Genomic DNA, 72,089 nt, shown 5'->3' on the forward strand with positions numbered 1-72,089 from the left:
AGCCTGGGTACGCATCGTCTATGATGTGCTTGGTTCTTTCTTATTTATAGGCGATACATATCTGTGTCCACCTACTTATATACATTATCTGGTCCTATCTTATCTTGTGGGTTGGTGTCCGTGTGGGTACTCTGTTACCTGGGACACAGATTAATACCCGTCAGTTCTTGGGGAGCTGTGATAATCTTTTTTTTTTTTTTTTTTTTTTTATTGAAAAATATATAGAACATACAAATGAAGTACATGTTATACTGAATACAGGTTAAGATGATGACAGGTTAAATGACATTTTAAGTACAATAGAATTGTAAGCCAAGAAAGGTAGTAAAAGGCAGTAAGCCCTGCAATAATTACTATCTTAGTCGTCAATTATATCCGTTCACAGGAAATTTATGGTATATCCCAGAGGGAAAATAGAATTGTCCCATATCTCAATACACAGAAGTTGTCCAAGAGAGGTCTGTCCGTACATGGTTTCTAACTGAAGTTCCTGTATTTGGTCCAGGCGCTCCAACCAGATTTAAAGGATGAGAACTTTCTGTCTTCCCAAGCTGCTATCTCCTCAAATCTGTAGATCTGATCTACTTTCTCTATCCACTGAGACATGCAGGGAACCTCAGTTGCCAACCAAAATTTCGGAACAAGTAGACGTGCTGCACTTAACATACAATAAAAGAGTTTGGTGGGTTTCCTTTTATATGAGGAAGGACAAGAACCTAGAAGTGCCAATTGTGGGGATATTGGAACCATTAAGTTACAAATTTTGTTGGCTAAATTGAAGATTTCAGTCCACCATCTCTGTATTAGTGGGCAAGACCACCAGATATGATAGAATGACCCTCTATGTTCTATACACCGCCAACATGTGTCCGACCCCGTCAAACTATATCTACAAGTGATGTCTGGAGTCTTATACCAACGAGTTAAGACTTTATAGCTGTTTTCTTGGGTACGGACACATCTGGACGTCTTATGTGGTTTTAATAACAATTGAAAGATCTCTGCCTGAGAGAATCCAACACCTAGATCCTTTTCCCAATGCCCTATGAAAGCTGGTTTAGCCATATTAATAGGTGAGTTGAGCTTTTTATAAAGTTGGGATATTAGTTTACTATGTCTTGAATGGTCGACCAGCAAACTCTCAAACCACGTTAGAGGTCGTAAGAGAGATTCTAAAGGTACATTTTTAGTGATGAATGATCGGAGAAAGGATATTAGTTGTGGAAAGGGTTTGCATTCTGGGAACATATGTAAGATCTCTTTGTTATTCATTACCTCTCCCTCATCCCCAAACAAGGAAAGAACTTTGATAGTGGAATTCCTAATTGATATAGGTAAACAGTCTCTTAAGTCTGAAGAAGCATGAGCTATGATGTCTCTTATCTGAAGTAGAGGTGAAGGGAGGGGTATCATGTACTGTGTATTCTGGAGCCAATTCCATGTCGACAACGTCGCCCTTACAATTGGATTAAGTGATTTATTTTGGGCAGGGAATTTTTCCATTCCCACCAAAAGGCCTGAGATACTCGATCCAAATTCACACTGTTCCATGAAGACCCAGGGCTTTTCTATAGGGCCTGTCAGCCAGTCCACTACTCTCGATAATGACACAGCTTTCCCATAAAGCTCAGGATCCGGGAGTCCAATCCCTCCTTTATCCTTGGGTCTACATAGAACAGAGCAAGCTAGTCGAGCCCTCTTCCCATCCCAAACAAACTTGTTAATTTCTCTTTTAAGTCTGACATAGTATGTTTTGGGGACTGGAATAGGCAAGACCTGTTGTAAGTAGGTCAGTCTAGGTAATACCAGTGAAGTGACTATATTTTTCCTACCAAACCATGAAAGCGGGGGGTTCTTTAAAATCAACAGCTGGTCGCTAATCGGTTTCATGAGGGCGGAATAGTTCAAATGGAATAATGTGGTGGGATCTGGGCCAATCTTGATTCCCAGGTAGGAAATGTAGGGGGTATCCCAATTAAAAGGGGAACTATCTTTTAAGACCTTCCTAAGTGAGGGAGGGAGGTCAATGCTTAAAATATGTGACTTGCTCATATTGATTTTAAAATCAGAATGAAGACTAAACTGTTCTAAGATGCTATATATTAGAGGGAGGGCTTTTGTTGGATTGGTATTCAGTATCAGGAGGTCATCTGCGAACGCAGCCACCTTATGTTCATGTTGGCCCATTTTGATGCCTTCTATCCCTTTCTCATTTCTAAGCGACTGTAGTAGTGTTTCCATAATCAACACAAAGATCAGTGGAGAGAGTGGGCATCCCTGTCTGGTGCCGTTGCGGATCTTGAAGGGCGGGGACAACGTATCATTTATGATAATAGAAGCTGAAGCATTAGTATATAGGGATAATATAGCTTTGATATAAGGTTCAGGAACATTAAAGGCCCTAAGTACTTCAGTCATGTAATCCCAGCTAACCCTATCGAAGGCTTTTTCTGCGTCCGTGCTAAGGAGGACCAGAGGACGGCCTCTTTTTTTAGCATAATATATTGCATTCAAGACCTTGGCAGTGTTGTCTCTGCCCTCCCTACCACGGACGAAGCCAACTTGATCATTCTTAACTAAGGATGGGAGGAGCCCTAAGGATGGTCGTGTAGCCAGAATTTTTGCTAGTAATTTCAAGTCTAAATTTAATAGGGAAATAGGGCGATAATTAGCACATAGAGAACTATCTTTCCCTTCCTTTTGAATAATTGTGATATTTGCCCTGGTCATATCTGAAGATAGGGGGACACCAGACAGGGAGCTATTGAAAACAGTTAGTAAGTAGGGGCCTAGTATATTTCTAAATGTCCGATAGTATAAAGCAGGATAACCATCTGGGCCTGGACTCTTCCCCTTTGGTAGTTGTTTAATAGCTATCATGATCTCATCTAGTGTGATTGGGGCTTGAAGAGTCTGGGATTGGTTTTCCGATAGTTTTGGTAAAGATAGTGAGGCAAGGTAGTTCTCGACTGATTTTTCTGGAGAAGGCGGAGGGGCGATATTACCTATGTCCTTAGTTTCCTTTATGTTATATAGGGAGTAGTAAAATTTTTGAAACTGTATTGCTATTTCTGGGGTAGTAAATACTTCTCTTTTGTCTGAGGTTTTAATCTTATGAATATAATTATGGGATCTCCTTTGTTTTATGCGTTGCATCATAAATTTGGATGCTTTATCCCCGTGTGCGTAGTATTTGTACTGTGAATGTAGGTAAAACTTAGCCGAGGTCGTGTTGAGGATGTTTTTCAGCCTTGCTTTCACCTCAGAAAGCTCATCAAGGTGTGATTTCAGTAGGGATTTTTTATGTAGGGATTCTAGGCGCTGGATGTTGGACAGAAGTTCTTCTATTTGTTTTTTTCTTGCTTTTTTTATTTTAGCTCCTCTGCATATGAATTGACCCCTCATATATGCCTTATGGGTGTCCCACAGAATATGTGGAGAAGTTCCAGGTAGGGCATTAAAGGAGAAAAATTCTTCTAGTGAAGACTTTGTGATCTTCACATTTTCCTCCGTGGATATAAGTTGTTCATTTAATCTCCACCTAAATGCTCTAGGTTCCATTGAGGGAGCTAATATGGTTAGAAAAACCAGCGCATGATCCGAAAGAATCATGTTACCAATATGGGATTGAGTACACAGGCCGAGATGTTCTTTGGATACAAATATATAGTCCAGTCTGTGGTATGACTGGTGGGGTGAGGAGAAGAAGGTGAAGTCCTGTCTGGTTGGGTTGAAGATACGCCAAGTATCAATAAATGCGTTATATTGCAATTTTTTTCTCAGATGTTTTAGGGCTCTAAAAGAAATTGCAGATTTCTTGGAAGTTGAATCTACTGAATGGTCTAATGTTGTGTTTAGATCACCTCCCAGCAGTACCACACCCTCCTTATATGACTCTAGAAGGGAGAGCATCTCTGTTAGCCACGAAACTTGATTAACGTTAGAGGCGTATACATTAGCGAATGTGTATAGTTGATTAGCAATAGTTCCCTTTAGGAGAATATATCTACCGTCTGCATCTTGAATGTGTGACACATATGTGAAAGGGAGTCCCCTCCGGAACCCGATGCTAACACCTCTAGACGCTGCTGAGTCAGAACCACAATGGAACCACTGTGGGAATAGGGATCGGGAGAGATTAGGGTATTTATTAAACCTAAAGTGAGTTTCCTGAAGCATCAAGACTGAGCATTTCTCATTTTTCATATGGGAAAAGATCTGGCTACGCTTAGCAGGGGCATGAAATCCCTTAACGTTAAAGGAGGCTACGCATAGTTCAGCCATCTACCATATGGAAATCAGTCTGTAGTATGCTTTGACATAACCTGTGTGGGGAGAAATTGTAGGTACTTAGCCTCCCTTGGTGGAGCATCAGGGTTCCAGAGAAGACACCCCCCCCCCCCCCCCCCCCCCCGACGGACTGCCTCTTAGATACTGGGGAGAACCTGTCATCAAAACAGAGAATAAACAGCAAAAATGAAAAACATTACAGTGAATGAAATCATTAACTTTAAGAATTGGAGCGAATATGTTCAAATGTTTTAGTAGGAGAGGGGGAGAACACAACATATTGTGACGTAATGTGTCACCCTCGTTAGGATCATAATATGGAACCTGATGGGTACAAGAACAGGTGGGGGGAATGATAATACAATAATGAGTATATTTTCAGAGACACAGACATAATGTTCTGAGTGAGAATTTTTAGTAAAGGAAAAACATGTGCAAACGCACTAATACTTATATGATGGAGATCTAGGATGTATTATATAAAGAGTCCTTTAATCTTCATTGAGAGGAAGGCGTCTTGGCGTGGAGGAGTTGCGGCCTCTTTTTGTTCTTTGGGATTTAGCCGGGCGAGGAGTCTCCCACGGTGTAATTGAAGGAAGATTCGTTGCTGTTATATTTTCTTGAATAGTGTCCCAATTTTCAATGTGGAGATTATCTATTTGCAGGATGTCAAATGCTTTGGTCAAATCCTGAAAAGATGAGATGGAAAATCTCTGACCATTGAAGAGAAAGGACAGGCCAAAGGGGAATAGCCACTTATACATCACTTTGTTCTCACATAGCCACTCAGTTAGTGGTTTCAGGGCTCTTCTTTTCTTTAAGGTGGTTTGTGCCAAGTCCTGAAATATTGATATAGGACAATCATCCACATATATTTGAGGGGCGTTCCTTGCTTTAATCATTATAGCGTCCTTAGCAGGGTAATGCAAAAATTTGCAAATAACATCTCTTGGAGGCTCTGATGATTGGGGTTTAGGGCGAAGTGCTCTGTGTGCCCTTTCTATGATAATTTCATATGTTGAATCTGGGCCTAATAGCTGCATGCATATGTTTGTTACAGCTTCCTGTATTCCATCTGTGCCCACTGTTTCAGGTATGCCCCTAAATCGCAGGTTATTACGTCTTCCCCTGTTCTCCTGGTCCTCCAGGAGTGTATACAGGGAGTTTAGGTGCTTCTGGTGTTGGGATATAGTGGAGGCAACATTATTTTGATGCGATATGATCGCCGCTTGAGTGTCTTCTAGAACCTCAACCCTTCTTCCTATGTGGCGCATGTCTTCTTTAATAGAAGTCAGGTCGGTTCTCAGGGGTTCCAGTGCTTCATACAGAGCGTCTTTTAGGAACGCTCTGGAGATAGGCAGGGTGTCAATCCCAGGGGAGGCCTCCCTTACCTTCTCAGATGCAGCTGCAGCTTTCACACTGTTCCCTGCTGCTCTCGGCGTGCCGGGCGCCATCTTGGATTCTTTAGCCACATGTACTTGAGCGGCTTTCTTTAGGAATTTATCCATGGATTCTTTTGGAATTTCTTCCTTGTTGTGCCCCTGCGAGTCCCCGGGTCTGGGGCCACCTATCTTGACCATTTTGGGTCCAAATCGCTGGTTGATTAAGGCTGTGAGGGCTTCTTACACAGCAGAGCTGCACTTCAAGCTGCCATCTAGCTCCGGTGCAGGCTCCGCCCCCCGTGATAATCATTTTTGAGAGGAGGGTAAACGCAGGGCAGTCAGCCGAGGTACGAGGACAGGGGGTCTCCACCTTCAGGGAACGTCCCTGGGCTGAGGAAATAGTCAGGGTGAGCACAGGGATAGGTCAGACATACCTCACTGCTCCCCTTAACTGCCCTGTGTTTACTCACCACCTAAATACTGCATCAACGGTTGGCTTCCATGCAGGAGCATGTTTTATCTTTTTCTCATTGTTTGTCTGTTTCACAATTTTCACTGGTGAACCACCACAGTGGTATTATTTTATATGATATGAATTAGTAAAAGTTACGTCTTAAAGGGGTCAATACTGCTGGACACACTTCGACTTTATGATCCTTCTTTATTAAAAATTTACATTGATTTAACTGGACATATAATATACGTATGAAATCGGACAGCACTCCAAGACTTGAAAAAACATGATGTCTTTATTCACCCATGTGGAACTATTGCAACATTCATTTGAGTGTGAAGAGGCCGCCGCAGTGAACTCTCACGCACGGTGACATACGAAGTCACCACACTGGCTAGCGTGATGATGTCATCATGCATCATGTGAAATTCAGCGTGGGTTCTAAAATCAAGATGGCCGTGGCAGCCTCTTCGTGCTCAAATGGATAAGGTTTTTTTTTCATCCCAGAAAGGCCAACATTTTTACATCAGATGCCGTAATCAGCGATGAACGCAGCATCTGAGTGGTTCAGTGATGTTCCGTTATTGAGCCCGCTACTTACAAAGAAATGCGCTTCATGACAAAGTAACTCATCATGGTCAATTTCTTTGTGAAATTTGGCAAAGCAGCTGAATTAAAGTTTTTATAACTCCGCTCAACACCAATTGTAATATTTTTTTACATTTAGGCGGATAAATTGCACAAAAACCATAGCGTTTGAATATTCCATTTACCATAATAATTATTAGCCATTCACACATTTCAGATATACTTCAGCATGTTTTTCTTAAAGGGATACTACTATGATTAAAAAAAAAAAAACATATGAACAGTCTATATGTGACTAGTCTATGTATTTTTTCCACAGGAAACGGGTGGATGGTTTTGTGCATATCATTTTTTGGAGATACTCTGTGCATGTTATTTTCTGTCCTGACTTTAATTACCTCCTTTGTTTTGACCTTTAGCACAGCAAGCAGCATTGCTTAAAGAGCTTATTCAGGAAAATATATTTATGACTTATCCTCAGTGTCATGTTCTTACACGGAACCACGACCGCTATAACATATCAGGGCAAACACACAAGCACGCAGGGCTAGCAGAGACAAGACATGACAGTAAACAGGGAACTAGATCAGCAGGTAAGGGCTCAGTGGCAAGAAATACCACTGGACCAAGTTTTACTTGGGGCCAAAGCCAGAGGGCAGAGACACAGAGAGCCCTATTCTTCACAGAGCCCCAGATGATGGGGATTAATTTAGCCAAGGCTCACTGGTTGAACCTCTAGGATGGGCCCGGTGCACTTGGCCACTTACCTGCAGAGACTGCTGGAGAAGCACCAGCAGTCCACACAAACGAAGACTGAAATCCGAGCACTCTACTGAAACCCAAACAACCGAACAGGACCAATAAGGCAGGACAAACAGGAACCAGTAAACAAGAAGCTGCCTGGACCCCATGTAGAACCACACATGGCGGCCACAGGCAGAGCTGCACACAGACTAGATGTCCTCCCTCCAGAGAACCCAGGAGCCCTCTCACGAGGGCACAGACAAGACAAGCAGATGCCTGTTCGCCATGCGTAGTTAGTCCATGGACGAGAAGACAGAGCTGCGCACAAAACACGGACACACAAGACTGAACGAGCAGATGCCTTTTCCCCATGTGGAGTTAGTCCATGGGTGAACAGACAGAGCTGCACACAAACTCAATATTTTCCCTCTGGAGAACCCAGGAGCGGCAGAGCCCTCTCACGAAGGCACAAACCAGACAGGAACAGAAGCAGATATCAATGTCAGGCTAGACATGGATAGCAGATGCCTGTTCCCCATGCAGAGTTAGTCCATGGGCGAACAGACAGAGCTGCACAGACAGGGAGATGTCTGGACTCCATGCAGGACGATACATGGCAGTCTCAGACCAGAAATGGAACCACGGACAAGACATAGAACCAGGCAAGGCAGAAAGACCAGGTGACCTCGATGACATAGTAGGTGGCCACACAAACAGGGACGATGGCATCACCCAGGTCAGGTACATAGCTCCTGCCCCTAGCAAGGCTGGAGACAGACTCACCAGCAAACCCAGGCACACAGGTATATAAAGAACACCTAGTGACTACACCCAGACCAAAACCATTGCCATCATATGAACTAAACAGGGAGAGGAGCCTGAATAAACAGAGACTGGACATTGCCCCTGGCAACCAGCATACACAGAGTCCACAGCAGCCAGTACGCAAGAGCACAAACCCATGTCACAGTGACCACACTGTGACACTTACCAGAAAAGAGACAACAGGGAGGGGAGGAAGCATACAATCAGAATAGTACACACACAGACTGCCACGACTACACATGGGTCATAGCAACCAGCCTACATGGAATCCACCGCAGCCAGTACACCTGAGAGCTACTAAAGTGAGCAACATGGTAACCCATGTCACAGTGAACTACACTGTGACAATCAGATCTGCAGGGGTGAGACACACTTGGGACCCCCACAGGTGTTAGAAGAGGCCTTGAACACTGCAGATTCCTCCTAGTCTATTGAAATCACTGTCCAGTGGTCACATGGCCTAGTTGCAGCTCAGTCCCAGTCAAGTCAATGGGGCTGAGCAGCAATAGCAAGCACTGCTACTATAAAATGTACTGTGCTGTCCTTGGAAAGCTGTCAGGAGCCTACATCACTCAGAGCTCTGGTGAGTAGTGTTGATCGAGCACCAAAGTGCTTGAACGCTCCAGTAAAACACTTTGCGATGCTCGGGTGTTCTACCCCAGGCACCCCCTGCTTTGAAGAGGGGAGGGTGTCAGGACTCTAGTTTGGCTTAGGAGTCCCTGCTCTGACTCCATATATGGAGTTATTTTTGGGGGATATATAATATGAGACTTCTACTATATAGGTCTCAATAGAAGTACAGTACAGTAGAAGTCTCATATTTATTTATTTTTTATTGATTGACTATGGCATAGTCACTATGCAATCTATAGTGTAGTGGTTAAAGTTCTGGGCTATGATGCAGAAGTTGTGAGTTCAAATCCCGTCACAAATGTAAACATCTATGTATATATAAGATTTTAGCCATAATATATTTACACATATTATACAAACCGGATTCCAAAAAAGTTGGGACACTATACAAATCGTGAATAAAAACTGAATGCAATGATGTGGAGGTGCCAACTTCTAATATTTTATTCAGAATAGAACATAAATCACAGAACAAAAGTTTAAACTGAGAAAATGTACCATTTTAAGGGGAAAATATGTTGAATCAGAATTTCATGGTGTCAACAAATCCCCAAAAAGTAGGGACAAGGCCATTTTCACCTGTGTGGCATCTCCCCTTCTTACAACACTCAACAGACGTCTGGGGACCGAGGAGACCAGTTTCTCAAGTTTAGATATAGCAATGCTCTCCCATTCTTGTCTAATACAGGCCTCTAACTGTTCAATCGTCTTGGGCCTTCTTTGTTGCACCCTCCTCTTTATGATGCGCCAAATGTTCTCTATAGGTGAAAGATCTGGACTGCAGACTGGCCATTTCAGTACCCGGATCCTTCTCCTACGCAGCCATGATGTTGTGATTGATGCAGAATGTGGTCTGGCATTATCTTGTTGAAAAATGCAGGGTATTCCCTGAAAGAGATGACGTCTGGATGGGAGCATATGTTGTTCTAGAACCTGAATATATTTTTCTGCATTGATGGTGCCTTTCCAGACATGCAAGCTGCCCATGCCACACGCACTCATGCAACCCCATACCATCAGAGATGCAGGCTTCTGAACTGAGCGTTGATAACAACTTGGGTTGTCCTTGTTCTCTTTGGTCCGGATGACATGGCGTCCCAGATTTCCAAAAAGAACTTTGAATCGTGACTCGTCTGACCACAGAACAGTCTTCCATTTTGCCACACTCCATTTTAAATGATTTCTGGCCCAGTAAAAACACCTGAGCTTGTGGATCTTGCTTAGAAATGGCTTCTTCTTTGCACTGTAGAGTTTCAGCTGGCAACGGCGGATGGCACGGTGGATTGTGTTCACTGACAATGGTTTCTGGAAGTATTCCTGAGCCCATTCTGTGATTTCCTTTACAGTAGCAGTCCTGTTTGTGGTGCAGTGTCGTTTAAGGGCCCGGAGATCACGGGCATCCAGTATGGTTTTACGTCCTCGACCCTTACGCACAGAGATTGTTCCAGATTCTCTGAATCTTCGGATGATGTTATGCACAGTTGATGATGATAGATGCAAAGTCTTTGCAATTTTTCGCTGGGTAACACCTTTCTCATATTGCTCCACTATCTTTCTGCGCAACATTGTGGGAATTGGTGATCCTCTACCCATCTTGGCTTCTGAGAGACACTGCCACTCTGAGAAGCTCTTTTTATACCCAATCATGTTGCCAAATGACCTAATTAGTGTTAATTGGTCTTCCAGCTCTTCGTTATGCTCAAATTTACTTTTTCCAGCCTCTTATTGCTACTTGTCCCAACTTTTTGGGGATTTGTTGACACAGTGAAAATTGGAATCAACGTATTTTTCCTTTAAAATGATACATTTACTCGGATTAAAGATTTGATCTGTCGTCTACGTTCTATTACAAATAAAATATTGCCATTTGCCATCTCCACATCATTGCATTCAGTTTTTATTCACAATTTGTTTAGTGTCCCAACTTTTTTGGAATCCGGTTTGTATAATCTAACAGTCCTTGAGGATGCCTGTCATATAACAACTCAAAAGGCGAGAACCCTGTTGACACTTGAGGCACCTCTCTGATTAAAACAGTAGGTAAGGCAACAGGTAATCCCAATCCCGGCCATCCTTTTCAACTACTTTCTTCAACATGGCCTTCTAGGTTTTGTTAAAACGTTCTACCAAGCCATCTGTTTGTGGGTGGTAAACCGAGATGCGTAAGTGGGTAACTTTCAGTACTTTACAGAGATCCTGCATTACCCTTGACATGAACGGGGTCCCCTGGTCGGTCAGGATCTCCTTGGGCAGCCTGTTCTGGAACAAATCTGAAAAAGCTCTCTGGCGATAGCCTTGGAGGAGGCAATTCTTTAGGGGCACTGCCTCAGGGTACCAGGTGGCATAATCCATTACAACTAATATATATTGGTGCCCTACCAATTCCATCGCTATTCTCTCAAAGGGGACCTCGATAATAGGCAATGGTATTAGAGGGCTGTGGAAGTTTGCAACTAGGGAGGTTAGTTGACACATAGGGCAGAACTTGCAATAATCCCTGATTTCTCGGTAACATACCTGCCAATAAAACCTTTGTAAAACCCTTTCAAGGGTCTTATCTGCCTCCAATTGTCCCCCTAAGACATGGCTGTGCACCAGGTACATTACCATGCATCTATATGGCTTGGGGACCACAAGCTGTTCCACTAATTCTTTACGGATTTTAGTCACCCTGTACAACAAGTTTTTCATTAATGGCAAGGTGAGGATACCTTTCATCTGCCCCTGGCTTTTGAGGTGCCCCATTGACTACCACCACATAATTTAAGGCCCCTTTTAAAGTCTCATCTCGGGGTTGAACCGTCCCAAAGTTTCCCTGAGATATTTCTAAGTCAGGGACCGTCTCCTCAATGGCAGACTCCTCCTCATTATCACTTACCATGGCCAAAAATGGAAATTCAGGGACCACCTCCGGATCAATGAGCACAGGGCTGTCTTTGCTTGCAGGGCGTTTGCTGCTGTACTGCCCTGGCCCAAAGATCCCAGAACGAAGCACAATCCTGGCCAATGATCATTTCATACATCAGCCCCTGCAACACCCCTACCTAGTGGGACACTGTACCCTCCTCTGTCTTTAAGGTGACCACTGGATAAACCTTTGTATCGCCATGAATGCAGGTGACCCTCAAGGTTTCCCCAGGCAACAACCAATGAGGGATACGGGCCGTTAGGAGTGTGACCAGGCTCCCCGAATCCAAAAGTCCAGTTGTGACGTTATCATTAACGCTGATTGAACAGAATGGAAGTCCCTCCCCAGAGTTTGGAACAGCACTTCATGCAAACATGGAGCTTCATCTCCCCACGGAACAGTCAATTTGGTCCCAGCTGAGGGGTCACTGGGCCACCATATGTCCGGGGGCATGGCATCTCCAGCAGATGATCTCTTAGGGAAGGTCTTGGCATTGGCTCTGGTATGCTCATGGCCTTAGAGCGTCCTTCCCGAGGAGTTTTTAGTCCCTTTCTCTGGCCTTCAAAGTCACTGCAGGCATTCCAGTATGGGGAGGTCAGGGACCCCGAGTCAGCTATCGTGTTCTCCACTGCATAATAACTTTCTACCAAGCCTACCAAGTCATCTGTAGTCTGTGGGTTTCCTTGTGCAACCCAGCACTGCACTTGCTTTGAGTGAGCGTGCATGAAGCGGTTCATTATGAAACGCTCCACTATCTTGACTGGAGAACAGACTTCCGGCTGTAGCCATATCTGGACGAGGTGCAGTAGGTCAAACCCCCATTGATTCACCCTCTGAGCCCGGACTGTGACAGTTATCCCGAGACATGCCAAGATCTCTACTTTTAGTTTCGGGTATCCTGCAGTGACAAGTCATAATATTCCTTCTGGGGTTCGCCTGAGAGAAATGGGGCCAAGACCTCGGCCCATTGCTCAGCTGGTAGTCTCTCGCGCTCAGCGACCCGCTCAAAGACTGTGAGGAAGGCTTCTACGTCATCCTGTGTGGTAATTTTTTGTATGGATTCTCATACTGTCCTCCGTGCTCACTGGCATTCCTCATTACTGTGGGAAGCTGGGGTCTCCATGACCCGGATGGCTTCTGACATTATGGCCAATTGCTTGATGAGGAGCTGGTTGGTCTCCTGCTGTTGGGTGCTGGCCTGCACGAGGTGCTTCACAAGATCCTCCATTTTAACAGCCTGGTCTGTTATTCTTGTAGCAGCCTTAACTCAGGACAACATTTTTTTTTCAATGAGTCAATCCAGTAAACTAGGCTGCTGGCCCTTTAAATGTCCAACACAAACAATTCGGCTTCCAGCCCTTTAACTTGCTGTTTCTCCTTGCAGCAATCGCTTTGCACGCATCCTTCACCAATTGTAGTGATTTACCCTAATGGTAGCCTTCAGATAAGAACACAGCAGCAGCCTTTTAGCGGTGAAAGCAAAGCAACGGTTGTCTTTTATTCTTGACAAAACAATAAAGCAGTAAATGGCAGTGACCAGCTTGTTTCAGCTGGCCTCAAAGAAACAATAAAGTCCCGTATCTATAGCACAACACAAGTATGGTTTTGCACACTACTGTAACCCCATGGGTGTATGTGGACCTCGCTTTGTCCTCAGTCTTACAGGCACTGCAACTCCATCTCAAACTCTGATCCATCACAGCACTCCACAGAGCTCCACTGTCAGAGAGAAGTAAACACCCCCACCTGACACTGCTGGCTGTTTTTTTGTAGGCCAGTCAAGACCCAGCCTGAAACATGGGGAGTGGTCACGCACCCAGCACTATAACTACTCCCAGTAAGAGCCATGCTGGATCAGCTATTCACAGCTATACTAAATAAATACAGTGTCAACCATCTACTGCTGCTGACACCTGAAATACTGGCTCTTACTTCACCAAGGCCATGAACCTCAGTGACACATGATCTACCATCAATGATGGTCCCTTGTGCCCTCCTACCGTACACTTATGCATTTGATTTACTCTTTGCATCCAGATATGCATAAATTTCATAGGGCCTCAGATCAAAGCTTATTATGGCCCCTACTGCCCCACCTAGTTTCAATGTACTTGTGCGTCAAATACTCCCAGGCAACATAAAAGGCAAAGCTCGACACCCCAGGTTTCCGATGAGTTTACAATTTTTTTTGGTTTAGCAGAACAAATTTAATTAAGAAATAGCAGTACAGTGGTCTGCCTCCATGTAAGGTACGCCACAGTACGCATTGCTGTTACAATTGGCGGATGTTCCTAATTCATCATCTAGCACAAATCCTGTCTAAAAAAATTGCAGAAAACACCAACTGTACTAATGTGGCAGAATTAAAAGGCCACAATTTCTGTTTATAGCAGGTCTTTTCTGTCTTGTATATGGCTGTTCTGCATTTATAAATAATTGCAGTATCCTCTTGTGTCCGTCTGTGGTTTTCAATGAACTGAACCTTTGTTCATACAACCACAACATACAGTATGTTACTTTTTCCAATTATAGCATGCTTTGAGGACAAATTTACAGCTCAAGTCTTGATACTTAAACCACAATAATTGATTACAAGAGGCGACTCACTAAATGTTTCTACAGACAGTTTTTATTAATATTTACTAGTATATCTCTTTAATGAGAATTCTAATAAAATGATAATCTGCATAACCATTACTGCTCTGCATGTCTATAAATATTTTAAAGTCTATGCTCAGAAAGTACTGTAAAGGATTACTTACACAGATTGTTGAGCTGCATAATTGGGAATTTATTAACATCAATAGCATTATTTGTGGTGATGTATTAGATTAGTTTGTACCTAGCCTAATGCAATTAATGAGTTAATAGGGTTTGGTGTATCCTCCATGTCACAAGATATATGAACTTGCTTAACTTAAAGGATATGTCCACCTTTGCAGTCATATTTATATTGCTACAATATATCCTAAGTAAAACATTTTTTTTGCAGATTGTCTTTATTAAAGTATCCTTCCATGTTATGTTTAAAGCTCATGTGCTTTGTGTCTTCATGGCTACAGACTGCAAACAAGTCAGACTCTATCTGATCTCTACTTAGTTAATAACTACCAATTGAATATTGGCAATATGTTTGTGAGATAGATCTGAGTATAACCGGATCAGACTTCACATGGTTTGTTTGTAGTCTGTTACTATAGAGACACATACAGTCATAAGAAAAAGTACACCCACTTTCAATGCTATGGTTTCATGTATCAGTTCATAATAAAGGTACATCTGGACATCTGGTATAAGGACAAAAACACAACAAATTACAATGTGTCATCATTTATTTAACAAAAACTAAGCTAAAATACAAAAGCTGTGTGTGTAAAATTAAAGGCTATGTACACCTCTGCAATTTTTTTATTATTGCATTGTACTCATTTTGAGACAAAATGTTTTTTTTTTTTTTAATTGGTCTTTATTAAAAATATGGCATCCTTTTTTCTGTACAGAGCTGAGATGCTCTAGTAGCACCCTTTGGATTTTCTGTCTTTTCTGTCAGACCAGGAGCTGATGGGCTCCTTATCTCTGCTCTCTGACCTTAAAAACACTATACATTATAGCTCAGTTCTTATCTTACTGATCAGTGATTAGCGTCAGGGGCAATATTCGAATTTGCGATATTTTGCGAATATTTGTCATATATTCGCAAATCGCGAAAATCGGCAATTGGAAAATTTGCAATACGAAAATTCGCGATCAACACTACTCCTAAAGTCAAGGATATTGCAGCCTTTCATTGGCCCACAAGCAAGAAGCAGTGAGGGATAGGGTTGAGCGAACCCGAACTGTAAATTTCAGGTTTGTATCGAACTTTAGGATTTTTGGACCCCGGACCCGAACCCGAACATTTCCGTAAAAGTTCGGGTTCGGTGTTCGGCGCTTTCTTGGTGCTTTTTGAAAGGCTGCACAGCAGCCAATCAACAAGCGTCATACTACTTGCCCCAAGAGGCCATCACAGCCATGCCTACTAATGGCATGGCTGTGATTGGCCAGAGCAGCATGTGATCCAGGCTCTATATATAAGCTTGAGTCACGTAGCGCTGCACGTCACCCTGCTGTTACAAGTGTAGAGAAAGGATGCTGCTGGACTTGTGATTTCAGGGAGAGCATAGGAGAGAATCTAACTCAGCGATCTACAGACAAATAGTTGTGTGGGTGCAGGGCACTATCGTTTTACCCTGCCCTGAGCTCATTGACCCAAAAATACAAACTTTTATAATTCTATTAGTTAGGTGGGCGGCGGCGGCGGCCATTTTATGCATGCTCAGTGCACCAGCACTGCATCTGAGCTTTTGGGACATTGCAAATTACCATTTTTGGGGGGCAAAATACAACATCTTGATTACTCAGTGTGCAATTTAAGGTAGAAATACTCCCATCATTTTCTGGGGTTTTAAAAACACACTATTTATTTTCAAAAAACTGTATTTTCCAGATCTGCAAGTGTTAAATTCAAGTTTAATATATACAGCTTTCATATTCTGTTAGCAAAAAAAGACTTTTTTGGCAATCTACAACATCTGTATTAGTCAGTGTGCAATTTAAGGTAGAAATACACCCATCATTTTCTAGGGTTTGAAAAACACACAATTTTTTTTGCAAAAAACAGTATTTTCCAGATCTGCAAATGTTAAATTCAAGTTAAATATATACAGCTTTCATATTCTGTTAGCAAAAAAAGACTTTTTTTTTGCTATCTACAACAACTGTATTAGGCCTCATGCACACGACCGTTGTGTGCATCCGTGGCCGTTGTGCCGTTTTCCGTTTTTTTTCGCGGACCCATTGACTTTCAATGGGTCCGTGGAAAAAACGGAGAATGCACCGTTTGGCAGCCGCATCCGTGAGCCGTGTTTCCTGGCCGTGAAAAAAATAGGACCTGTCCTATTTTTTTCACGGCCAACGGTTCACGGACCCATTCAAGTCAATGGGTCCGTGAAAGAACACGGATGCACACAAGATTGGCATCCGTGTCCGTGATCCGTGGCCGTAGGTTAGTTTTTATACAGACGGATCCGAAGATCCGTCTGCATAAAAGCTTTTTCAAAGCTGAGTTTTCACTTCGTGAAAACTCAGAACCGACAGTATATTCTAACACAGAAGCGTTCCCATGGTGATGGGGACGCTTCTAGTTAGAATACACTACAAACTGTGTACAAGACTGCCCCCTGCTGCCTGGCAGCACCCGATCTCTTACAGGGGGCCGTGATCAGCACAATTAACCCCTTCAGGTGCGGCACCTGAAGGGGTTAATTGTGCTGATCACGGCCCCCTGTAAGAGATCAGGGCTGCCAGGCAGCAGGGGGCAGACCCTTCCCCCCTCCCCAGTTTGAATATCATTGGTGTCCAGTGCGGCCCCCCCCCCTCCCTCTATTGTAATAATTTGTTGGTGGCACAGTGTGCGCCCCCCATCGGCCCCCCCTCCCTCTATAGCATTAACAACATTGGTGGCCAGTGTGCGGCCTCCCATCTCCCCCCCCCCCATCATTGGTGGCAGCGGAGTTCCGATCGGAGTCCCAGTTTAATCGCTGGGGCTCCGATCGGTAACCATGGCAACCGGGACGCTACTACAGTCCTGGTTGCCATGGTTACTTAGCAATAGTACAATAGTAGAAGATTCATACTTACCTGCTGCTGGCTGCTGCTGCGATGTTCGTGTCCGGCCGGGAGCTCCACCTACTGGTAAGTGACAGGGTCTGTGCGGCGCATTGCTAAATGAACTGTCACTTACTAGTAGGAGGAGCTCCCGGCTGGACACGAACATCGCAGCTCCCAGGTAAGTATGAATCTTTGACTATTGTACTATTGCTAGTAACCCGCTGCCACCAATGATCGGGGGGGAAGGGGGGCCGCACACTGGCCACCAATGTTGTTAATGCTATAGAGGGAGGGGGGGCCAATGGGGGGCGCACACTGTGCCACCAACGATTTATTACAATTGAGGGAGGAAGGGAGGGGGGGGCCGCACTGTGCCACCAACGAATTATTACAATAGAGGGAGGAGGGGGGGGGGGGCACACTGTGCCACCAACGATTTATTACAATTGAGGGAGGAAGGGAGGGGGGGGCCGCACTGGCCACCAATTATATTCAAACTGGGGAGGGGGGGGGGGTCTGCCCCCTGCTGCCTGGCAGCCCTGATTTCTTACAGGGGGATATGATAGTACAATTAACCCCTTCAGGTGCGGCACCTGAGGGGTTAATTGTGCTGATCACGGCCCCCTGTAAGAGATCGGATGCTGCTAGGCAGCAGGGGGCAGTCATGTACACAGTTTGTAGTATATTCTAACTAGAAGCGTCCCCATCACCATGGGAACGCCTCTGTGTTAGAATATACTGTCGGAAATGAGGTTTCACGATCTAACTCATATCCGACAGTATATTCTAACATAGAGGCGTTCCCATGGTGATGGGGACGCTTCAAGTTAAAATATACCATCGGATTGGAGAAAACTCCGATCTGATGGTATAAAAGGGACTCCAGACTTTACATTGAAAGTCAATGGGGACGGATCCGTTTGAAATTGCACCATATTGTGTCAACGTCAAACGGATCCGTCCCCATTGACTTGCATTGTAATTCAGGACGGATCCGTTTGGCTCCGCACGGCCAGGCGGACACCAAAACGACTTTTTTTTCATGTCCGTGGATCCTCCAAAAATCAAGGAAGACCCACGGACGAAAAAACGGTCACGGATCACGGGAAAACGGAACCCCGTCTTGCGGACCGCAAAAAAATACGGTCGTGTGCATGAGGCCTAAGTCAGTGTGCAATTTAAGGTAGAAATACACCCATCATTTTCTGGGGTTTGAAAAACACACTTTTTCTTTCTTCAAAAAACAGTATATATTCCAGATCTGCAAGTGTTAAATTCAAGTTTAATATATACAGTTTTCATATTCTGTTAGCAAAAAAGACTTTTTTGGCAATCTACAACAATTGTATTAGTCAGTGTGCAATTTAAGGTAGAAATACACCCATCGGCGGCGTGGCCTAGCGCGGCATGGAGTAAGGCGCACATGTGAAGAGCTCCTGCCGGTTATCCTGATAAAAACTGTCACCAAGGCACTTACCGAATCGCTGCAGCGGTGGAACAACCGCCCGATCGTGGGGACGATGGTCAGGAGCTCGCAGAAGCCGGCGAAAATGTCCAAAGGGGCCCGGGTGAGCTTCAGAGAGGAGCGGGAGAAACGGCCGCAAACATGGCGCCGATGAGGACGAGGGGGAGGACCCGCAAGAAGAGATGAGCCGGAGTGTAGCGGCGCGGCTCAGCAGATATGCCCGCGATTCGGGAGAGACGCGAGCGGGCTTGAAGGAACGTGAGGAGACGGAGGTGTCCTCAGATAGGGAGAGAGACTCCTCGGTGGAGGGAGAGAGCGGTCTGGAGGGAGCACGGGCCTCTGGGAGATCTGATAAGCAGAGCCATGCAGCTGAGGGGGGAAAAGTGCCTCATGATAAAGAGCCAACACTCCAGTATGTCATGAGAGCAGTGACACAGTGCAGCAGCACCCTCAAGTCCCTGTCATTTCGAGTGGGGGGACTTAGAGAAGATTTGGCGATTATTAGAAATGACCTGCACAAGATATCTGAAAGAACCACTGAGGTGGAAAAAAGAGTGTCTGGCCTAGAGGATGAAATTACACCCCTTAAAATGGCTGCCAAAACGTCTGGACGGGACATTGCACAGTTATTTGCTAAGACGGACGACCTGGAAAATAGGTCGCGACGAAACAATATTAGAATTGTGGGTATCCCTGAAAAAGCTGAGGGAGCTCACTCCACAGATTTTATTGAAAAGTGGCTGCTGGAAAACTTTCAAGATAAAGGGCTGTCTCCATTGTATGCTGTGGAAAGAGCACACAGGGTGCCCACTAGACCGCCTCTTCCGGGGAGCCCCCCACGTCCGATCCTAGCTAAGATATTACACTACAAAGATCGGGACACTATTTTGAAGAAAGCGCGGGACCTTCCGGAACTATCCATTAATGGAGCGACGATCTCAATATACCCGGATTACTCCTCAGAGGTTTAAAAGCGCAGGGCGCGCTTCCTGGATATAAAACGAAGGCTGAGAATCCTTCAAGTACCATACTCCATGTTGTTCCCGGCGAAGTTGAGGGTGGCAGCTTTGGGAGCCACTCATTTCTTTGAAAATCCGGAAGACGCACTAAAGTGGCTGGATCTACATGAAAAGCATCTGAAGCATAAAGAACCGGACACTTGAAGTGGACAATGCTGGTGGTAATGTTGTCCAATTCTTTTTGTTTGCATTCCTTGACCCCCCCACGGTTGGGGAGAACCCGCACTTGTTATGGAGAGAACAGTCTTCTGACTGGCCCGGAGTGCGGAACCTGTTTAGTTTTAACGTTAATTTTTATTATTACTATATGTATGGTGACGGTGTCATTTTGATAGCAGGAGCACGAGCAGCGTGCATAACCTTACCAAGGACTCTAGCCTGTGTGAGTGCTAACACAGAGCTAGGCTATGCTGCATCGCAAGCTAGGTAGTGTTTGTTGTAGCTGCCCACCCAGGGCGGGAAATGTTGTTCAATATACTGTAAGAAATCAATTTACCTGTTGTTAGTATGGGGAGTTAACGGGGGGGGGGGGAGAGGGGGGAAGGGGGGGGTTATCACGCTTCAGCACTAAATGGCAGTGGTGGCGAGGAGAGACGTTAGGGTACCTACAAGTTCAAACAAATGTGTTGCATAATTATAGGAACATAATTGTCAATGACTCAAGTGTGCGGGGACTAGCTGATGCGACGAAACGCCAAAGTGTGTTTAATTATATGATGCGGTTTCACCCGGCTATATACTGTTTACAGGAGACTCATTTGACTAAACAATCGCTGCACACTGTAAGTAAGGCCTGGGCAGGATTTTCGTCGCATGCAGTGTTCTCCTCACATTCAAGGGGGGTAAGCATAATGGTCCACAGAAGTATCCGTTTCTTATGTTTACAAGAGCATGTTGATGAGGAGGGCAGATTTATATGTTTATTTTGTGAAATAGATGGAGTGCGTATGGTTCTGATATCAGTTTACATTCCTCCTCCATTTTCGGTGGTCCCTTTAAGGAAAATATTTGATATCCTAGCGCAATATGCTAGTGTCCCTTGGTTAATGATTGGGGATTTCAATAATGTTCCAGATGAACGAATAGATAGATGCAGAGTTCACGATATTGGCAGGTATCAGAGAACGTCTCCTCTTAATAACATAATGACGGAGGTGGGACTGTTGGACGTCTGGAGGATACAGCACCCAGGGTCTCGCAATTATTCCTGTAACTTGTAACGGTCGCGTACACACACACACAGGGGGGAGGGAAGTGACCACTGCGCTCCACCCTTACCCCTGGCCCTGCCTACTTGCCTCGCGAGTCCTAATGACAGGGGACAACTGGACGGAAATCCCTAACTTGGAATAAGTGCAGGGATGACAGACAGACAAACAACAGGACGTGAACGGACCGAGTCAATACCAGGAAAGCTACAAAGTACAAATGGAGCAAGCAGAGAATTATCAGGAGAAGCCGGGGTCATAAATACCAGGAGAGACGTGAAGTACCAAAGGAGTCAGCAGAGGATCGTCAGGAGGAGGCCGGGGTCAGAATACCAGGAGAGCAGCAAAGTACACAAGTAGCAGGCAGAGGATCGTCAGGAATTCAGCAGGAGGTAAGTACGCCAGGAAAGACCAAATCACAGGTGGAATCTAAATTAACAGGCAACCTGTGGCCAGCAGGCTGCCTGTATTTATAGTGGGGAGTGAGGGTCATGTGACGTGGCCAGCGTCACATGACCGACAGACCAACCAGTCGAGCACCGAGTGATCAGCTCGGCGCTCAAGGCAGACTTAGGAGCAGGGAGCCACCCAGCTAGTAAAGCCGCCCTGGGAACGAGGTAAAACACAGATCCTCGTTCCCGAAGCTAAGCAGCAGGTCTGCGGCTAATGGGGGACCGAGTGCACCTTCGGAACTCCGTTACATAACTCCTCCACTTTTGCATCGCTATCAAGGATAGATTTAGCCTTGATTAATGCAGCCACGTTTCCCCTGGTGCACTCCACAGAGTATCTCCCCAGATCTCTTTCAGACCACTCCCCTCTTAAAATAGAATTGGCTTTAGTAAGAAAAGCTAGACTGGGCTCCAAACTGTGGAAATGTAATGCCTTTTGGTTGCAGACGCTAGGTGGGCTGGAAGATGTGAAATGGTCATTGAAGGAGTATTTTTCTTTTAACATAGGTACAGCCCCTTTACACATTGTCTGGGACGCCATGAAGGGGTTCCTGCGAGCAGTGGCGGATTACAATAGGGACGTTCGGGTCGGCAGCCCCGGGCCCAGCACCGCTGGGGGGCCCAGCTCCGACCCGAACGCCCACATACTGCGGCGGGGCACGGGAGCGCATAGCTCCCTGTCCCGTCGCCTATCACCGCCATAGGCTTCAGGCCTAGTAGGCCTGAGGCCTATGTGGTAGTGAAATCCCGGCGCAGGCGTGCGTGATGACGTCATCACGCGCCTGTGCCGGGACACAGCACATTGACGTGTGCACGCCTGCCTCATCCCACCTTCGTCTGCGATCAAGTGCCTGGCCCTGGACGGTAAGTATTTAGCTTTTCATTTTTTTTTCCAATTTTAATTTTTTTACTTCATGTGCCTACTTTGGGGGACATGTGGGGGACGAGACACAGAGGAGGACATATTAGGGAAGGGACCTCGAGTACATGGGAGGGGGAATGTGGGGCTGTGTGGGGCTAAATTTTTATGGGAGGGACTACTATGTGGGGGCAAATTATTATGGGAGCCGGACTACTATGTGGGGGCAAATTACTATATGGGGCAGTGTGGGGGCAAATTACTATGTGGGGGAAAATTACTATATGGGGCAGTGTGGGGGCAAATTACTATGTGGGGGTAGTGTGGGGGCAAATTACTATGTGGGGGCAAATTATTATGGGAGGGACTACTATGTGGGGGCAAATTACTATATGGGGGCAGTGTGGTGGAAACTATTGTGTGGGGGCAGTGTGGGGTAATTACTATGTGGGGGCAAATTACTATATGGGGCTGTGTGGGGCCAAATTATTATGGGAGGGACTACTATGTGGGGGAAACTATTGTGTGGGGACAGTGTGGGGGAAATTGCTATGTGGGGGCAGTGTGGGGTAATTGCTATGTGGGGGCAGTGTGGGGTAATTTCTATGTGGGGGAAGTGTAGTGGAAATTACTATGTGGGGGCAAATTACTATGTAGGGGCAAATTACTATGTGGGGGCAGTGTGGGGGGAAACTATTGTGTGGGGGTAATTTCTATGTGGGGGGCAGTGTGGTGGAAATTACTATGTGGGGGCAGTGTGGGTGCAAATTACTATGTGGGGGAAAATTACTATGTGGGGGAAATTACTATGTAGGGGCAGTGTGGGGCAAATTACTATGTAGGGGAAATTACTGTGTGGGGGCAAAGTACTATATGGGGGCAGTTTGGGGGAAATTACTGTGTGGGGGCAAATTACTATGGGGGAATTACTATGTGGGGCAGTATGGTGGAAATTACTATATGGGGGTGTTGCTATTGGGGAGGCACTGTAGGGGCAATTCTATTATTTTTGGGGACACTATACAGGGATTATTGCCTGGAGCACAATATAGGGTGTTATTATTACTAGGGGCACTCTAGGGGACATTATAGCTGCTGTGGACACTATAGGGACATTTGGGGTAATTTATCAAACTGGTGTAAAGTAGAACTGGCTAAGTTGCCCATAGCATCCAATCAGATTCCACCTTTCATATTTGACAGCTCTTTTGGAAATCCAGTTCTACTTTACACCAGTTTGATAAATGACTCCAATTATGTCTATTAGGGTCACTATTTTTTAAGCAGTATAGTACCTTGGACATTGGGGGGCACAACGGGCACAGTATTGGGAGTGGCAGTAGGATGACACTGTGGGGACACCAGGATGAGGAGGAATTGAGAAATCTAACGTGTCTGTGTTACAAACTGTAGAGACGAGATGCGGCTGAAAGAATTTGCCATGGTGGTCTGGGTCAAATGGAGGTGAAGAGGAAAGAGAAGGGCTACATGACAGGAGATGTCACTGGATGTAAGAGGTATGTGGTGCTGTATTCTCCTCCATGTCTTTTTTATTATAATTATATGTATTTTAAATTTGGCGACCAAATTTTTCAGTTTAGGACCCAATTTGGGGTATTTTTTTTTGTCTGAAGATGTCATATGGCCTAAGAAGAGACTGTGGCGCTCATGAAGCACCGCAGCCTCTTCATACAAAAAAAAAAAACTAAACTAAAATGGGGGGGGGGGGCGAGTTGGTTAGACATCCCCGGGTCTATCACGCACTTAATCCGCCCCTGCCTGCGAGGTGTACTAATTCAGCAGATTAACAGACATAAATCTCGCTCTAGGGAGACTGATGTTCGTATGCATGCAGCTGTCAAAAACGCTGAGGTGGCATATGTACTAGATCCGTCAGAGGGGGCGAGCCGGAACTTAAGCTAGCACAGGAAGATTTAAGATGCCATTTGATTCAGGTGGCAGATAGGAAGAGACAGTTCTACAAACAGCAGTTCTTTGCAGAAGGGGAAAGTGTAGGACATTTACTCTCGGTTATTTCAAAAGCTCAACAGGGGTCAACGTGTATAACGGAGTTAGTAAATGGGCAGGGTCAGAGTAAACGGACTACTGGGGAAATTCTAAAGGTCATGGAAGACTTTTATTCTGATCTTTACACATCCAAGATGAGTTGTGTGGAGTCAGAGATGATAGATTTCCTGCATGGCATTAACCTCCCTAAGCTGTCACCTGAGAATAGGATAATGTTAGATGCCCCTATTAGTTTAGAGGAATTGGATGTAGCACTAGATTCCATGGCAAATGACAAGGCCCCGGGCTCAGATGGGCTCCCTGCGGAGATATACAAGAAATTTTGTGTTCTGCTTCCGGAGCTACTAAAGGTTCTCCAACAGTCTTTAGAAGCAGGTTCTCTTCCCGCTACAATGCAAGATGCTCTTATAGTGGTACTGCCTAAGCCAGGAAAGGACCCCAAGTTACCTGATTCCTATAGGCCCATCTCACTGTTGGCAGCGGACGTTAAAATATTAGCTAAAGTTTTGGCGATGAGATTATCAAAGGTAATATTGACAATAGTGCACCCTGATCAGACTGGTTTTATGCCTCAGAAATCCACCTCTATTAACATAAGAAGAGTTTTTGCTAGTATACAGTGTACAGCAGACAATGAGGGTGATAGAGCGATTTTATCACTAGACGCGGCCAAGGCGTTTGATAGTATAGAGTGGGGCTATCTATGGTGTACACTGCGGACAATGGGCTTTGGGGAATGCTTCATTAAGTGGGCACAAACGCTATACTCTGCACCAAGGGCACATATTAGAGTTAATGGAGAGTTGTCATCAAGCTTCAAGCTGTTTAGGCAGACACGGCAAGGATGTCTACTGTCTCCTTTGTTGTTTGCGCTTGCAATTGAACCCCTAGCGGCTGCGATCAGGTGTTTACAGGCGATCGTGGAATTTAAATATGGTCCTGTTCACAATAAAGTGATCATGTATGCTGATGACACCTTGTTGTTTCTGGGAGACACGTCGACATCCCTGGCCGAGTCTATGTCATTGCTTGGTCGCTTTTGAGGGTTATCAGTCCTGACTATAAACTGGCACAAATCGGCTCTTATGTTCTTAGACGGACAGGTATCCTTGGCAATAGCTACATTAAACAATATCCCCTGCGTTAAAACTATTAAATATTTAGGGATCAACATATCACCTAAACTGACGGACTTTGAGGAGTTGAACCTGTCCCCAATACTGATAAAATTCAGGCTTCGCTCCAAGACATGGTGCAAACTGTTTTTGTCAGTGATAGGCAGGGTTAACCTGATCAAGATGGTTATGATGCCCCAGTTATTATATGTACTACACAATGCCCTGACGTGGATACCGCTTGACAGATTTCGGAAAATCAATTCTATATTTAGGGACCTGATATAGAAGAAAGGCCAATCCAGAATTAAATTAGAGACCTTACAATATCCAAAAGAAGCAGGGGGTCTGGCGGTGCCTAATCCATGGCTATATTACCTGGCGGCACAATGTCAGCACTTTAGGGGATGGACAGATAGTGACATGATGGACATGACAGGTCAAATATTGAAACATGCATTGGGGGGAAGGAGTTACTGTGGATATTGGAAGGATCAGGAACACCCTTTGTAGATAATCGTTCACATTTGGTGTGTCTGATGAGGAAGGTTTGGGAGAAGGTCAAGCAGTTGAGGGGTGCAGTCGGGATCACGGAACTTACACCTTTATGGAACAATCGCAATGTACCTGAATTCTTACACCTCAGGGGATTTACCAAGCAATGGCAGGATAGGGGAGTGACCAAATTTGGAGATATAATGGAGAAAGAGGTACTCAAAACAATTACTAAACTACAGGAGGAGTACGGTATACCAAAGAACAGCTTTTATCAGTTTTTACAAATAAGGCACGCATTTAATGAGATGTGTAAAAATGACAATACCAAGATACATAAAGACGCGTCCTTACGTTTAATAGTGGAGAAAGGGGATAAAAAAGGGATCATTTCAATGATATATCAAATGTTACTGAATAAATATCTGGAAGCGTTTCCCCTGTCCAGAATGAAGGGCTGGGAGAAAGATATAGGGGAAATATCTCAAGAGCAGTGGGAAGCTATTTTAGAAGCCATACCGACAGTATCACTGAGCGAAGGTGGGAAGTTGTCTCAACTTTTCATTGTTCACAGAGTCTATAAAACTCCAGTCTTTTTACACCGCATTGGCATCAGAGCGGATGCAAAGTGTCCACGATGCCAAGCAGAATCGGCGGATTTATTGCATATGATGTGGCAATGCTCACAATTAGATGGCTTCTGGTCGGACGTGTTGGAAATTATTCAAAATACCTTTTCACTGCAGATACCTCGGGAACCAAAAGTATGTGTCTTGGGTTATGTGTCAGATATTGGGAAAGAGGAGACAGATAGGACTGTAGCGAGCAGACTATTATATGTAGCAAGGAAGTTAATTGCCCTACATTGGATTCAATCATGCCCTCCAGTCATTGAAGAATTTAGAAGGAAAGTAAACACAATGTTAGTATATGAGAAAATGGTGTTTAAGAAGAAAGGATGTCCGCAAAAATTTGAAAGATTGTGGAGCCGCTGGAGGTCTAGCTCCGAATGAAAATCGGAGGCATTCATAAAGTGCTGAAGTGGGAATTGGGGGGGTGGAGGGGTGGGAAGGGTATGTTGTGGTAATATTATCATTTATATGGATACCTGTTATATTATACTCATCAGTGGAATTGACTTGGTATATCAAATATTGGATATAATATGCTTGTAATTACAACAATGTTCTATTGATGTACGTTTTTACAATAAAAATGATCTGATTTTAAAAAAAAAAATACACCCATCATTTTCTGGGGTTTGAAAAACACACTTTTTTTTTTCAAAAAACTGTATTTTCCTGATCTGCAAGTGTTAAATTCAAGTTTAATATATACAGCTTTCATATTCTGTTAGCAAAAAAAGACTTTTTGGGCAATCTACAACATATGTATTAGTCAGTGTGCAATTTAAGGTAGAAATACACCCATCATTTTCTGGGGTTTGAAAAACACACTCTTTTGACAAAAAACACTATTTTCAGGCCTTGCAGCATCAGCTCGTGTGAAATTACAGGCTTATATACTGCTGTCAAAATCAGTTTTTAAACAAACACTCATTTGGGCACAAAAAATATAGTTGGCAGCCTTTGATGCAGATGTCATTGTGAGATACACCCTTAAAACATTTGGGTTACATTCAGAGATTTTAAATACCGCCATTTGGTGCACCAATATTGAATTCAGGCCTACACTGGTTCAGGCCCTGTGAGATACCCCCTCTACATACAGGGGTTTGAATTAGGCATTTGAAATACAGCCATTTGAAATACAGCCTTTTTGTGCAAAGATATATATTGTGTGGGTTGTAGACTCCGTCTCATGCTACCACTAGAGTGAAAGCACCGCCAGCATTCAAAAGTGATCAAAACATCAGCCAGGAAGCATAGGAACTGAGAAGTGGTCTGTGGTCACCACCTGCAGAAACACTCCTTTATTGGGGGTGTCTTGCTACAGGGAGTGCAGAATTATTAGGCAAGTTGTATTTTTGAGGATTAATTTTATTATTGAACAACAACCATGTTCTCAATGAACCCAAAAAACTCATTAATATCAAAGCTGAATATTTTTGGAAGTAGTTTTTTGTTTGTTTTTAGTTTTAGCTATTTTAGGGGGATATCTGTGTGTGCAGGTGACTATTACTGTGCATAATTATTAGGCAACTTAACAACAAAAAAAAAAATATATACCCATTTCAATTATTTATTTTTACCAGTGAAACCAATATAACATCTCAACATTCACAAATATACATTTCTGACATTCAAAAACAAAACAAAAACAAATCAGTGACCAATATAGCCACCTTTCTTTGCAAGGACACTCAAAAGCCTGCCATCCATGGATTCTGTCAGTGTTTTGATCTGTTCACCATCAACATTGCGTGCAGCAGCAACCACAGTCTCCCAGACACTGTTCAGAGAGGTGTACTATTTTCCCTCCTTGTAAATCTCACATTTGATGATGGACCACAGGTTCTCAATGGGGTTCAGATCAGGTGAACAAGGAGGCATTGTCATTAGATTTTCTTCTTTTATACCCTTTCTTGCCAGCCACGCTGTGGAGTACTTGGACGCGTGTGATGGAGCATTGTCCTGCATGAAAATCATGTTTTTCTTGAAGGATGCAGACTTCTTCCTGTACCACTGCTTGAAGAAGGTGTCTTCCAGAAACTGGTAGTAGGACTGGGAGTTGAGCTTGACTCCATCCTCAACCCGAAAAGGCCCCACAAGCTCATCTTTGATGATACCAGCCCAAACCAGTACTCCACCTCCACCTTGCTGGCGTCTGAGTCGGACTGGAGCTCTCTGCCCTTTACCAATCCAGCCACGGGCCCATCCATCTGGCCCATCAAGACTCACTCTCATTTCATCAGTCCATAAAACCTTAGAAAAATCAGTCTTGAGATATTTCTTGGCCCAGTCTTGACGTTTCAGCTTGTGTGTCTTGTTCAGTGGTGGTCGTCTTTCAGCCTTTCTTACCTTGGCCATGTCTCTGAGTATTGCACACCTTGTGCTTTTGGGCACTCCAGTGATGTTGCAGCTCTGAAATATGGCCAAACTGGTGGCAAGTGGCATCTTGGCAGCTGCACGCTTGACTTTTCTCAGTTCATGGGCAGTTATTTTGCGCCTTGGTTTTTCCACACGCTTCTTGCGACCCTGTTGACTATTTTGAATGAAACGCTTGATTGTTCGATGATCACGCTTCAGAAGCTTTGCAATTTTAAGAGTGCTGCATCCCTCTGCAAGATATCTCACTATTTTTGACTTTTCTGAGCTTGTCAAGTCCTTCTTTTGACCCATTTTGCCAAAGGAAAGGAAGTTGCCTAATAATTATGCACACCTAATATAGGGTGTTGATGTCATTAGACCACACCCCTTCTCATTACAGAGATGCACATCACCTAATATGCTTAATTGGTAGTAGGCTTTCGAGCCTATACAGCTTGGAGTAAGACAACATGCATAAAGAGGATGATGTGGTCAAAATACTCATTTGCCTAATAATTCTGCACGCAGTGTATTTGCCTATAATTTCCACCTGTTGTCTATCCCATTTGCACAACAGCATGTGAAATTGATTGTCACTCAGTGTTGCTTCCTAAGTGGACAGTTTGATTTCACAGAAGTGTGATTGACTTGGAGTTACACTATGTTGTTTAAGTGTTCCCTTTATTTTTTTGAGCAGTGTATTTACTTCAGGCCTACAGAGGTTCAGGCCCTGTGAGATACCACCTCTACATACAGGGGTTTAAATTAGGCATTTGAAAAACAGCCATTTGAAATACAGCCATTTTGTGCAAAGATATATTTACTGCAGGCCTACGGAGGTTCAGGACCTCTGAGATACTACCTCTACATACAGGGGTTTGAATTAAGCATTTGAAATACAGCCATTCGAAATAAAGCAATTTTGGCCAAAAATATATTTACTTCAGGCCTACACAGGTTCAGGCCCTGTGAGATACCACCTCTACATACAGGGGTTTAAATTAGGCATTTGAAAAACAGCCATTTGAAATACAGCCATTTTGTGCAAAGATATATTTACTTCAGGCCTACAGAGGTTCAGGCCCTCTGAGATACTACCTCTACATACAGGGGTTTGAATTAAGCATTTGAAATACAGCCATTCGAAATACAGCCATTTTGGGCAAAGATATATTTACTTCAGGCCTACACAGGTTCAGGCCCTGTGAGATACCACCTCTACATACAGGGGTTTAAATTAGGCATTTGAAAAACAGCCATTTGAAATACAGCCCTTTTGTGCAAAGATATATTTACTTCAGGCCTACAGAGGTTCAGGCACTCTGAGATACTACCTCTACATACAGGGGTTTGAATTAAGCATTTGAAAAACAGCCATTCGAAATACAGCCATTTTGGGCAAAGATATATTTACTTCAAGCCTACACAGGTTCAGGCCCTGTGAGATACCACCTCTACATATAGGGGTTTAAATTAGGCATTTGAAAAACAGCCATTTGAAATACAGCCATTTTGTGCAAAGATATATTTACTTCAGGCCTACAGAGGTTCATGACCTCTGAGATACTAACTCTACATACAGGGGTTTGAATCAGGCATTTGAAATACAGCCATTTGAAATACAGCCATTTTGGGCAAAGATATATTTACTTCAGGCCTACACAGGTTCAGACCGTGTGAGATACCCTCATACATACAGGGGTTTGAATTAGGCATTTGAAATACAGCCATTTAAAATACAGCCATTTTGTGCAAAGATATATTTACTTCAGGCCTACACTGGTTCAGACCGTGTGAGATACGCCCATACATACAGGGGATTGAATTAGGCATTTGAAATACAGCCATTTAAAATACAGCCATTTTGAGCAAAAATATATTTACTTCAGGCCTACACTGGTTCAGACCGTGTGAGAGACCCCCCTACATACAGGGGTTTGAATTAGGCATTTGAAATACAGCCATTTGAAATACAGCCATTTTGTGCAAAGATATATTTACTTCAGGCCTACACTGGTTGAGAGCGTGTGAGATACCCCCTACATACAGGGGCTTGAATTAGGCATTTGAAATACAGCCATTTTGTGCAAAGATATATTTACTTTAGGCCTACACTGGTTCAGACCGTGTGAGATACCTCCCTACATACAGGGGTTTGAATCAGGCATTTGAAATACTGCCATTTGAAAAACAGCCATTTTGGGCAAATAAATATTTTGTTCAGGCCTACAGAGGTTCAGGCCCTCCGAGATACTACCTCAACATACAGGGGTTTGAATTAGGCATTTGAAATACAGCTATTTGAAATACAACCATTTTGTGCAAAGATATATTTACTTCAGGCCTACACTGGTTCAGACCATGTGAGATACCCCCTCTACATACAGGGGTTTGAATTAGGCATTTGAAATACAGCCATTTGAAATACAGCCATTTTGTGCAAAGATATTTTTACTTCAGGCCTACACTGGTATAGACCGTGTGAGATACCCCCCTACATTCAGGGGTTTGATTTAGGCATTTGAAATACAGCCATTTGAAATACAGCCATTTTGTGCAAAGATATATTTACTTCAGGCCTACACTGGTTTAGACCGTGTGAGATACCCCCCTACATACAGGGGTTTGAATTAGTGTTTAAAATACAGCCATTTGAAATACAGCCATTTTGTGCAAAGATATATTTACTTTAGGCCTACACTGGTTCAGACCGTGTGAGATACCCCCCTACATACAGGGGTTTGAATCAGGCATTTGAAATACTGCCATTTGAAATACAGCCATTTTGGGCAAATAAATATTTTGTTCAGACCTACAGAGGTTCAGGCCCTCCGAGATACTACCTCCACATACAGGGGTTTGAATTAGGCATTTGAAATACAGCTATTGGAAATACAACCATTTTGTGCAAAGATATATTTACTTCAGGTCTACACTGGTTCAGACCATGTGAGATACCCCCCTACATACAGGGGTTTGAATTAGGCATTTGAAATACAGCCATTTGAAATACAGCCATTTTGTGCAAAGATATTTTTACTTCAGGCCTACACTCGTTCAGACTGTGTGAGAGACCCCCCTATACAGGGGTTTGAATTAGGCTTCTGAAATACAGCCATTTGAAATACAGCCATTTTGGGCAAAGATATATTTACTTCAGGCCTACACTGGTTCAGACCGTGTGAGATACCCCCTTACATACAGGAGTTTGAATTAGGCATTTGGAATACAGCCATTTGAAATACAGCCTTTTTGGGCAAAGAAATATTTAGTTCAGGCATTCAGAGGTTCAGGCCCTCTGAGATACTACCTCTACATACAGGGGTTTGAATTAGGCATTTGAAAAACAGCCATTTGAAATACAGCCATTTTGTGCAAAGATGTTTACTTCAGGCCTACAGAGGTTCAGGCCCTCTGAGATACTACCTCTACATACAGTTGTTTGAATCAGGCATTTCAAATACAGCCATTTGAAATACAGCCATTTTGTGCAAAGATATATTTACTTCAGGCCTACACTGGTTCAGACCGTGTGAGATACCCACCTACATACAGGGGTTTGAATCAGGCATTTGAAATATAGCCATTTGAAATACAGCCATTTTGTGCAAAGATATATTTACTTCAGGCCTACACTGGTTCAGAGCGTGTGAAATACCCCCCTACATACAGGGGCTTGAATTAGGCATTTGAAATACAGCCATTTGAAATACAGCCATTTTGTGCAAAGATATATTTACTTCAGGCCCACCTTAGACTTTTATCTTTGGGGTCATCTGAAGGCAATTGTCTATGCTGTGAAGATACGAGATGTGCAGCACCTCAAACTACGGATACTGGAAGCCTGTGCTCGCATTTCTCCTGCGGTGTTGCTATCAGTGTGTGAAGAGTGGGAGAAGAGGGTTGCATTGACAATCCAACACAATGGGCAGCACATTGAACACATTTTATAAGTGGTCAAAAACTTGTAAATAATTCATGAAAGAATAAAGTTACGTTAAAACCAAGCACACCATTGTTTTTCTTGTGAAATTCCCAATAAGTTTGATGTGTCACATGACCCTTTTCCTATTGAAAAAACAAAAGTTGGATTCAAAATGGCCGACTTCAAAATGGCCACCATGGTCACCACCCATCTTGAAAAGTTTCCCCCTCACATATACTAATGTGACACAAACAGGAAGTTAATATCACCACCCATTCCCATTTTATTAAGGTGTATCCATATAAATGGCCCACCCTGTATATCTTCCTATTATGGTTTGACCACCAACTACCAATCATCTAGATCATTATCTACCTTCACCATAATTCGGGACATTGCTATAATCTGAAGAATTATTATTACTATACATCTACTACAGGAGGACTAATAACAATTTTTTTTACAATTGTACTTTTCCCCAAACATTAAAGAGGTCCTTTCACCGATTATTACACTATGAACTAACTATACAGACATGTAGAGCGGCACCCGGGGATCTCACTGCACTTACTATTATCCCCGGCCGCCGCTCCGTTCCCCCGCTATGCCCTCCGGTATCTCCGCTCACTAAGTCATAGTAGGCGGAGCTTCCAGTCACTAAGTTATGGTAGGCGGAGTCTGCCCTTGTTCTGCTCTAGCGCTGGCCAATCGCAGCGCAGAGCTCACAGCCTGGGAGGTTATTTTCTCCCAGGCTGTGAGCTCTTCAATGCTATTGGCCAGCGCTACAGAAGAACAAGGGCAGACTCCGCCTACCATAACTTAGGGAACGGAGATACCGGAGGGCATAGCAGGACAACGAAGCGGCGCCACGGGATAATAGTAAGTGCAGTGAGATCTCCGGGCGCCGCTCTACATGTCTGTATAGTTAGTTCATAGTGTAATAATCGGTGAAAGGTCCTCTTTAAGGACAAACTGGACCTCTTTCCTTTATATGCTTTTTTTTATATATTACATATCTATGACAATCAAGAGGAATAAAATTGCTAATTGATATTAGTCACCATTATAAGGGATCATTTTATGTTTTTATATGGATATTTTTATATTTGTTATATTTTTTATCATCAATTTGTTATTGATATAACCATGATCAGACACCAATTATTTTAAGACTCATAATATCGATATTGACTTTTTGATTCATTCGATACATCTTGTATTTTAGTATACCATTGATTTGTCTGATCATGATTAATCATCACAACTATCACTAATCATGTATACTGAATAATACTCATAAAGCCTGTTATCTATTTATAGGTCTATCCTTTTATTTGCATTTTTTGTATATTTTTATTCTTGATATTTTTATTCCAAGTAAATACCTTATATATTTTTCTACACTGTTCCAGATATAGTGTATGCCATCCATATATACTTACTTTATCCAATTTTCATATCAGGTGGAGGGTACACCCTGGATAGAGCACCACAATCCAGAAAGTCGGAATAAGTGAGCCACTAAATTTTACTTTTTAAGCATAACATAAAGCCAATCTCAAAAATGTCACCATTATGAGTAAAATTCCAATGATAAAAAGAAGTGAGGCTAAAGTCTGGGTCTCAAGTTGAATTTCATCATGGTCAGAACCTGGATAATCATTTAGAAATGCAATATATGATGGGAGATTTTTTTGAGATAGGGGAACCGCAACATCTAATCCTGTGTTAAGCATTAGGACAATAGCAGTCAGTAGGTCCTGTATAGATTCCTGTGTAAACATGCTCTTATTTTTAACTATTACTTAATTGTTGCAGTGAATATTTGATGACCTCTAAACAATCTAATAGCAAACAGTATACCATATGCTAATTTGCATATGGATAAGAATCCACTTATCTCACCAACAGGTTCAGACTAGTAAAGAAATATGGGGCTGTTGACTGAATATGAATTTATGCAGGTAACCTTGTATTCAATTGGAGCTTTAGAAATCTGTACTCATTGAAGTCTCCTGTCGGCATCTCAAGATACTGTAGCAGCTATGATAATGCCATGGCAAACAGAGAATGCATTTTATTGTCAAAACATTGATGGCCAGTTCGCAGTGTTCGCCGACAAACACATGCGATCTGCCATCTTTATTCCCAAGCTCAGCGATGCAGAGGTAAGTCCTTACCTGTGCCGCGAGCCGCTCTGAAACACATGCGGTCACCGAGAGCAGGCAGTTCCGAGAACAGCCTTCATCGGGCTGTTCTCGGAACTGCCTGCTCCCGGGCTTTGGAATAAAGATGGCAGATCACATGTGTTCATCGGCGAACACTGCAAACTGGCCATCACTAATCCTCATCTCATCCCACCCCCCAGTAATTACATGCCCTGTCTGTATAATAGGTATTCCATAGCCAGCATTGGTGTATGTGGCTTGCAATTGTTTCTGCATTTGCAATTGTGTTCTGTATTCCCATTTCTTGTCTATCAGTCGAGTTACTACAAGAGTTAGACTCCCTAGCCTCACCCACGATGCTAGGGAGGCTCATCCCTGCCTGCCATTGGCTGCTCCCCCCCGACATTGGATGTTTTCATCTGTGTACAGGGAGAAGCAGCAGTGGCGGGGCGGGGACCAGGAGCGGCTCGGGGAGCGGGGAGCAGGGTAAGTATATTGCTTCTGAGGGGCCCGGCACATGAGGGGGGGGCTGTTTATGATATTGGATAACCCCTTTAATCTAATTTTCATAAGTGACATCAACTGCATAAAAAAAGAAAACATTTTTATCATTATCATTATTATCTCAATTATTTTATATCTATTTATGTGTTCACTCAGTTATTAGAGAGCCGGTAACATTGTTTCTAATTAGGGATGAGCAAATCGACTTTGGATGAAACATCAGAAGTCGATTTGCATAAAACGTCGTTCTAATACTGTACGGAGCAGGAGCTTCGTACAGTATTACAATGTATTGGCTCCGTGAGCCAAAGTTATTGCTTTGCGAAGTCTCGCAAGACTTTGCGCAATAACTTCATAATTTAACTTGTACTGTAAAGAAACATTTCCAAGGTACCACTTGGAACCGAACCCGAGTTTGGGAAATGTTTTTTTACAGTACAAGTTAATTTATTAAGTTATTTCACAAAGTCTTGCAAGTCTTCGCGAAGCAATAACTTCGCTCATCGGAGCCAATACATTCTAATACTGTAAGGAGATCCTGCTCCGTACAGTATTAGAACAAAGTTTTATGCAAATCGACTTCAAATGTTTCATCCGAAGTCAATTCGCTCATCCCTATTTCTAATAAATACATTTTTATCATGTGATTTTAGCTGTTTTTGTGTTCATCTGTTTTTTTTCTCTAGTGTGGAAGACAGGCTTTGTCTGGCGCAGTATACACAGACACATTATTTCCTAGAAGCAGTGCTCAATACTTACAGTAGCAAATCTATTGGAGCATGCCAGAAGATGTTAAAAACATAATCCTACAGAATAATAATAATCTTTATCTATATAGAGCCAATATATTTGGCTGCGCTTTACAGTCAAAGGAAGCATGTAAAGACAAAATCAGAAGTTACATATTAATAAACTAATAAAAGAAGGAAGAATGGCTCTAATCATTAGAGCTTACAATCTATGACGAAACAGGGATGACACAACAGGTAAGGCTACATTAACATCTGCGTTGAAGGCAACGTTCAGGGCTTCCATCACAGGGTTCTTCAAAAATAGCGGAGCACGAAGGGCTGGCCGCCGCAATCTTGATTGAAGATCTCAGAAAAATCTGATGCGCGGTGAAGTATAACGTGATGACGTCATTATGGGCTGCGCAAGATTTTGCTCTATGGCTCTAAGATGGCGCTGGCTGGCTCTCCGTGATCATGATTTTTGTTATTTTTTAATTTATTTTACACTGCATTTTTATCAGATGCCACGATCAGCTATGAACACAGCATCTGAGGGGTACAATGATGGGAGGCGGTGCAATCGCCTCTCCCTGTCATTGCACCCACTTCTTACAAACAAATGCGCTTCGTGACTAAGTAATTCGGCACAAAGCAAATTTGTTTGTAAAATTCAGTGAAGCACCCGAATCGAATTTTTTAATACTTCGCTCATCTCTAATCATGATGCAAGGAGTGCAAGGGGTTGAAAGAAGGTGTGAGGCTCTAAGGATTAAAGAGGCTGTCATAAATTTATAAAACAAAATATAAAAACTGAAAAAAAATATGTATAAAAAACTAAGCAAACTGAAAAAAGAAACAAAAATTTCAATGTAGAGGGCCCATGCAGTTTGCATTAATAAAAAAAATAGCATGGACAACCTCTTTGAGGTTCATTGACTCCGATCCAGCCAGTAGCGGGTGTGCCTTTTCCCTGACCCCTCACTTATTTCTTGCCTTCAGAAGGTACTGCTCTTGTACAGCATGATGCTGACTAAACCTTGCCTTTTTATTATGCTGAGTTTCAGATTTGACCTTATTATACTTTGTTTAGGATCTGGCATTTAGATTTTGTATTCCAACCACATCACAGTAAATTACGACTTCTCCTTCTCCAGTAATGTTCTGTAATTATCCTCTGCACAGGTTCAGTAAACGCTTAGCAGTTTTTTTGGATCTGTGGGTAATGTGACTGTTCTTAGGAATGAGACAGTTTTAATGTCACCAGTGTGCTTGACGCTACGCTATGTGTAACTGGGGAGTTCTGAAGTGAGTTAATCAAATACTCCGGTCTATGGGTGGCCCAATAGACGAGTGATTGATTCTGCTCCGCTCCCAGGTGCTGCACAGCTTAGATAATGTGTAAATCGCTTATTCCTGCTGCATTTTTGGTTCTCATGAAGGTTTTAATGGAATCATTTTTCAATGATGCTAATCCAGTCTTACTTATTGCAGAAACAATCTAGGACAGTTCTCTAAGGAGCTCATCTGTGAAGCAAAGCAGTGTGTGTTGAGAACATTGCTGAATGATGATGAAGACAGAAATGCTTTCTTGCCACGAAAAGAATTTAAAAAATATTGGGTCAACAACTCAACATGCAAAATGTTGGCAGTGTGAAACGATAACATATAGACTGGAGTCTGAGCATTGTAACATTTGGTAATGTGGAGCCACCGTTTATGCAACATGACACGCTGCAGAATCCTTTATGTTCTTGTCATCTAATGCTAACAAGTTGGGAAATGCATACGGTAAGGACAGAAAGGCTGGAAATCATGGCTATAATAGGTAGTATAGAGTAGGCACTCTGCTCCTGTAGTGCCAGAATAATACCGCTTTTTCATGATGATGTTGAAATAGGGTTAAAATATGATGATAAATGCAGACATATTTTGCCTTCATATTGATGATATCTCTAGTAAAGATATTGTCTCAGCATACACAACCCATTTAGGGGGTCTTAACACACGGCAGATGTTGTTGCACAAATTTTTGCAACTGAAAATCAGTTCCATTCATCCGAATTGAGTTGTTTTGGCAGGAAGCACATGGATTTCTGTAAGCCCTATTCACATGAATGGAACTGGTTTTCAGGAGCAGAAAATTCTGCAACAAAATCTGCCACGTGTGAAGGCACCCTTACTCTTAGGCCTCTTGCACACGACCGTATGCCCTCTGAGACATACAGTTCGTGAGCGGGCCATATGTCCCAGAGCGGCATACATCGTGCGCATGTGAGCACACAGCATCATAGATTACAATGATGCTGTACACATAGGGCCGCCCATGGGACTATTGTCCCGCACTCATAATATCATATGAGTGCGGGACAATAGCCCCGCGGGCGGCCCGACGTGCACAGCATCATTGTAATCTATGATGCTGTGTGCTCACGTGCGCACGATCAATGCCGCTCGGGGACATATGGTCCGCTCAGGAACTGTATGTCTCAGAGGGCATACGGTCATGTGCAAGAGGCCTTAGACTGTGATAGCTAACCTCTTACACTCCAGCTGTGGTGAAACTATGACTCTTGGAATCTTGGAAGTTGTAGTTTTACCACGGCTGGTAAAAGCTGGTTAGCCATCACAGCTCTAAGAGATGACAGACATTTACTGTGCAATCCGTTTAAAAAATCCAAGGCTGGCCCTCAGATTTCTGATATGGATTTGCAGTTCTAAGTGACACAAATCAACATGTGCAATTACTGCACACTATTTTTTCTCCGTGGCACAGAATACCCATTAATAGGATACCTATCTTACTTTCACACCGTTGCCGGAACTGCCTGCCGGATCCGTTTGACAAATGGATTGAAATACCGGGATCCGTCTCTCCGGTGTCATCTGGAAAAACGGATCCGGTATTCATTTTTTTCACATTTTTAAAGGTCTGCGCATGCGCAGACCGGAGAACCGGATCCGTTAATGCGGCAATTTCATGAACACTTGGTACCAGACCTGGCATTAATACATTTCAATGGAAATTAATGCCGGATCCGGCAATCCGGCAAGTGTTACGGAATTTTGGCCGGCAAAAATACAGCAGCATGCTGCAGTATTTTCTCCGGCCAAATACCATAAAAGGGATGGAACGGAAGACATCCTGATGCAAACTAAACAGATTGCTTTCCATTCAGAATGCATTAGGATAAAACTGATGCATTTTATCCGGTATTGAGCCCCTGTGACGGAACTCAATACTGGAAAACTTTAACGCTAGTGTGAAAGTAGCCTTAAGTGTTTTCAATGCAGTTTTCAGTGCAAAAAAATGCTCAGAAATCCATGCATAAATACAGCCTGAACATATGCTACCTACTATGATTAGAAACTACAGTGTCATTCATGGAGAGCAAAATAAGACATTGAAAATGGTGAGAAACTGAAGTACAAAGGGGGTACAATAATCCAGTCTTCATCTAGATGTAACAAAGTTATTAAAGGTGTTATCCAAGACTATTAAATGCCCCCCATATGCCGGGCCCCTCACAATGAATATACTTACCTGGCTCCCCGCTCCCTGTGCCACTCCTGCCGCTGCTGCCTCTCCCCCTGCGCTGATGAAAACATCCGGTGTTGGGAAAGGGGAGCAGCAAATGGCAGGCGGGGACAGGGACGAGCCTCCATAGCACGCTAGGTTTATCCCCGCCCTGCCTGCCATTGGCTGCTCCCCCCGACACTGGATGTTTTCATTTGCGCACGGGAAGAAGCAGCAGCGGCGGTGTGGGGATCAGGAGTGGAGCAGGGAGCAGGAAGCCAGGTACTGTAAGTATATTTATTATGAGGGGCCCGGGCATATGGGGGACATTTAATAGTCTTGAATAACCCCTTTAAGAGAGGCACAGTGTAAAAACTAGCACTACTAGCATACTAAAGCATCTATGCGGTGAAAAGGCATTAGTAGAACACGTGGGCTTAGTTCACACGTTGCAGTAGTATGGAACAGTTTTGCATTTGCAGGCGAAATGTAAAAAATTAATTGGTTCAACAGTAACAATTTGTGACAACATCCGATGAAACACATATGGTTTGGCCATGCTGTAATTGACCATGAGATACGCTACTGCAATATTCATACTGCCTCTAGTGCTAATCAGATATGTACTGTGCTTGGACTTTGTATTATACTCAGATTTTGCATAGTTACTTCCTAGGCAGAAATAATCTGAACGTACAGTTAATATTCTTGAGCTGTAAACTCATAGTAATCAATTGATTAAGTAGTTTAGTAAATGAACTTGGAAAAGCTAAGCACAATTAAATTATATTCAAATATCCGGATTCAATTCTCACAATAATGTCCTTTTGAGATCCAATGACTGTATTTCAACTTTACAATTATAATTTTGCACTGAAAAATTATTTAGCACAAATATTGATTATATACAATGCGGCAGCTAATTTAATTAGGGCACTCTAACACTTCATCATAATTTACCACTCTGACACAGTTTGCATAAGCATTGTGCGGCACTACATCGCTAGAAAGCTGAGACCTAAGAAAGCAATTACCAAACTCATTTGAAGATTGATCACAGAGCGCTGGATCTGGAGAATGCTTAATGGCAAAACAAATTGTTGTGCATTTTCATTTTTTGATGCGTACCATCTAAAGCTGCGACCAGTCTATATAGATAACATTACTATGCCGTGGAAATCTGGGTAATACCCACAATTACAATGCACAAAGTGTAAAAAAATAAAGCATTTTAATAAATATCCTGTGCAAATTGCTGTAAATCGAAATGCTATCATGTATACAGATTTCCACGGCATAAATTGGTTTAGACACGATCCATTGCTGTAAAACATGTAAAATATGGGTAATTACAAGTCAGAAATATCGATCAACCATAATAAAACATCCTCCTGTTCTGTTGTTCCCTATTGTATCACAAAAAAAACTGTAACCCATGGACTGCAAAAGCCCTCTGAAGGTGTCTTGTGGTATCAGTCACCAAGATGCTAAGGTCTTTTAGGTCCTATAAGTTTCAAGATTGGGCATCTTGTGCTGGACCTCGTTTTCCAGTCTGGCAGATCCTCAATGAGTAGTGTGCTTTCAGGTCATACATAATGGTAAACGAGTTGTATGATAATTTTAAAGGCACCTGTGCCCTGATCTATTGCTGCATTTAGGAGAAATAACAGTTTTTTTAACATGCAAAATAAGGCTTAAGTGCACCAAAGACAGGCCTTAGGTACCTTAGCTCCTCCACTTTGTATCACTGGATACTCCCCCTCCTCCTAGACATCTCGCCATGTCAGTTAAGGGATACGGAGTAGCTAGGGCCTGCCCTTGGTACACTCAAGCCCTAATTAGCATACTTTCAAAAAACAATTCTCAGAAAGGCAGCAACACATAAGGGGAAGAAAAGTACAGTACCCCTAGTCAAAATTACTGTGAACAGTGAACAGTTAAGCAAGATAAAATGATCTCCAAAAGGCATAACGTTAAAGATGAGACATTTTCTTTATATTTTAAGCAAAACATTTTTTTATTTTCATCTTTTAAATTTTCAAAAAAACAAAAAAGGAAAAGGGCCAGAAGCAAAACTTTGGGCAACCTGCATGGTTAGTACCTAGTGGCACCCCCTTTGGCAAGTATCACAGCTTGTAAACACTTTTTTTGTAGCCAGCTAATAGTCTTTCAATTCTTGTTTGAGGAATTTTCATCAATTCTTCCTTGCAAAAGTCTTCCAAGTCCTGTGCATGCTGATTGTCACTGTTGCCAAGTAGGCTGGCTGCAGGCTCTCTTGCATACTGGCTGCAGGCTGACACCTATGTATGCTGGTTGCTTGGGGCTGCGTGCTGGCTGTGTTGTTGTGTGTGTGAACTGTGGCCTGTGTTTGTGGATTCTGTGTGTGCATATCTGTGGTTCCTGTCTCTGGTGCCGTGCAGGCTGGCTGCATGCGCTTTGTGTACTGGCTGTGGGTGTTCCCATGTATGCTGGTTTTGCGATGTGTGCTGGCTGCGGCCTTGAGCGTGAACAGGGACTGAGTTTGGATTTACTTGTGATTGTATGTTCTGTGCTTCTTGTTAATCCTGGTTCTGGTGGGGTTAACTTCCCCTGGTCTGTTCCTGGGTGTGGCTTATCAGGTGCCCTTGATTATCCAGCTATATCTATCTGTGAGCTGAGGGGATTTAGGTCAGTCTATCTTTTGCCTTGCTGGGTGTCTTGTGTCCTGTGTTAGAAGATCTAAGAGACTGGCTGCATGTTATGTGATCTGACAACCTCTTTGGTTTCACTGGTTTCAATGCGGTTGCTGGTAATGACCTCACTTCTTGTCTCAGGTGTAGCTTAGTGGTCATTCCAACTCACCTATTTAGTCTGGCTTCACCCATCATGCTATGCAGTTGATAGCTTCAGTTTGTCATTGGAAGTGTTGGTGTGTGGTCCTCTTCTGAGTTCCTGCTCGTCCATTTACTTCAGAAGTTAAGTGTTACTTCCCTTTTATAATTTGTTGTTTCCCCTCTGTCTTTTCTTACTAGGCCTCAGGGAGACGCTTATTCTTTCATATTGGAAGGAACAGGCCGTCTCAAGCCCACACACTACTCCAGGGCAATTCAGGGTTTCCAGGGTTTCAGGTTCCAGTGTATGAACATTCATACTCTCAAGGTCCATTCATACTGATAGGAGTCAGGGCTAGGATTAGGGTTTCCATAGGTGGTGTCCGTTTCCCTTTTCCTAGTTTTGAGGCCTAGTTCCTTTTCCCTTTCCTCCTGTTGTCCGTGTGGAGTTCCCTCCCACATCACTACGTGACATTATCAACCGCCAAAAGCCGTCATTTTTGTTTGTGTCAATGAGGCTATGGATATTATCGCTGTACTGGCTAGACAATTGCAGGATCTGTCTTTGGAGGTATTTCAGCTAAAAGCGTTTATTGGCCGATTTCAGTACAGAAAGTAAAATATATATGCACTTGTTATTTGTGATAAAATCATTTACTGGCCTATTTCAGTACAGAAAGAAAAATATATATGCACTTCACTCGTGCAGTTATTTGTGGTAAAAGCGTTTACTGGGCTATTTCAGTACAGAAATACAGGACACAGCGATTTTTAGTTTTCATTTTCTACTCACTCCCTTCCTCCCAGAGCCATATAGCCCTGTGAGGGCTTGTTTTTTGTGGGACTAGTTGTACTTTCTAATGGCACCAATTTATATTGAATGCAATGTAGTGGCAAACTGGGAAAAAAAAAATCCAAATGGGGTTTAATTGGAAAAAACGCCATAGTTTTAAGTTTTCATTTTTACAACGTTCCCTATGCAGTAAATCTGACCTGTTACCTTTATTCTTCGGGTCAGTATGATTACAGAGATATTATATGTGTAAAGTTTTTCTAGTACTTTAATACTAAAAAATATTTTTTTATTTGCAATGCCATATTTTGATCCCCAAAACTCCACGAAGCTGTGTGAGAACACATTTTTTGTAGTTTTTATTGATACCATTTTGGAGTGTATATGACTGTTTATCACTCCTCACTTTTTATTAATTTTTATTTTTTATTTTAACATGCATTTGCCTGATCTCCGCACCCAAAGACTGAAATTATTTAATATCGCAGCCTATGGTAGATTCAGTACATTCCCATCAAGCCTTGTCATCGGCAGGATCTGATAGGAACTTCCCTGGGGCAAGCCTTGGAGACATCATTAAAGCCCAGACTTGCACCGCACATGTACAGCACAAGTAGCAAAGGAATTAAAGGGGTTGTCCTATCTTACTGGTTCCACAGCGAGATGAGACTAAGCACCAGCCCCAGGTGGTTGGACTTACAGAAACAACTGGGCAACCAAGCACTCTGCTGTTTTCATAACTTCCATTGTAGTAAACGGCAACTATGCAAACAGCATAGCAGAGTAGCTTATTCTGCTACACTCTTTGAGTAGGTTGCATTCACTACAATGGGGTGACTGCTTGCTCAGGGCAGGTTCACATCACCGTTATGGATTCCGTTTTTGTTCCCATTATAACATGGTTATAATGCAAAATAACCGAATTCATAAGACGGAAGTCAAACGGAAGCCTTTAAGAGGCATTACGTTTTGATTCGTCATAATACAAGTATATGGGAATCATAACAATCTGTCTGGTTCCCGTTATGCAAGACGGAAAACAAAGTCCTGTCGACAGGACTTTTTTTCAGTTCTTCATAATGGAAACAAGACGGATCCGTTATGATTACCCATAGACTTCTATTATGATGGAAAGCAAAATGAAATGCCTTTTAAAGGCTTCTGTTTTGCTATCCGTCATAATAGAAGTCTATGAGCAGCATAACAGATCTGTCCTGGTTTCCGTTATGTAGAACTGGACTCCTGCATAATGGAAACCAGGACGGATCTGTTATGCTGCCCATAGACTTGTATTATGAAGGATCAAAAACGGAATGCCTCTTAAAGGCTTCCGTTTTGACTTCCGTCTTATGGATTCCGTTATTTTCTATTATAACCATGTTATAACGGAAAATAAAAACGGAATCCGTAACGGTGATGTGAACCCGCCCTCAACTGTTTCTGTAACTTTTGCCTCCTGGGACTAGTGCTTAGTCCCACACACCGTGGAAATGACAAGATGCAACAACTCCTTTAAGGGTTTAAACATTCTCCAGCTTTAGTGAGAAACCTATAATTTCCTATACAAATAATTCAATTCAGTTTTTCTGCCATTCCTCATCGCTAATGTCACTGAGACAGCTACAATAGTGTGCAATGCCACTGTGGAGCTGCTGCATGCGTCAGAACAAAATGACCCAGTTTAATATTTGTGCTTCATAGCTACCACATCTCTTTTAGAAAGCCATTTAAAGTGGACATGCAGTGTCAGCAATTCTGTCAACTAAAGACCTGCAGAGACATGAAATGTTCTTAATGAAGCAAAGCATAGACTTGTGAAAAATGTGCTGTGGTGAAACAGCCTGCACATCATTACTCCTGGGAGTTGTTATACTCCACAGTTTCAGAAGTATTGAAAACATATATTAAATACTGTAAACATTGCTACACATATAGAGTTTTGTATATAACAGTTTATTTGGCGCATTATTAACCGATATACACAGTGAATGATCCAATTTTATATGTCTGTGAGTGGCAAAAGTATGTGAAACTTTGCTTTCAGTGTCTGGTGTGACCTCCTTGTGCAGCAATAACTGCAACTAAAAGTTTCCAGTAATTATTGATCAGTCCTGCACATTGACTTGGAGAAATTTTAGCCCATTTCTCTGTACAAAACAGCTTCAACACTGCTATGTTCGTGAGGAGTTTTGCAGCAAGCCTTCATGGGAGCCATTGTGTAGAGGATGAGAGTTGTAGTGGCCCTGATGCTGTGTTTTAGTGTCACATTGTCCTACCTCAGGTCGTCGGTCCCTAGGGTGTGTTGCAGTGAAAGTTGTAGCACTAAAAAATTAGACCACAGTTGACCATAACAAGTTTTACTAAGTGCAACAGAGAACTTGAAAATACATACAGTAGCAGCAGGCTTTAGTGCAGTTCTTCTGTGGCACAAGCAAGGATATTGAGACAGGTTGGTTGGTAGCAATTCAGCATTTAGGTGATACTGGCCTATTGGTTGTTTGCTGGTGAGAGTGTCTTTAGCCAGATTCTCTCACTTCATAGCAGTGTCTGTAGAAGCTGAAAGTAGCAGTTTACTCTGCTGTCTGGGATCCCAAGGATTCACTTGAATTCTTCCTTCAGTTCTTGAGAGTTGGTGCTCTAAGAGCTACGGTACTTCCTCACTCTATGGCATAAGGGATAATTTGGGTCCTGAAGTTCTTGACAAGGGAAATGATATGGAGGAGTTTGTTCTCTATGAGCTGCTTCCTCACTACCTCACTATCTGGGCAGGACTTTTATCGTCCCCTCTCTGTCTAACTCTGACCATAGAATACTGAACTACACTAGACTTCCCTCTCGTGGCAGAAAGTTGGATGAGCCCACTCTACTAGCATGGTTGGAACAGGGTGGTTAATCTTTGTTGTTTTACCACTTCAAGAGAGAGTAATATAAATGAGTAAATCAATTCTAAACTAATCAGATTTGTTACAATTTTCACAATTTCTTTCAAATGAGTCAGGTGATTTGACAATAAGCTGGGATAAATCGGGCGAAACGATGCCTGACAAAATTCTGTACATTAGTGAGGGAAATGGGACAGGGAGGATGAACACAGAGGATCACATGGCCCTGTTGGGGCCTCAGCCAGCGGTCTTTCTCACAATGATTTGCAGGCAGCCTGTCAGTCAAAAGGAGTGATACCATTGTAAGTTCAGCCACTGATATGTGAGGATATGTCTGTCAAACCAGCCATCTCAGGGTCCTGCAGGAACAGAATTGGGATATATTTACAGTAGTTAGGTAGATTAAATGACTAGGTAGACAGTGAGTATACTAGGGCTGGGTGTCTTATAGTGAGGGCAGCTGCTGGAGCTGTTCATGTCTTGCACTGCCTGCACAAAGATGCCATACAAAGATCATATAAAGAGTCAGTATTCTTTTTTTTTCTGTGCTCGAGCCAGTCTTTTCAACAACCTGTCAAAAAGTGTTTTATAGGGATGCTTCCACCACCAATGTATAAATTGTCCAGCACACAGAGGATAAAGCCTTGAAAGCTTTATTTCAGAAATCGATAAAAAAAATATCTCCATGGATAGCATCAAGTTCACTTCCATCGCATTTTGATCAGTCTATTGATTTTAGTCATGGCATCCTAATATTTCCAGCACCACCAGCAGCATATATTTTGTGGAATAAACTGCACAATTGTACATTTTCTTTCTAAAAATTAGTTGCAATTTTGCTACCATTTATTCAGCACATTTTAGATCGTCAATACCAGTGAACAGTGTATTTGTACCTGGGAAGAGTTAATTGTGCCTGTATTAATAACAAAAAAAAACATGAAATGTAGGTACACTTTATAATTCTTAGCATAACTAATCCAATGGTGATGTGTGTTCTTAAACAGGGTTTTTTTTAACACTGTACACCATTCGGTTACCCATAGCTATATATGTCAGTGTCCCTCTGACATTATCTACAATTACTGTTATTGTGTTAAAGGGTTTAAGGGAGTGGACGAATAAAGATAACAGAAAAAATATATGAGTCATAGGAAACCTCAGAATGTCTTATACCAATTTTCAGGCCAATTGGAGCACTTTTGATTTGGATAGAATTGACTTGGACCTTAATCATTTTTTGGCAGATCTGGTCAAATCGGACTGGAAATAAAGTTCTGAAAATTCACTCATTTCTAGAGGGTTATTATGGTCTTTGCACCATTTGTACACAATCTCATCTTCTGAGGTCCTCAGACATCTCTTTTGCTCATGCCATGATACACTTACACAAACATTGTGAAGGTCAGACTTTGATCCCTGTCCTTTAAATAAAACAGGTAACCCATTCATAGCTGATTGTCATCCTATTGATTCAAAACACATGACTCTAATGTCACCTTAAAATTATCTGCTAATCCTAAAGGTTTACAAACTTTTGCCACTGACAAACATGTTACATTGTATCATTTTCCTCAATAAATAAATAACCAAGTGTAATATTTTGACTCATTTGTTTGACTTTGTTATACAGATGGAGCAGCGTTAGCACTCCAGCTCTTAACTCAAATTTCTTAACTCATCGTGTTATCTTGAGACAAAAGCCATTGAAAAGCAATTGAAGGTGTTTGCGTAGATTAGATAACACAACTCAGAAATCTCAGAAAACAGAAGTGTTAACTCTGCTCCATCCGTATTTACCTAATTTTAAGATTTGTGTGAAAATCTGATGTAGTATTAGGCTGAATTTATTAAGAAAGGGTTCACAAACTTTTTAGCGCTACAGTAGGACATAAGATACAAATATAAAATGAAATATTTTTGTCACATGCCGGGGGCCTAAGGCAGAACTCCGGGACGTCTTGCAAACAGGACACAGGCAAAATTCAGACCAGGGAAAAACAGAATACATTATTACACATGTAGTAAATGAACTGGACAGTAACATATGCAGGTTAGGCAACAGTGGTAACACTACCACAGAACCAAGTGCACCGGCAGACCAGAGGCAAAACTCAGAGGGTGGAGAGCCAGTGAGCCCCGTACTACACAGAGCCCCTTTATGATGGTGATGAACTGGGCTGAGGGCTCACTGGTCACACCTCCAGGAAGGTCCTGGCACACTTGGCCGCTACCTGCAGGAAACCATGCTGGTGCAAGCACCAGCGGAACAGAAACAGGACTGGAACCCAAACATAACCTCAGGACAAGGATTAGACAAGACAAACAGAATCAACACAGAAGCAAATGCCTGGACCCCAAGCGGAATAGAAGCATTGCGTTCTCAGGCAGAGCTGCATACAGACTAGAGATTCTCTCTCCGGAGAACCCAGGGACCTTCTCACAAAGGCAGGACAAACACAGGAACAGAAGTAGTAAGGCACTGCAGGACAGACAAGGAACAGACTAAATCAGAAACAGTAGGCACTGCCAGGCTGGACATAGTAAGGTAACGGCCAAAGGGTGAGAAAGGCGCTCATAGGGTAAGTAAGTCGAGGTGCAACAGCTTCTTTCAGAGAGCTGGTGGATGCGATAGACTCACCTGTTATGGTTGCACCGAAGTTAAGTGCAACCGTATTGTAGGTGAGCAGTGAAGTATAAAAGGTGCAGGTCAGTGCTGCCAGATGCGTCAAGAAGCCCCTTGGGACGAAGGCCAAGTCGCCACTCGGGTATATATTGGAAAACGTATCTTAGCTTGTCACTGTGGGGTGATCAAGCTGGTAGACGATCATAAGGCGCATTACCACGACCCGGTACAGGATAAAATAAAGTTTATTTTGAGACAACGCGTTTCGGGGTCTCGACGGCCCCTTTATCAAGTCTGTGTCACCCTAGTTTTTTGTGCAGCTGGGTGTGTACTGCCTGGTTTCTTCTAAAAAAGGCGCATGTCCGTACCTTAGTTTTGTTCTTGTTACACTTTGAGTGAGAGCAGCGGTTCACCACTACAGTCCTATGTGTGGCACGTGTAGAAAGGGCGCGCAGGCAAAAACTAAGGTACGGACATGCGCCTTTTTTAGAAGAAACCAGGCAGTACACACCCAGCTGCACAAAAAACTAGGGTGACACAGACTTGATAAAGGGGCCGTCGAGACCCCGAAACGCGTTGTCTCAAAATAAACTTTATTGTATCCTGTACCGGGTCGTGGTAATGCGCCTTATGATCGTCTACCAGCTTGATCACCCCACAGTGACAAGCTAAGATACGTTTTCCAGGCTGGACATAGGACAGGAACAGAAGCAGTTTAGCACTCCCAGGCTATCAGACATAGTTAGAGCACTGCTAGGCTAGACATGGAACAAAATGGATCCAGACAGTGAACAGGTACAGAAGAACAGGCAAAGCATGGTCAAAGATAACATCAACATCATCACAGGACAGGTACAGAAGAACAGACAAAGCAACAACACCAATGCTTTAACCGGCTACACCACAAACAAGGGCAGATGGCAAAACCCCCTGGGTCAGCAGCAAGGTGCTAACACCCAGAAAGACACAAGAGACTGACCCAAAGCCCCACAGCTCACAGATAGATATTGCTGCCTAATTACAGTACCTGATAAGACACACCCAGGCACAGATCAGGGGAAGTTAACACCATCAGAACAGGAGTACCAGAATCACAAAACACACAGTACAGTACGCTGCCCCTGGCAACCAGCATACACAGAGTCCACCGCAGCCAGTACACCAAAGAACAAACAACCCGTGTCACAGTGACAAACAGAAAAGTATTTATACTAAGACCCTGTCTGCACACAAAGCCGCAGCCAGCACGCCTCACAAAACCAGGATACATGGAACACCCACAGCCAGTACACAAAGCGCATGCAGCCAGCCTGCACGGCACCGAAGACAGAAGCCACATAGATGCAGACACGGAAGCCACAAACACAGGCCATAGTTCACACACACACCACCGCAGCCAGCAAGCAGCCCCAAGCAACCAGCATACACAAGTGTCAGCCTGCAGCCAGTACGTGAGAGGGCATGCAGCCAGCCTACATGGCAACAGTGACAAGAACTGCACAGAGAAGCAGACACGGGGATGGCACACATTCACAGGCAGAAGTTCACACAAGACACCGCAGCCAGCAAGCAGCCCCAAGCAACCAGCATGCACAGGTGTCCGCCTGCAACCAGTACGCGAGGGAGCCTGCAGCCAGCCTACACACAACTGTCACAATGAACCGAACCGTGACAATTTTATTTTCCTAATATACAGAAAATCAATGCAAATGATTACAAATTGAAAAATAATAAAAGAACTCTGATGATAGTTCAACTAACCTCTAACCAAGGATCAAAATAGCTATAAATAAAGCACAAAATCCCATGTAAAATTACATAACTGGAGGGAAAATGTTGAACAGAAATGCATTCACTGTGTACTTAGTTCAGCTGTTGCAGAAATATCATCAAGAATAACAGTAGAAAATTGAGTGCATTGGGTTTTGTTGAAGTGCCTTTTTAGGTTGGAGAATAAACCCTTGAAAACTCATAAGGTATAAAACCAAGGTAATTGTGATAATTTCTCCAAATATAGTCATCTTTATTGATGCTGTAATTTTAGCAAATACATATTGTTATACTGTAGTTAATCATTTGAGAACATAAATGTATACGGTTTGTAGACTATCAGACTTTTTTAGTGTTTTGGAAAGATTTAATGAAAATTATGACAAGCCAATGAAACGTAAAATGCACAAGCTTTACAAGATCTGTCCTTTGTGTGTAAGGAAAACTATTAGGAATTTACAAAGGTACAAGACTGTGAAAATTTCCTTTTGGGGGGGGGGGGGGGGTTCTTTGTACCATAGAAATAGCCCATGATCAGCGAGAAGCAGGGGAGTGCGTGGAGGATGGGAATAGTAGTCATGGCTTTGAGGCTAGTGGAGGTACTCATCAATCACAGCACCATTCTCTACTCTGGTGCCACCTAGAGCCATGCAGTGGCTGGAGGGCACACCCTAGTATTGGGGCACTTGACCGGTGGTAGTTGAGGTGCACTTGATGGTAGATAGATTGGTTGGGTGCATGACAGGAAATTAGAGAAAGTAATCAGGTCCATTGGTTGTAATAAATTAAGTTTTTCTTTACTAGGTTGATAATAGTTGTAGTACAAACAACAGCAAGGCACAATTCCAAAGTATATCACAGTGTGATAATTTCCTATTAGTAGTGCATGGACAGGAAATGGTATTTTAGGACTCCCTCTCTCTAAAGATACTTTGCAGTCTCTCAGCAGAACCATAGGCTTGCATTAAGGTTTTTTTAAAGGGAACCTGTCACATGGATTTTGGGTATAGAGCTGAGGACATGGGTTGCTAGATGGCCACTAGCACATCCGCAATATCCAGTCCCCATAACTCTGTGTGCTTTTATTGTGTAAAAAAAAACTATTTGATACATATGCAAATGGGTGCACACCGAGCTAAGGGGACTGGGTATTGCCGATGTGCTAGAGGCCATCTAGCAACCCATATCCTCAGCTCTATACACAAAATCCCGGTGACAGGTTCCCTTTAAGTCCTTCCAAAATTTCCCAGATTGAGTGGTACAGAACTGAGATACAGGTGGTCAGTCCATCTCAAGGTAATAGGGAATATAGTTGTAATATTCCCTTTCACAGAAGCAAACCCTTTCTACCTAAAATGAGCACAATACCTTGCTGTCCGAGTCCAATATACCGTATGGCCTTGTGGGTTCTAGACCTTCTAATCTCCTTCTCTCTAGCGTACTTTAGAAGTATGGCTGCTTTCTGGGCAGTTGTAGGCTTAGAGACTAGGGTTCACTGAACTTGGGCTTTGTTGTGCAGGAGGCCTCTCACACATGTCTTTCTTCAAAGCTGCTTCAGACTAAACGCTTTCTTTAACGAGCAAGGGAAATGACCACCTAACACATTTTGCCAAGATGTTAAGCATATATAGCCCATACTGTGTTATTTTGTTATTTTATTTCTTTTACGCACTTACAGTTGCAAGAAAAAGTATGTGAACCCTTTGTAATGATATGGATTTCTGCACAAATTGGTCATAAAATGTGATCTGATCTTCATCTAATCACAACAATAGACAATCACAGTCTGCTTAAACTAATAACACACAAATAATTAAATGTTACCATGTTTTTATTCAACACACCATGTAAACATTCACAGTGCAGGTGGAAAAAGTATGTGAACCCCTATACTAATGACATCTCCAAGAGCTAATTGGAGTGAGGTGTCAGCCAACTGGAGTCCAATCAATGAGATGAGATTGGAGGTGTTGGTTACAGCTGCCTTTCCCTATAAAAAACACACCAGTTCTGGGTTTGCTTTTCACAAGAAGCATTGCCTGATGTGAATGATGCCTCGCACAAAAGAGCTCTCAGAAGACCTACGATTAAGAATTGTTGACTTGCATAAAGCTGGAAAGGGTTATAAAAGTATCTCCAAAAGCCTTGCTGTTCATCAGTCCACGGTAAGACAAAATGTAAATAAATGGAGAAAGTTCAGCACTGTTGCTACTCTCCCTAGGAGTGGCCATCCTGTAAAGATGACTGCAAGAGCACAGAGCAGACTGCTCAATGAGGTGAAGAAGAATTCTAGAGTGTCAGCTAAAAAATTACAAAAGTCTCTGGCATATGCTAGCATCCCTGTTAGCGAATCTACAAAACGTAAAACACTAAACAAGAATGGATATCATGCGAAGATACCACAGAGGAAGCCACTGCTGCCAAAAAAAACATTGCTGCACATTTACAGTTTGCACAAGAGCACCTGGATGTTCCACAGCAGTACTGGCAAAATATTCTGTGGACAGATGAAACCAAAGTTGAGTTGTTTAGGAAGAAACACACAACACTATGTGTGGAGAAAAAGAGGCACAGCACACCAACATCAAAACCTCATCCCAACTGTGAAGTATGTGGTGGGGGCATCATGGTTTGGGGCTGCTTTGCTGCGTCGGGGCCTGGACGGATTGCTATCATAAAAGGAAAAATGAATTCTCAAGTTTATCAAGACATTTTGCAGGAGAACTTAAGGCCATCTGTCCACCAGCTGAAGCTCAACAGAAGATGGGTGTTGCAACAGGACAACAACCCAAAGCACAGAAGTGAATCAACAACAGAATTGCCTAAACAGAAGAAAATACACCCAGTCAGAGTCCTGACCTCAACCCGATTGTGATGCTGTGGCATGACCTCAAGAAAGCGATTCACACCAGACATCCCAAGAATATTGCTGAACTGAAACAGTTCTGTAAAGAGGTATGGTCAAGAATTACTCCTGACCGTTGTGCATGTCTGATCTGCAACTACAGGAAACGTTTGGTTGAAGTTATTGCTGCCAAAGGAGGTTCAACCAGTTATTAAATCCAAGGGTTCACATACTTTTTCCACCTGCACTGTGAATGTTTACATGGTGTGTTCAATAAAAACATGGTAACATTTAATTCTTTCTGTGTTATTAGTTTAAGCAGACTGTGATTGTCTATTGTTGTGACTTAGATGAAGATCAGATCACATTTTATGACCAATTTGTGCAGAAATCCATATCATTCCAAAGGGTTCACATACTTGTTCTTGCAACTGTATATAGCACTGCTATATTCCGCAGTACTTTCCAGACATAAGCATCAAGCTGTCCCCAATGGGCCTCACAATCTAAGTTCCTTATCAGAGGAAACCCACAAAAAGACAGGGAGAGCTACCATTATGCTATTAAGTGCATATACATAACAAGGAACATCAATTAACAAGAAACATTCAACTCTGTTACTAGTAATTAACCCATTGCAGTAGTGCTTGTGGAGTACTGCATTTATAGCTAGCATAGGGCCATTGGAGAGCACATATCCATCCTTTATCCTTTACCTGATAGAGATGTGGATATCATTCTTGATTAATTAAGGTGGCCCTCATGTCCTCTAGCTCACAGCTAACGCATTATTCACTTAAGTTCCAAGAGGACACTCCTCCCTGATGTGTCATATATGGCGTATGCTGTACTGCTGTTAGTGTAAACCATTACAATATGGCGCTTGCACTTAGATATTTACATAGTTTGCATAACAAAGTTAGTAAAAAAAATGCACAATGCGCAGATGCCAAGTGTTATCTCTTTTCTTATTTTTGTATTCTCGCCAATGGAACAATGCTACGAGCCCCAGGGGGATGCCCTATCTGATGTACTTATAAACTGCTTAACTTCCTGTAATAAAGGAGAACTGCTTTGACCCTTGTCTGGTGTCAGTGTGGGTTCTTCCATGCATGTCAAATCCTAGGATCAAACCAATTTGGAGCAGTAGAGCAAACGTAATTAGCTCTGATTGAGGGCATCTTTAACAGTTTGGCACCCAACGTGGGGGTGGGTTCCCAGAGCATGGTGGATGTCACTTGAGGACAGGGACTGCAGCCCCAAAGACAAGGTACCCCACTGTGCTGTGGTGACCTGTTCTGCTGGTTGTTGTTACACCATGGTGGCTGAGTGGTTAGTGTCACGGCGCCGTCTAGGAGGCGGGCACGTCTGGAGCGTGCACGCATCATCAGTGCGTCCAGCGTCACCCGCACTCCTGATAATACTATGTGTGCATCTATCTGCATTCATGCTAATGGTTTTAGGACTGAGCACCGAGCTGATCACTCGGTGCTCGGCTGTGTAGTCTGTGTGGAGTCATGTGACGCTGTCCACGTCACATGACCCCTCTAGCTCCCTATTTAAACAGGCAATCTGCTGGCCACAGATTGCCTGTTATTTAGGTTCCAACTGTGATTTTGTCTTTCCTGGCATACTTACCTCCTGCTGAATTCCTGACTATCCTCTGCCTGCTCCTTGTGTACTTTGCTGCTCTCCTGGTATTCTGACGCCGGCCTCCTCCTGACGATCCTCTGCTGACTCCTTTGGTACTTCACGACTCTCCTGGTATTTATGACCCCGGCTTCTCCTGACAATTCTCTGCTTGCTCCATTTGTACTTTGTAGCTTTCCTGGTATTGACTCGGTCCGTTCACATTCTGTTGTTTGTCTGTCTGTAATCCCTGCACTTATTCCAAGCTAGGGATTTCCATCCCGTTGTCCCCTGTCATTAGGACTCGCGAGGCAAGTAGGCAGGGCCAGGGGTAAGGGTGGAGCGCAGTGGTCACTTCCCTCCCCCTGTGTGTGTGTGTGTACGCGACCGTTACAGAATAACAGGCCTACTGAAACCACTGTACCATAAATACTCTAGTGACCCAGTCTGCGAGCATGTGTCACACCTGACGCAGATGGTGCAGGAGCTAGGGGAGATGATTTTTTCCCTAGAATAGACAAGATGCCCGCTGCTCTTCAGGCCTCTGGTCCGAACTTGAGCCCTCATATGGAGCCACCGATCAAGCTTCCAGAGCCCTTCTCTGGAGTTCGGAGGAAGTTTCACTCCTTTAAGGAGAGCTGTAAATTGTATTTTAGTTTACGCCCCTTGTCTTCTCGGGTCGGAAAGGCCAATGGGTGGGCATTGTTTATTTTCCCGCTTACAGGGGGATCCCCAGGAGTGGGGCCTTTCTTACCCCCTGATGCTAGTTGTTATAACCACGGTAGAGGGGTTTTTTCCAGGCTCTGGGTACCCTGTATGATGAACCAGACAGGGTCCTGGTAGCCAAAACTGCGCTGAAAGCATTGGTTCAAGGCAACCTCTCTGCGGAGGAGTATTGCACCCAATTTAGAAGGTGGTGTGTTCCCTCAGGGTGGAACGAGCCAGCTCTTAAGTGTCAATTTAGGTCAGGCCTATCTGATAATCTAAAGACCTACTAGTGAGTTATCAGCTCCCTGAGACTCTGAGGAGACTATGACCCTAGCAATCCGACGACATCCGACGTGTGAGAGAAAGACGACAGGAACGACCGTTCTCTTCTCAGGTACTGTTCCAGTCTGAGGGTTCACCAGGAGTGGTGTTGAGGTCTCCTCTGAAGAACCTAACGCAAATTGGGAAGACCAGAGGGGATCAGTGCGCAGACGGGGGATCTGTTTCTACTGTGGAGATCCTGACCATGGATCAATCAGTGTCCAAGGAGGATCCTTTCTGATAAGGCTTCCAAGACAAGACCACCAAGGAACCAAGGGCACGTCCGGAGCACGCGCACATCATCAGTGCGTCCAGCGTCACCCGCGCTCCTGATAATACTATGTGTGCATCTATCTGCATTCATGCTAATGGTTTTAGGACTGAGCACCGAGCTGATCACTCGGTGCTCGGCTGTGTAGTCTGTGTGGAGTCATGTGATGCTGGCCACGTCACAAGGACCCCTCTATCTCCTATTTAAACAGGCAATCTGCTGGCCACAGATTGCCTGTTATTTTAGGTTCCAACTGTGATTTTGTCTTTCCTGGCGTACTTACCTCCTGCTGAATTCCTGACGATCCTCTGCCTGCTCCTTGTGTACTTTGCTGCTCTCCTGGTATTCTGACCCCGGCCTCCTCCTGACGATTCTCTGCTGACTCCTTTTGGTACTTCACGACTCACCTGGTATTTATGACCCCGGCTTCTCCTGACAATTCTCTGCTTGCTCCATTTGTACTTTGTAGCTTTCCTGGTATTGACTCGGTCCGTTCACGTTCTGTTGTTTGTCTGTCTGTCATCCCTGCACTTATTCCAAGCTAGGGATTGCCGTCCAGTTGTCCCCTGTCATTAGGACTTGTGAGGCAAGTAGGCAGGGCCAGCGGGTAAGGGTGAGCGCAGTGGTCACTTCCCTCCCCCCTGTGTGTGGTGTGGTGTGTGTACGCGACCGTTACAGTTAGCACTGGTTCCTTGCAGTTCTGGGGTACTAGGTTCAAATACGACCAAGGACAACATCTGCATGGAATTTGTATGTATTATTAAACCATGGTGGCTCAGTGGTTAGCACTGGTTCCTTGCAGTTCTGGGATCCTAGGTTCAATTCGACCAAGGATACCATCTGCGTGAATTTGATGTTACATTACCCTGTGAGTAGCAGCTTCAGCTGATGTTGAAATCCCGAGTCACAATGTAGATATTGAGATTCCCCTCATACATGTAACAAATCCACGAAAGATGACACGTGTCCTTCTGTCTGTGATTATATCCACATATTATTGTAGGCTCATACATGCACTGTTGGATCCACAGTAACTTCAGCTGATGTTGAAATCCCGGGTCTCTAGAACCATAGATTGAAAGAGGAAAAAAGATTTGTTCTACTGTGGGTACCTATTTTTTGTGTTTTCATGTCAGACACCTTCACGATTAACAATTAAGCAGAGCACAGAGAATTCTCCTGGCAGCTCAAATTAGGGGCTACAATATTATCTGCCTGTTGTGGCAGAGGGAGTAATTCGGGGGAGCTCCGGGGGGGCTCAAATTAGGGGCTACAATGTTATCCGCCTGCAGTGGCAGAGGGAGTAGCCCCGGGGAGCCCTGGGGGACTATAATATATCTGCCTGCAGTGGCAGAGGGTTAGTCCCGGGCAGGCAGACCAGACATGATAGCCAGGGAAAAATATATATTCTGCACAGGGGTGAGCTTTGCTTGGTGGTAAAAAGTGGAAGGTGCTGGTTGTTTTTGTCTTGTTGGCGTTTGAATGAGTGGTTAAACAGTCAGTTGGTAGCCCGAGAAGAAGGAAGTAGGCTGGTGCCCTGATTGTGTGTCTCCCCGGAGAGGAAGCACTGTCAAGAGTTGAGTCCGGTTTTGGTCCTCAGGGAGTGTTGTGTCTGTCTGTCTGTGTACCATGGGGTGTACCGTTTCTCTGTTGCCCGGTGAATATACCGCACCGCAGCTGGTGGCTGAGATGTAGGAAGGGAGACAGCGGGGCCCGCAGCTGCGAGGGGAGTGAAGTCATGATATTGGAATGTGTGATAGCTATTACAATGTCTGCAATACTAAGAGATAACAACAAGGCGATTTGTGTGAGGTACTGAGTGTGTGTATGGAGCTCCAGAAAATGTTATTTGTTAATAAGTTTAAAGACTTGTGTGTGTGCTAATGTATGGAAAATGTTTCTTTACGTCTGTTCTACATTGAATGTTATGTCTGTGTGGACCAGGAATGTGACCTTGTGTGTTGCCTAGTAGAGGAAGGTCTCACAGCCAAGTTTACTGTGAGCGAAATCACCTCTACTGATGTGATGATGAGGCCAAATTAAGAAGTAAATCGAGAATGGAAAAAAAAATTGGCACTGAGATATAAGGAGGTGTGTGCTCTGGTTTTAGGCCAAAAAGGAGTGAAATTATCACAAGGTTTCTCACAGGAGTGAACACAGGACATTCTGCCTTGAATTTAAAGCATTCTGTTCTAGATATAGAACAATGCAAGCATCTGCATGAAAATAATTAAGTATAAGAAATTAAGCTGGACAAAAATGTATGATGAACAGACAAATGATTACTTTTACATGCCGCCAACACAGCCCCCTAAAATGACATGGGGGGACCCTGCCCCGCTCCAGCAGACATATCCTCCACCATATCATATTTCGAGAGGGGTGGACCTGTGAAGTATATCAGTGACAAAACCATACCCTAGGCCCACCTCTTTGTATCCGATTATCAAACAAGATGGCGCTGAGAGACCCTACCACACTCCCAGCGGCATAGTCTGTTTAGAGCCTCATTTGGAATACAGCGCTATTATGATAAGTAATTCATGGAATACCTGCACTTTAGATATCTCCTCACTGAAGATATAAGATCATTATGTGACGATGATACTGTCTTCAGACATACTCACATATCGGTAGGTCAGTGTGGAGTTTAGTGGCGTCCAACATGTCATGGAACACTGAATATCTCTTACCTCCGTTCGATTCTCACCATAGTGAGGCTAATGATACCGCGTTGTCTCTACTCCGGTCTCAGCATCACACATATCTCGTTCTATGCCAAATGCTGGCCTCTCACACGTGTATCCTGTGTCCTCTGAGAAGTAACCTCGATAGCGGTGTTAGGTAGAGATGTATCAGCAGGGCTTTTTTTCTGGCGGAACGCACCGGAACGGCGTTCTGCCACCTTTTGACATCGCAGCCTGCGATGTATCAGCGGGGAGGGACTGGGAGGAGGAGCTGGGGGCCGGTGCGTTCACTGTGCTCCGGCCCCCAGCTCCAGTAGAGACTTATAAAATGTGTAATTAAATGAATAATGATTCCTGCTGCCCCTCAGTAAGATAACTTTCAATATATTGTACTCACAGCCGGCTACTGTTATCGTAATGCAGGCGGCCGGGCAGACGAGCGGCAGCGTCACTGACTGACATCACCTGCCTGGGCCGCCTGCTTCATTCATAAAGTAGGCGACGCACGCACGTGACGTCAGTCAGTGACGCTGCCGCTCGTCTGCCCGGCCGCCTGCATTACGATAACAGTAGCCGGCTGTGAGTAAAATATATTGAAAGTTATCTTACTGAGGGGCAGCAGGAATCATTATTCATTTAATTACACATTTTATAAGTCTCTACTGGAGCGGCAATGGGGGGTCTGTGGATGACACTGTTATGGGGTGGGGGGGTCTGCGGATGGCACTGTTATGGGGTGGGGGGGGTCTGTGGATGGCACTGTTATGGGGTGGGGGGGTCTGTGGATGGCACTGTTAAGGAGGGGGGGGTCTGTGTATGGCACTGTTATGGGGTGGGGGGTCTGTGGATGGCACTGTTATGGGGTGGGTGGGTGTCTGTGGATGGCACTGCTATGGGGTGGGAGGGGTCTGTGGATGGCACTGTTAAGGAGGGGGGGTCTGTGGATGGCACTGTTATGGGGTGGGGGGTCTGTGGATGGCACTGTTATGGGGTGGGTGGGTGTCTGTGGATGGCACTGTTATGGGGTGGGGGTGGTCTGTGGATGGCACTCTTATGGGTGTGGGGGTTTGTGGATGGCACTGTTATGGGGTGGGGGGGTCTGTGGATGGCACTGTTAAGGAGGGGGGGTCTGTGGATGGCACTGTTATGGGGTGGGGGGTCTGTGGATGGCACTGTTATGGGGTGGGTAGGTGTCTGTGGATGGCACGGTTATGGGGTGGGGGGGGTCTATGGATGGCACTGTTATGGGGTGGGGGGGTTTGTGGATGGCACTGTTATGGGGTGGGGGGGTCTGTGGATGGCACTGTTATGCGGTGGGGGGGTCTGTGGATGGCACTGTTATGGGGTGGGGGGTCTGTGGATGGCACTGTTATGGGGTGGGGGGGGTTTGTGGATGGCACTGTTATGGGGTGGTGGGGGTCTGTGGATGGCACTGTTATAGGGTGGGGGGGGGGTCTGTGGATGGCACTGTTATAGGGTGGGGGGGTCTGTGGATGGCACTGTTATAGGATGGCGGGGTCTGTGGATGGCACTGTTATAGGATGGGGAATCTGTGGATGCCATCCCCAGATCCTCCACCCCATAACAGTGCCATCCTCAGATCCCCCCATTAACAGATTAACAGTGCCATCCCCAGATCCCCCAGTAACAGTGCCATCCCCATCTGGGGGGTTTCTTTGCTTGGCTGGACTTTTATAACCCCCCCCCCCCCCAAATTTTACTTGCGGTCCTAGGGTTGGGTAGAGGGGGGCGGTCCTAGGGGTGGGTAGGGGGCTTTCTTAGGGGCGGGTAGGGGGGGGCGGTCCTAGGGTTGGGTAGGGGCGTGGCCAGGGGAGGGGGGGTGAGTTCCACCACCTTTTCTCTGAGAAAAAAAGCCCTGTGTATCAGTCTCTATGGTAGAGGTTTATCCACTTTCTGCTGGCAGAGTGTTTCCTTCCCAGTATTCCTCTTTTAAAACATCATGTATATGGGTACTTAAGCGCTGCTATTAGTTCTTAATAGCGCTGTATTCCAAATAAGGCTCTAAACAGACTATATCTGCAATACTGACACAGTTACTGTGGATCCAACAGTGCATGTATGAGCCTACAATAATCTGTGGATATTAATCACAGACAGGACATGTGTCATCTTTCGTGGATTTGTTACATGTATTAGGGGAATCTCAATATCTACATTGTAACATTATAGGTTGTGCCGTTCAATCTCCGCTGTCACTGCGGTTTGTATTGTAGTACCGCGGTGATCTTGCTATCACTACGGCTTATATTGCAATACCGCAGAGATTTGCTGTTTATTGACGGCACAAATTATTTTACCAGACAGTGTAAATTATTTTACCCTATAAGGTGGATTTGTAAATTGCAGTTTTTATTATTTATATTTTGTATTTTGATTTTTGTATTATATACGTTTTATATTAGGTCAGTCTTTTGATATTATGGATTCATATGTGAATAAACGTGTGTTTTTAGGATGACCGCAGATGGTTGAGTGCTAGAGTTGAGCGAACACCTGGATGTTCGGGTTCGAGAAGTTCGGCCGAACCCGAACCGAACTTCGTCCCGAACCCGAACCCCATTGAAGTCAATGGGGACCCGAACTTTTGGGCACTAAAAAGGCTGTAAAACAGCCCAGGAAAGAGCTAGAGGGCTGCAAAAGGTAGCAACATGTAGGTAAATCCCCTGCAAACAAATGTGGATAGGGAAATGAATTAAAATAAAAATAAAAAAAATAAAAATGACCCAATATCAATTGGACAGAGGTCCCATAGCAGAGAATCTGGCTTCACGTCAGCAGAGAATCAGTCTCTTCATGCCATAGCAAAGAATCTGGCGTCATGTCAGCAGAGAATCAGTCTCTTCATGCCATAGTAGAAAATCTGGCTTCACGTCACCCACCACTGGAACAGGCCACTGTCACACATTTAGGCCCAGGCACCCAGGCAGAGGAGAGAGGTCCCGTAACAGAGAATCTGGCTTTATGTCAGCGCAGAATCAGTCTTCATGTCATAGCAGAGAATCAGGCTTCACGTCACCCACCACTGGAACAGGCCACTGTCACACATTTAGGCCCAGGCACCCAGGCAGAGGAGAGAGGTCCCGTAACAGAGAATCTGGCCTTATGTCAGCGCAGAATCAGTCTTCATGTCATAGCAGAGAATCAGGCTTCACGTCACCCACCACTGGAACAGGCCACTGTCACACATTTAGGCCCAGGCACCCAGGCAGAGGAGAGAGGTCCCGTAACAGAGAATCTGGCCTTATGTCAGCGCAGAATCTTTCTTCATGTCCTAGCAGAGAATCAGGCTTCACGTCACCCACCACTGGAACAGGCCACTGTCACACATTTAGGCCCAGGCACCCAGGCAGAGGAGAGAGGTCCCGTAACAGAGAATCTGGCCTTATGTCAGCGCAGAATCTGTCTTCATGTCATAGCAGAGAATCTGTCTTCACGTCACCCACCACTGGAACAGGCCACTGTCACATATTTAGGCCCAGGCACCCAGGCAGAGGAGAAGTTGAATGGGGCCGAACCATCAGTCAGTACGTGGAGGGGTGTGCACAGGTACGGTTCCACCATGTTAGTGAAATGTTGCCTCCTGCTAACACGTTCCGTATCAGGTGGTGGTGCAGTTAGCTGTGGCGTGGTGACAAACCTTTTCCACATCTCTGCCATGCTAACCCTGCCCTCAGAGGAGCTGGCCGTGACACAGCTGCGTTGGCGACCTCTTGCTCCTCCTCTGCCTTCGCCTTGGGCTTCCACTGGTTCCCCTGTGACATTTGGGAATGCTCTCAGTAGCGCGTCTACCAACGTGCGCTTGTACTCGCGCATCTTCCTATCACGCTCCAGTGTAGGAAGTAAGGTGGGCACATTGTCTTTGTACCGGGATCCTGCAGGGTGGCAACCCAGTAGTCCGCACACGTTAAAATGTGGGCAACTCTGCTGTCGTTGCGCAGACACTGCAGCATGTAGTCGCTCATGTGTTGCCAGGCTGCCAGAGGTAAGGTCAAGCTGTCCTCTTGGGAGGCGTATCGTCATCGTCCTGTGTTTCCCCCCAGCCACGCACCAGTGATGGGCCCGAGCTGATTTGGGTGCCACCCCGCTGTGAACATGCTTCATCCTAATCCTCCTCCTCCTCCTCCTCCTCATCCTCTTCCTCCTCGTCCTCCAGTAGTGGGCCCTGTCTGGCCACATTTGTACCTGGCCTCTGGTGTTTGCAAAAAACCTCCCTCTGAGTCACTTCGAAGAGACTGGCATGAAAGTGCTAAAAATGACCCCTCTTCCTCCTCTTCCTCCCTGGGCCACCTCCTCTTCCATCATCGCCCTAAGTGTTTTCTCAAGGAGACATAGAAGTGGTATTGTAACTCTGATAACGGCGTCATCGCCACTGGCCATGTTGGTGGAGTACTCAAAACAACGCAACAGGGCACACAGGTCTCGCATGGAGGCCCAGTCATTGGCGGTGAAGTGTGTCTGATCCGCAGTGCGACTGACCCGTGCGTGCTGCAGCTGAAACTCCACTATGGCCTGCTGCTGCTCGCACAGTCTGTCCAGCATATGCAAGGTGGAGTTCCACCTGGTGGGTACGTCGCATATGAGGCGGTGAGCGGAAAGGCCGAAGTTACGCTGTAGCGCAGACAGGCGAGCAGCGGCAGGGTGTGAACGCCGGAAGCGCGAACAGACGGCCCGCACTTTATGCAGCAGCTCTGACATGTCGGGGTAGTTGCGTATGAACTTCTGCACCACCAAATTCAGCACATGCGCCAGGCAAGGGATGTGCGTCAAACCAGCTAGTCCCAGAGCTGCAACGAGATTTCGCCCATTATCGCACACCACCAGGCCGGGCTTGAGGCCTCACCGGCAGCAACCACTCGTCGGTCTGTTGTTCTATACCAGCCACAACTCCTGTGCGTTGTGGGGCCTGTCCCCCAAACATATGTGTTTCAGAATGGCCTGCTGAAGTTTACCCCGGGCTGTGCTGAAGTTGGTGGTGAAGGTATGTGGCTGACTGGATGAGCAGGTGGAAGAGAGGAGGAGGAAGCGAGTAGGAGGAGGAGGAGAAAAGGAGGCAAGAATGTTGCCCTGCGATACTTGGCGGCGGAAGGACGTGCGCCAAACAGCTCTCCGCCTGGGGCCCAGCCGCCACTACATTTACCCAGTGTGCAGTTAGGGAGATATAGCGTCCCTGGCCGTGCTTACTGGTCCACGTATCTGTGGTTAGGTGGACCTTGCCACAGATGGCGTTGCGCAGTGCACACTTGATTTTATCGGACACTTGTTTGTGCAGGGAAGGCACGGCTCTCTTGGAGAAGTAGTGGCGGCTGGGAACAACATACTGTGGGACAGCAAGTGACATGAGCTGCTTGAAGCTGTGTGTGTCAACCAGCCTAAATGACAGCATTTCATAGGCCAGTAGTTTAGAAATGCTGGCATTCAGGGCCAGGGATCGAGGGTGGCTAGGTGGGAATTTACGCTTTCTCTCAAATGTTTGTGAGATGGAGAGCTGAACGCTGCCGTGTCACATGGTTGAGATGTTTGGTGACGCAGGTGGTCGTGTTGGTGGTACATCCCATGTTTGCTGGGCGGCAGGTGCCAACGTTCCTCCAGAGGCAGAGGAAGAGGCCGAGGCGGCGGCAGCAGCAGCAGAAGAGGCCGAGGCTGCTGGCAGCAGCAGAAGAGGCCGAGGCGGCAGCAGCAGAAGAGGTTAGCAGGGGGAAGCCTGAGTGACTTCCTTGTTTTTAAGGTGTTTACTCCACTGCAGTTCATGCTTTGCATGCAGGTGCCTGGTCATGCAGGTTGTGCTAAGGTTCAGAACGTTAATGCCTCGCCTCAGGCTCTGATGGCACAGCGTGCAAACCACTCGGGTCTTGTCGTCAGCACATTGTTTGAGAAGTGCCATGCCAGGGAACTCCTTGAAGCTGCCTTTGGGGTGCTCGGTCCAGGTGGCGGCGGGGTCCAGTAAGCAGGCGGAGTCCTCTTGGCGGCGGGTGTTCTGATTTTGCCCACTGCTCCCTCTTTTGCTACGCTGTTGGCTCGGTCTCACCACTGCCTCTTCCTCCGAACTCTGAAAGTCAGTGGCACGACCTTCATTCCATGTGGGGTCTAGGACCTCATCGTCCCCTGCATCGTCTTCCACCAGTCTTGATCCCTGACCTCCTGTTCAGTCTGCACTCTGCAGAAAGACGCAGCAAGTTGGCACATGTGTTTCGTCCATCTTCAGAGGACGTGCTGAGGTGGTATTCCCATGTCCTCATCATCAGGAAAATAAGTGGTTGTGCGTTAGTGCATTCTATCTCTTCCACCCCTGGGGAAGGGCTAGGTGGATGCCCTTGGGAAACCTGGCAGCAGAGACTTCAAACAGCATAAGAGACTGCTGCATAACTTGAGGCTCAGACAGTTTCCTGATATGCATGGGGGGTGATGTGACAGACCGATGGGCTTGGTTTTCATGAGCCATCTGTGCCCTTTCTGCAGAAGACTGGGTGGGAGATAATGTGAACGTGCTGGATCCACTGTCGGCCACCCAATTGACTAATGCCTGTACCTGCTCAGGCCTTACCATCCTTTAGAAACGGCATTGGGCCCCACCAAATATCGCTGTAATTCTGCTGGCTACTGGGACCTGAGGTAGTTGGTTCACTAGGACCGTGTGGCTGTGGCAGAACGGCCACGTCCTCTCCCAGCACCAGAGGGTCACTAACACCACCACGACCATGTCCACATCCGCGTCCCTTATTAGATGTTTTCCTCATTGTTCCCGTTCACCACAATTTTGAGAATGACAAATTTGGGAATAGTTTTTCAACCCAGAACAAAAAGTGTGCTTTTACGGTCACTACAAATAACTTGACCAGCTAAAACAGTACAGATTTGGTTGAATAGAAATGTCAGGCCTGTTCTTTTTTTTTGCGCTGTGTGACAGGTATAGGTTTAATCACAGAATCAGACTTCTATCTGCACGGTAGCGTGTGTCTTAGGTTTTTCTGAATGACACTATCAGCACCTTCAATGTAAGATATCCTTTTTGGGATAGATTTCAAGTAGGCCTCATATACCAGAAACGAGTTATTTTGAGAATGGCAAATTTGGGAATAGTTTTTCAACCCAGAACAAAAAGTCTGCTTTTACGGTGACTACAAATAACTTGACCAGGTAAAACAGTACAGATTTGGTTGAATAGAAATGTCAGGCCTGTTTTTTTTTTGCGCTGTGTGACAGGTATAGGTTTAATCACAGAATCAGACTTCTATCTGCACGGTAGCATGTGTCTTAGGTTTTTCTGAATGACACTATCAGCACCTTCAATATAAGATATCCTTTTTGGGATAGATTTCAAGTAGGCCTCATATACCAGAAACTAGTTATTTTGAGAATGGCAAATTTGGGAATAGTTTTTCAACTCAGAACAAAAAGTCTGCTTTTACGGTCACTACAAATAACTTGACCAGCTAAAACAGTACAGATTTGGTTAAATAGAAATGGCCAAAAAATAACCAGACTGTTGATGGTTAAATGCACTTCGGTGACACAGGCTCAGCCTGCAGCTGATGTAGTATATGGCCAAAAAATAACCACACTATTGATGGTTAAATACACTTGGTAATAGCTTGTGCTGGTGCACCACAAGTCACAAAATGGCCGCCGATCACCCCAGAAAAAAGTGATCTAAAAACGCTCTGGGCAGCCTCAAAAAAGTGAGCAAGTCGATATTAGCACTTCAATGATCCACAGCTGCAGATCGATCACAGAATGAAGTCTTTTGGAGGAGTTAATCTGCCTAATCTCGCCCTAACGTCACAGCTGCAACCTCTACCTATGCTTGAATCAGCAGAGTGACGTGCAGCGCTACGTGACCCAAGCTTATATAGAGGCTGGGTCACATGCTGCACTGGCCAATTACAGCCATGTCAATAGTAGGCAAGGCTGTGATGGCCTCTTGGGGCAAGTAGTATGACGCTTGTTGATTGGCTGCTTTGCAGCCTTTCAAAAAGCGCCAAGAAAGCGCCGAACACCGAACTCGAACCCGGACTTTTACGAAAATGTTCGGGTTCGGGTCCGTGTCACTATACAGTTCGGGTTCGCTCATCCCTATTGAGTGCCTATCTATTTTTATAATACAGGATATATATATACCTATAATTAGTTATTACTGGTAGTATTGTTTAATTGTTTAATTAGATGAAATGCCTTAGTTTCTATGCTTGTGTTTCCTTTACTAGGATTAAGTCAGCACTTGGAGGCAACTTCATCTCGATTCATAACAGTTTGTTGTGGTTGGTGCAGATGTCTAGGACTTCAAGTCAAGTGAAGTACTCGGCCCTGGGGGTCCTGCTCATCTGCTAGAATCACAATAGGAGGGGATTGTGATGGAAATGGTCTCCAGACAAATTCTGTTCTTTCAGTCTTTCATATGATGTTGCTGAAGAATGCTAACTTTGAGATAAGATGATGCAGAAGTAGTAAGGAAGAAAGAAGGTAGACAGTCAGTGAAAGACATCAGCAAGCTAATGAAAGGTGTGGACATGCCCCCCCCCCCCCCCCAATGGTAAACTGAATCCAGAGTAGTGAGAAAAAGCATGTAGGGAAAAAAAAGAGTGTCTGAAAGATAACACGCTCACAGAACGGGCAGAGGTCTGGCAGTGAGTAGTGAGGCAAGTGTATAGACGAGGTGTAGAGAGACAGAGAAAGTCGGGTTATGAATGTTATCAGGATAATGTTAAACCACCTCCCAAACAGAGAAAGGAAAAAGTAAATCTGCCACCCTATGTCCTGGGGGATAGACCTGCAGAGTCTGCGGGACCCAGAGCCCAGATGAGAGAGAGTGTTGTGCTGTGTGTGGTACTCCTCGTCCACACCACACAAGAGGATTGTATTCTTTGTTGACTGTGCTGCGATCACTGTCCCCACAGACACCCATGTTTTTAGGGATGGCTGGGGAGGCAGTGAAGATGAAGAAAAAGAAAAGTGAGAAGGGCAAACCCACCCAGTAACAGATGGTATGTGACCTACGTGCTGTCAATGAAGAAATAGGTTGTAACACCCCATTGTGCCCAACAGGATACCTGGGTGGTACTGCTGCAGGGAGCCGAGAACTCGCCCAGTATGTATACTGCATCCATGTCACTCCTATCCTTGTTTAGCTGATCATGACTGCAAGATAAGGAGAGAAAAAAAACACTTCAGTTTTGCTGCATTACTGTTACCTTCATTTCACTCCTGAACGTAAGAAGGCTGTGGAGGACACCCCTTTGCCCAGAAACATGAATGCACTGAGGACATTTTCGGGCATTGTTCCTTATTGCAGACCTTGAAAACGCAAGTTTGATGCAGCATCTTTATGATTGTTTATCTTTTAGTTCCCTCCACTTTATAAATGAGGTGGTAGATACCTTTTATGCCCTAAATCTGGCGATTTTGTACTCCCACGCACTGGGCCTATTAGATTATTACATTTGGATTGGATTGTACAGAAGTAAATGGCCATGCCTCAGTTATCCTTACCCAACCGCATGGCCAGCAACAATGCCCTATGGCATATTATTCAGCCCGACTTGATCCCATGGCGAGAGGTGCCCCTTAATACATCAGAGCTGTAGCAGTTGCACAAGCCATGCTTGATAAAAGCTCCGAGATAGTCCTGAACCACAAAGTGACAGTACTTGCTCCTCATGCAAGTACAACCCAAAAATCTTTTTGTTGCCTGCCATTTGAGAATGCAGTGTTTCATTTTGTTGCCTTGTTGCCTGTTACTGTCCAAAGGTGTAATACTTTGAATCCAGCCACCCTGTTGCCTCTGGAGCAAGGGGGAGGGAAGAGTTAGGGCACTTAAAAAAACTTTTCTTCCAGATCCAGAGGAAGAGGCTCATGACTGTTTGCACATGATGTCACGAGAGACAGTGGGATTTGACCATGTCTTAAATCAGCCATTAGATAATTCAGATCATGTGCTCTTTGTGGATGGATCGAAGTATGGCAAGGATGGCAGGTACTACACACAAAAAAAGCATAGTCCTTACCACCACACATGTCTTCTCAAGAAGCGGATCTAAGGGCTCTGGAGATGGCTTGCAGATACGCAGAGGAAAAAAGCAGCCAACATTTTCGCTGATTCCAGGTATAGCCCATGACAATGGGCCTATTTGGAAGCCAGAGACTTCCTGACCGCTTCAGGTAAACCCATCAAAATGGGGAAGCAGTGAGATCTCTTATGGAAGCCCTCATGTAGCCAACTTCGGTGGCGGTGATGAAAGCAAAGGTCACTGTAAAAGAGACTCAGAGGAGGCAAAGGGAAAATCCAAGGAAGATCAGGCGGCAACAATGGCTGCCAAATTGCAAAGAAATACCCCTGCCTTAGTGGACACGGCTCAGGGCCCTGAAATAACTCCTACTGTCTCCATGGAGGTTCTTAAGACATTACAGAACCAGGAGGGGAGGGAGGAAAGGGACTAGTGGATGTAAAAATTGGGGGACTGCAAATGAGGGAGGCCTAATACCGTTCAAAGGGAAACTCTGCCTTCCCAGGTTCCTCTAATCCACAATAGCACAAGCAACCCATGGGGTGACGCACCAGTCAAAAAACTGCTTTGTGTGATTTAGTACATGGTACGCCCCAGGGTTCAGCACTGTAGCAGCCAGATATACTCAAGGATGTATGATTTGTGCCCAGAACAACGTGGGCAAGGTGGTTAAGGGCACCCCAGAAACACACGTTTTGTCCTTTTTATCTGTTACAATGCTTGCAGACTACATTCAACTACCCAAGGTGGGAGTGTATGAGTATGTATTGGTGTGTGATGACTTGTATTCAGGATGGCCAGAAGCATACCCGGTAGAAGATTATGGCCGAAGCTGTATACAGGTATGGGGTACCTGAGACCACTGAAAGTGACAGAGGTGTTCACTTCACAGGGGAAGTGATGCAGGAGATGATGAAGGCTTGGGGTGTAGAACAGGCCGTACATGCTTCGTACCATCCACAAAGCAGTGGTAAGGTAGAAAAAAAGAAACTGAACGGGACACTAAAGTTAAAGATTCAGAAAGCAATGGCAGAGACTGGTAAGCCATGGACAGGGTTCCTGCTGGTAGCCCTCTTTTCAGTAAGATATACCCTTAACTGTAAGACAGGCCTTTGTCCCTGTAAGGTCTTTCTGGGTCAACCCCCAGGATAGGATCATATTTCCCACAGCAGCTCCAAATGCAACATGGTTGTCTGACAGATTATGTGATCCGTTTGCACAAGCATTTGACTAAAATACATTCTCCAGTTTTTGCTTCACTTTGAGATACTGATAAAGTACCAGGAACCCACCCACTTGTGTCTGGAGATTGGGTGGTGGTAAAAAGACACGTTAGAAAAGTCCTCAATCCATGTTTTGATGGTCCATTCCAAGTTTTGTTGACCAAAAGCACATCAGTGAAGCTCAAAGGAAAGCCTAATTGGATCTATGCCATTCATTGCAAGAAAGTGTTGAGTCTGGAGACTTGAAAGGATGGTGTTTCTTGTTCCCCCCTGTGTGACTGCTGATCCTGACTCAAAGAATATGGATTTCAAATGAGATAGTAAAAATAGGTTTCTGGGCCGTGAAAATGTTGTGTAAAAGGAAGAACAAAGCTGTTACAGCACGATACCTCCAGACCAGTGATCCATTGATAGTATTGCCCAAAGATTCTCAGTATTAATAGTTTTCATGTTCACAATAATCGAGAAGCTGAAGACTGAAACCCAACTAAGCATCCACCAGTCAACATCGCCCCCATATATTCTGTATTAGGGACAGGTGAGAATCTGACTTCCCATTGTATAAGTCCATTACTAGGGAGTCTATCCAATAGGGATAGGTTGCCTCCAAAGTGGTGAAACGACCAACAGGTACAATGGGACAGATTGTAGAACCTACTTAGATTAGGGACAGCGTTAGGCCAATTGAAATGTCTTCAAAGGGGGGACTGATAGAGATGTGGATATCATTCTTGATTAAGTAAGATGGCCCCCATATCCTCCAGCTCTCAGCTAACGCCTTATTTACTTAAGTTCCAAGAGGACCTTCCTCCCTGATGTGTCATATATGACGTATGGTGTACTGCTGTTAGTATGAAGCCATTACAATATGGAGCTTGCACTTAGATGTTTACATAGTTTGCATAACAAAGTTAGTAAAACAATGCACAATACGCAGATGCCAAGTGTTAGCTCTTTTCTTAATTTTGTATTCTCACCAATGGAACAATGTCACGAACTTCAGTGGGGATGCCCCCTCTGATGTACTTATAAACTGCTTAACTTCCTGTAATAAAGGAGAACTGCTTTGGCCCTTGCCTGGTGTCAGTGTGGGTTCTTCCATGCATGTAAAATCCTAGGATCAAACCAATTTGGAACAGTAGAGCAAACGCAATTAGCCCTGATTGAGGGCAGCTTTAATAGAGGAAACCCACAAAAAGACGGGGAGAGCTACCATGCTGCCCACAGTTACCGTATGCTATTAAGTGCATATGCATAACAAGGAACAACAATTAACAAGAAACATTCCATTAACTCTGTTACTAGTAATTAACCCATTGCAGTAATTCTTGTGGGGTACTGCATTTATAGCTAGCATAGGGCCATTGGAGAGCACATATGCATCCTTTACCTCTTTGTCTTAAGGTGACCAGAACTATATAGACTCTCATCTATGGAGAAAAGAAATCCAGCTGACAAGAATCAACAGGGGAATTTATCACGAGGGGATTATTTAAATTCAGTTTTTCTAGTGTCTGTGTGAGTTTTTCATCTCCCACTAGTACAACTAAATCGGATGT

Source organism: Bufo bufo, chromosome 7 (genome assembly GCF_905171765.1).
Source record: "Bufo bufo chromosome 7, aBufBuf1.1, whole genome shotgun sequence".
Taxonomy (NCBI): domain Eukaryota; kingdom Metazoa; phylum Chordata; class Amphibia; order Anura; family Bufonidae; genus Bufo; species Bufo bufo.